We start from the raw sequence: 72089 nt of genomic DNA, 5'->3' as shown, positions 1-72089 counted from the left end.
TTGCTTGCAAACAAGCTCCTCGGAGCTGCTTGTGCAGGCGGACTCCATAGCTGTGTTCGAAATCGTTCCCTATCACGGACATAGTGCACTATATAGGGTGCTCGCCATTTTGTAGTGGTGTTCGAATTCTCAGTGGTTAATTTCATGCACAATATAGTGCAGTTAAAATACCCAATGAATAGTGAACAATTTCGAACACGGCTCATGTTTCGTGATTTCAAAAAGTGACGTGAGTCAGTGGAGGGGGGGGGGGGGGGGGGGGGGGGGGGGGGCAGAGACTGTGTGTGAGCCGGAGGCAGAGCGGGAGAGACATAAGCAGAGTTACGAAATAGCAGGCGGCAGGCGCGCTTCGAAACTGGTGTTATTTGGAACAAATATGCTGTAATTTCAACGCAAATTAAATTATATCGATATTGACGATATGGTCTCGTTTCATATCGCGTTTGAAAAAATATCAATATATTTTAAATATTAATATATCGCCCAGCCCTAGTTCAGATGGGTGTCTATTTCAGACAAGAACTCTGTGTTAGACAGCCTACCACTCTGCTGATCACTGCCCAGTACCCTCAAACCATCGTCAGACCAGGATTCCACACAAACCAGGGAAGTAGATGTCTCGCCGGGGGCAGTAGTCTCCGGTGTTTTTTTCTGCTCCCCCCGGACAGCTTCTCTGGAATGATAGGATTTGAGCATGTTAATGTGGCACAATCGCACCTTACGCCTGCGCTCAGGTGTGTGGATGACGTAGTTTGTGTCAGACACTTTGCTCTTTATGACATACGGGCCTGAAAAACGGGCAGTAAGAGCAGAGCCAGGCGTCGGTAACAGCACCAAAACTCTCTCACCCGGTTCAAACTCACGCTCAACCGCCTTCCGGTCAAACCGCTCCCTACACCGTGATACAAGATCTTGAACAGTAGTCTGCTGAGAAATGTTACACAAGAACTGTTCCTTTAATACCTTCAGTGGGCCCCGCACATCATGCCCGAACACAAGTTCAGCCGGGCTGAACCCCAGGGACTCCTGTTTGACTCCACGTATGGCGAACAGTGCAAACGGGACACCCTCATCCCAGTCCCTCCCTGTATCATGACAGTACTTACGCAGCACAGATTAAGAGTCTGATGCCAACGCTCAAACGCCCCCTGCGACTGGATGATACCTACTAGAGACTGAATGAGTGATGCCTAGAGACTGCAATGTTTGCCTAAAGGACCTCGACGTGAAATTAGTTCCTTGATCAGTCTGCACAACTTTCGGTAACCCAAACGTGGTAAAGAACTTGATCAATGCCGCTGTGATGGCAGGTGCAGTGATTTTTCGCAGTGGGATGGCCTCAGGAAAATGGGTGGCAACGCACATTACTGTTAACAAAATCAGGTTACCAGACTTTGTCCTCGGCAAGCTCAACACAATCGACCAACAAACGTTCAAAGGGTTCACCAACAGCAGGAATAGGGTGCAAAGGGGCTGGCGGAACAACCTGATTTGGCTTCCCAACCACCTGGCAGGTACTACATGTTTTGCAGAAGCGTACCACTTCTGTCTTCATTCCTGGCCAGAAGAAATGTTTTAGGATACGATCATAGGTCTTAGTGACACCAAGGTGACCAGCCCAGGGATGTTCATGAGCTACCTCTAGTACATGCCGCCGGTATGCAACAGGAACCACTATCTGACACACTGGTTCCCCTCCACCAACTGAATCGGTTTTACCTAGTGGCGAAATCCACCTCCGTATCAACACCCCGTTATCTACAGAAAACGATTGCCTCTCAGTACGCTTACTGACAACCTCCACAGCTGCAAAACATTTCCTTAACGATGGGTCACCTGATTGGGAGCTGATGAGCGCTTCACGTGTCAGGGGCAGCACATGATCAGCAACGGGGCCTGCCCCACCTCCATACTTTCCTAGGTTTGCAGTACCACTTCCTGTTTCCCCCGTAGGTGGAAACCTGTCGTCAGATAAGGCAGAAGCAAAAACAGAGTCAGACAGATCCACGTCCTGAGCTTGTTTTCTGGCTTGAGCCCTAGTTAACAAGCTAACTGAGAACAGATCGGGGTGACATTGGACCAGATCATCATGTCTAGATTCCGCAATAGGGATGTCGACAACCTCGGGTGATGGATATACTTTACCCCCAGCTATGTCGTTACCCATGATAAAGTCAACACCATCGATGGGGAACGAGGGACGCACAGCTACCGGGAAGAAACCAGTTTTAAAGAGCCCATGCCATTAAAATCACATTTTTCCTGTTGTTTGTTAAATAACATAGGTCTGAATAAGTTTGTGAGCTGTGGTAAGTTTGAAATCTATGCAGTGTGTCTGCTGAATGCAATAGGCAATGAAAGGAAAAAGGCAGAAGAAATGAGCCAATCTGGATAAGGTGACACTGTGACGTAGCGTTGTCAAACTATTATTCATGGCCCTGCCCACTTGGTTGGTTCGTAACCACCCACAAGAATTCTGAAGGAGTCGTGATTGAGCTAGAGCTAAATGCTAATACGTGTATGGTAGTTGCTTAGTTCGTAGTAACAGGCTAGTTACAGAATTTTGAATGCAATGGCAGAACGACATCGAAGTACATGAACTGCGACATGCTGCCTGCCGCCGGTTGCCGCGGCACGAGGCACCACCGCCGCGAAGCACCACCGCCCGGCAGCGGGCAGCCGGGCGGTGGTGCCTTGCGCCGGCAGCAGGCAGCAGGCAGCGCGCGGTTCTGTCTACTACAGATTGATGTGGAAGTGGAAGAACCAGAGACGTCGGAGAACCCGACGAAGTCCTTTGTGATTCATTATATCGTCAGGACGTGCACACAGCTTTTGGCCGTGATAATATGTATTATTTGATATAGATATCTATGTATTATATGATATTATTTAGATATAGAGCTCCAGGACTGTAACGCAAGTGTTGTACACTTCCTTGTTATTTGGATAACCGTTCTGCTGTTGGTGTGATGGCGCATAACACGTCGGACTCTCGTCTCTGGTATTTCTACAACGAGACTCGTAGTGGGGGTTATCTCAGCCATGGTTGAGAATGAATTGGGGGAAAGGAACATTGGCTTTGACTCCCTGAAGTAGGCATGAACCACAACATGGAGGAGAAAGGGATTGTTGACCGCGGTCGTCTCCCGCCGGAGCCTCGCTGCCGATGGACCACCGCTTCAGGAGGCGGTGATTAGCGCTGACCGCTGCCGAGGCGGCGGGAAGCAGGGCTCAAGCGGGATACATTCGCGGCCAACAATCCCCTTCTCCTCCATGTCGTGGTTCATGTACTTCAGGGAGTCAAAGCCAAAGTTCCTTTCCCCCAATTCATTCTCAACCATGGCTGAGATAACCCCCACTACGAGTCTCGTTGTAGAAATACCAGAGACGAGAGTCCGACGTGTTGTTTAGATCCTAATAACAACTCCAGCAGCGTTACAGTCCTGGGGCTCTACATCTAAATAATATCATATAATACATAGATATCTATATCAAATAATACATATTATCACGGCCAAAACCTGTGTGCAGACGATATAATGAATCGCAAAGGACTTCGTCGGGTTCTCCGACGTCTCTGGTTCTTCCACTTCCACATCAATCTGAAGAAGACGCGGTCGTTTGATCGTCTGGAGGCTCACACAGCTTTTGGCCGTGATAATATATATTATGATATAGATGTATAAAATGGGTTTCTAAGAGCCATTGCGATACATCCACCGTAAACAGAGCGCATGGTACCGTGGCTACAAGGTGCTCAGGGCCAGGTGATAATATATATTATAGATTATATGATATAGATATGTATAATATGGGTTTATAAGAGCCATTGCGATACATCCACCGTAAACAGAGCGCATGCAGGGCCAGGTGATAATATACATCATATATTATATTATATTATATTATATAGATATCTATGTATAATATGGGTTTCTACGAGCCATTGCGATACATCCACCGTCAACAGAGCGGCGAGCGCATGGTACTGTGGCTACAAGCTGCTCAGGGCCACACCCCCACCCCCCTCCTTGACCTGCCTTGACACGCCCACCGTAACCAGAGCGCATTGTACTGTGGCTACAAGCTGCTCAGGGCCACACCCCCACCCCCCTCCTTGACCTGCCTTGAAACGCCCACCGAAACAGCGCGTTTGGGGGAAGCTCAATGTGCGACTGGTTTGGAGTGGCTGTAACTCTGCACCACGGCTGAATTTCGGGGACGTCTTTGAATACTGTGTTTGTAGCCAACTAATACCTATATTAAAGCATCCATAAATAGCATGGCATGGGATCTTTAAGGTTCGACTGGACTTGAATGTGGTGAAGAGGTGCCGGTGTTGTGTCGAGATCTGTTTCCCCGTCGAGATGTGTAGTCCCCGCCCCCGTCCGAAATTACCCGAAGGGCGAAGGAAGCGCGCGTACACAAAAAGCTCGCCCACGAGCTGCTGTGCTCGTACCACAGAGGCACTTTGGAGAGAGCTAAGGTTCAAAACTGACTTTTTTTAGCGAGTTTTATCTGAAGATGTTGTATTGTAGATTTCTATCAATAAAAAATATTATTTTTGTGAGACTTTTCATTTTGAATGTTATGGACTTTTGGAAGGAAGTGTGCTCATTCATAATACTGTCAGATACTGTTCCCCCTCTGTTCCATAGGAAAGGAGGCTCACACATCTTTCAAATTCATACTGCTAACTTCTTTCCCCACAACAGATAAGTCCTGTGATTTCAGGCTGATATCACTAAATTTGACCATTTAGAACAGGGGGAACGCATCCTGACAGCTTGGAATATTACTGTCAGATACTGTTCCCCCTCTGTTCCATAAAGGAGGCTCACACATCTTTCAAATTCATACTGCCGACTTATTTCCCCACAACAGATAAGTCCTGTGATTTTCAGGCTGATATCATTCAATTTGACCATTTAGAACAGGGGGAACGCATCCTGACAGCTTGGAATATTACTGTAGATACTGTTCCCCCTCTGTTCCATAGGAAAGGAGGCTCAGACATCTTTCAAATTCATACTGCTGACTTATTTCCCCACAACAGATAAGTGCTGTGATTTTCAGGCTGATATCATTCAATTTGATCATTTAGAACAGGGGGAACGCATCCTGACAGCTTGGAATTTTACTGTCAGATACTGTTCCCCCTCTGTTCCATAGGAAAGGAGGCTCACACATCTTTCCAATTCATACTGCTGACTTATTTCCCCACAACAGATAAGTCCTGTGATTTTCAGGCTGATATCATTAAATTTGACCATTTAGAACAGGGGGAACGCATCCTGACAGCTTGGAATAATAATGTCAGATACTGTTCCCCCTCTGTTCCATAGGAAAGGAGGCTCACACATCTTTCAAATTCATACTGCTGACTTATTTCCCCACAACAGATAAGTGCTGTGATTTTCAGGCTGATATCATTCAATTTGACCATTTAGAACAGGGGGAACGCATCCTTACAGCTTGGAATATTACTGTCAGATACTGTTCCCCCTCTGTTCCATAGGAAAGGAGGCTCAGACAAGCATTAAAGACTTTAATAACATTAAACAAAAAATAAATAGTGTATACTGACTTTTTAGAACAAACTATTATTATTCAAATGCAATCAACAGAAAATTAAATGGCAACATTTGCAATATTACTGTCAGGTACTGTTTAAATCATTTTAAATGATAAATGTTTAATGCTATTGTAATATTAATACTTACTACCACTTAAAATAATCAAATAGAGAGACAATATTCACTGTTCACTTCAGAGCATATTTATTGGAATTAGCTGTAAACCAAACAAAATTGCATCCATCAACAACTTACTGCCTCAGAAAACTGGCACTTCAAACTCAAAAATTAAATGACAGTGCATTAAATTAACCCTCACATACTGTTCATATTCTGACTCAGAATTAGTCTCTACACAAATCCCTCATTCATACATTCTTGATCAGTTATTAATAAATGTTTAATTAATCTTGCAGGGATTAATCACATAGTTCTTTAGCCTAGGGGCCTCCATTGATGTTAATGCGCCCCTGAACATAGTGATTTATAAAAATTTAACCATAAATTAAAATTTTAAATTTGCAATTTTTCTTATCTTTTTATTTTAAATCTGTGGATACTGAAAATATGAAAATATCATTTCATGATAGCATTTCTTTTTTACGACTGAATACAAATTCAGTATACTCAAACGCAAGGTAGGCAGTGAGGCTGCGCAGGTGGTAGCGCGAAGCATTGCAGGACAGGTCAAAGAGTTAAAGAAACTTCTGGAAGGAAGTCTGACCGCGTCACATCCCAATTAAGCAGAGGTGGAAAGAGTACAAAAATATTCTACTCAAGTAAAAGTATGATTAATTGGATGAAATTTTACATAAGTAAAAGTAAAAGTACTGGTCTAAAAAATCTACTTAAGTAAAAGTAAAAAGTAGCTGATTTAAAATGATCTTAAAGTACAAGTTACTAGTTCCTTTTAAACAGCGGGAGGGGGCGGGGATCTCTTCTGTGTAGGGCATTATAGACAAGGGGATATCAATCTCAAACTAGTTTTGTTTAATTAATGCAACACCTTTACAAATTAAAGTGTAAAAATTAAACAAATCATGTCACCACACATGAATGGATGCATACTGTGTCATTATACTTTAGATACGTTTTTAAAAAACAATTTCGAGCAAAGATTTCACATCACATCAGAAGACAACAGCATCGATACAGAAACCTTGGTCTAATGATACATTTTCAAGAGATAAGTAGGCTAGCCTTAAGCTCCAGTTTCAGCAACATGGACGTACTAAACAAGAAGACAATTATTTGTGTCTGAAGAGAGTTGTATTTCTCTGTAGCAAAAACTTTGCAAATTGCAATGAAAATTCAGGGCTAAACAGTCCTTAACCTTTGTAAACAGGTATAGCTTAATGCACTACATTATCATCCCCCTTCAGCTTTGATGGATGTTTCCTCTGTAAACAAATGTTTTAATCATGTAAATCAACATTGTGTTCATTAAACACAGCGCATTTAAAATACTAACATTCATAGCTTAAATTCAAATCACATTTTGTCTTTTACATTATATAAATTGACAGTACTGAGCGCCGTCCAATATGGTAATACATTGACTCTGCATAGGAAAGCATACCTCATACAACCCCATTTCAAGTGTACTATGACTTTAACATTCACACAGTTGTTAATTTTGATGTAACTATGGATTCATATCCCTATTTACATTCAAACAGGTTGCCATTTGAATGGGACATCATTCTCTTAACAGTGTTGATATGTGATCTATAAAGCCTAAAATATCCTGCCATGAAACAGCCACCACAGGATGGCGCTCGTAAAAACAAGAGCTGTAATAGCGATAGTAGTAAAATCAAGTGGCTAAACTAAACGTTGCGAGAACCGCCGTGGATTCCTGATAACTGGAACCCTCGTGTCGCATTAGATTAACACTTACCTAGCTTTCTAGTGCACTGGCAACCAACGTTAGCAATGCCATGCATTTTTATATGATGCTATTTCACTTCTTTCGGCAAACACATCTTACATTGCATAATGATGCTTTTTCCTTTTTGGCTCTTGTACGCGAGTAAATGTAACTACTTTCCACCCCTGCAATTAAGTCTCAAATTCAGTAGCCAATTTCCACAGGAGAACCCCGAATGAAACATCGCTCGAGTTGAAAAACTATAAAAAAGGTATGTAAATTGTGTTGTGGACTTAACAAATAATGAAACGATCTAACTACTAGCCTACATTAAGTTTCCAAATTCTCAATTAACTCCATGTTGTCTCTTGTCCTGCAAGGAAAATGAATCCAGAAATGTACCAAGAAATTATTAATTATAAATCATGTGGTAGCTACCCAGAGGGTGCTACAAAATCAGAGAAATTTGTAATTCGAAGGGCATTGGAATTCATAATTGATGGTAAGTGAAAAGACATTAAAAGTTCTTGATACTTTAATTACTGAGTTGAAAATAGGCTATTGCAAAATGCGTCAGATTATTACAAAATGCATGCGTTATAATGAAGTGAAAATGTATTTTAAAATGTAGTTATTAAATTATGCGGTGTTATATTGGCAAAGCCAGTTATGTAAAATAACTTATGTAAACAATGCAATATTACATAACCATTTAGACTATAATGCACTATATACTGTAGATCAAAGCTCATTTTAATTTAATGAAAAACATTTAAACATATTTATGACCTGCAATGAAGGACTTAATTTTTTCTATATTCTACACAGAAGGAACATTGTATAAGAGAGGGAAGACACAAAACAGAAAGGTTGTCTATGACAAAGAAAAGGCCAACCAAATCTTCAAAGAATGCCATGCAAGTGCCTTTGGAGCCCACTGTGGTATCATCAAAACAAGAGACGCTGTAACGGTGCGGCTGCCCGTTACCACAGGGAATGGACACAAAAAGGACTGACACCGGGATTTACAAGTACCCTTTTATTTAAACACACACAGATCATTCCAACACGTTCATGACGCCACCTGCAACACACAAAAAAACATGCGTTATGAGGAAGCCGGTCAGGGGACACGGTACAAACACGGACAACGTAAAAACACTCACGTTACGCCTCGTTTCCACATACGTACATTCTTGTATGCGATCCAACCGTCTCCGACCGAAAGTCCATTCATTCCTATGTGATTCTCCGTAATGTCCGTTTTTCCTCCGAGACTCCTCCCCTCCGTAAAATTTCTGTCCGGTATATCCGTAATATACGTTCAAAAAATTTAACTTTCGCCGTCGTTTTACGGAGATACCGTATGAAAGTTTTTATGTTTTTCACAAAACTTGTAGGCTAAGTACCTTGCAGGCCAAACTCCTCAGCGATCTCTTTCCAAGCCTGTTGGTTTTGTTTTTATCTCTGTATATGTCGATCCTCATGTTCCAAAGTACCGGTCTCCTATCCGCTTATCCGGGGTCGGGTCGCGGGGGGAGCAGCTCAAGCAGGATGCCCCAGACTTCCCCTTCCCGGGCCACATTGACCAACTCTGACGGGGGGATCCCGAGGCGTTCCCAGGCCAGTGTTGAGATATAATCTCTCCAACTAGTCCTGGGTCTTTCCCGAGGTCTCCTCCCCACTGGACGTGCCTGAAACACCTCCCAAGGAAGGCGCCCAGTGGGCATCCTTACCAGATACCCGAACCACCTCAGCTGACTCCTTTCTAAGTAAAGGAGCAGCGGCTCTAATCCGAGTTAGGGAGACGCCAGCCACCCTTCTGAGAAAACTCATCTCGGCCGCTTGTACCCGCGATCTCGTCCTTTCGGTCATCACCCAGCCCTCATGACCATAGGTGAGGATAGGAACGAAGATCGACCGGTAGATCGAGAGCTTTGCCTTGCGGCTCAGCTCTCTTTTCGTCACAACGGTGCGGTAAAGCGAACGCAATACCGCCCCCGCTGCTCCGATTCTCCGGCCAATCTCACGCTCCATAGTACCCTCACTCGCGAACAAGACCCCGAGGTACTTGAACTCCTTCATTTGGGCACTCATTTCCTACCCGGAGTAAACAATCCGCTGATTTCTCCTAACATCTTTTGTCCTTAAATAAATTCATGCCCGTACGTAAAACACTAGCGACTCCTTCCGTAAATTTACGGAAGCACGGACACGAAAAACATACGTATGTGGAAACGAGGCACGGTTGCGCTGGCTTCCGGGTGTCGGGGGCTGTGTGAGAGGAGAAGGGTGTGTTGGGGTACTCTGGGAATATTTAAGGTGTCAGGGAAGTAGAGGTTAAGGTTGGGTTTTAGACGAATAGGTCTGGAGTAAGGTGGGTAACTAGGGGTGGGGATAGGTAAATCAGAAATGTGTAGGGGAGGGTTAATTGAATTAAGAGGGGTATGGGTTAGGCCAGGGAGGATATATTCAGGTCCAAATCATGTAGGTGGGGCAGAGGGGTCGGAGGTGAGCTGGTGACAACACCTGGCCCTTAGGCCAGCCAAGGGCTTCATTAGTGCCGAGGGGAAGACTTTTTTTCGGATTATTGAATGTTTAGATGTTGAGTTATTTTGAATTATGATTTCGGTTTTTGTTCATTCATTTTTGCCTCCATACGGACCATTTTTTGGTACCTGAATAAATTCAGGCCAACGGCCTTGCTCACATCCCACCACTGCCTCCCATCCTTCCACCGCCGCAAGGCTCATCTTGGTAACAATTGGTGTCAGAAGAAACCGGAGCGCCTCAACAGGGGGCAGTGTGGAAGATGGGACCAAGAGCCAAGCCGGCCAAAGAGGGCGATGCACGTCACCAGCAGGAAGAGGAACCGGCTGGAAGAGCACTACCTGCGCAAACAGACATGGCTGACCAACTAACAGAAGAGCAGATTGCTGAGTTCAAGGAGGCCTTCTCCCTCTTCGATAAGGACGGCGATGGCACCATCACCACCAAGGAGCTGGGCACCGTGAGGCACTCTCTGGGCCAGAACCCCACGGAGGCCGAGCTGCAGGACATGATCAACGAGGTGGACGGCAACGGCACTATCGACTTCCCAGAGTTCCTGACCATGAGGGCGAGGAAGCTGAAGGAAACAGACGGCGAGGAGGAGATCAGGGAGGCCTTCCGAGGGTTCGACAAGAACGGTGGCGGCGGCGATAGCGGTAAACGGCGAGCGGTGAACGGCAGCGGTAGCGGGTAGCGGTTAGCGGTAGCGGTAAACAGTAGCGGTTAGCGGTAGCGGTAAACAGTAGCGGTTGCGGAAACGGTAGCGGTAGTGGTAAACAGTAGCGGTTGCGGAAACGGGAGCGGTAAACAGTAGCGGTTGCAGTAGCGGTTAGCGGTTGCGGAAACGGTAGCGGTAAACGGCAGCGGTAGCGGTAACGGTAAACGGTAGCAGCAAGCGGTAGCGGCAAAAGCTAGCGGCAAGCAGGTAGCAGTAGCGGCAAACGCTAGCGGTAGCGGTAGCAGCTCTGGCTCCTCAGAGGGAAAGGAGGCGTGACACTAACTCCCGGGTCACCAGGTGGTACCCGTCTCTCCAGCCATACGGGTTCACCGTGACCTACCGGCCGGGGGATACGAACAGAGTGGCGGATTTCCTTTCCTGCATCCCGGAAGTGGCGGGGGAAGGAGTGAGCATGGAGCCCGGCTTGGAAGGGCCTTTTCCTTGCCTGGGACGACAGAGTCGTCTGTACGGGAGGGGGGTAATGTAACGGTGCGGCTGCCCGTTACCACAGGCAATGGACACAAAAAGGACTGACACCGGGATTTACAAGTACCCTTTTATTTAAACACACACAGATCATTCCAACACGTTCATGACGCCACCTGCAACACACAAAAAAACATGCGTTATGAGGAAGCCGGTCAGGGGACACGGTACAAACACGGACAACGTAAAAACACTCACGTTACGGTTGCGCTGGCTTCCGGGTGCCGGGGGCTGCGGGAGGACCCGACGTGAAGTCCGGAAGAACATTTGTGCGTTGTGGGGGTGACGTCAGACGGGCGAGACCAGTGTGTGAGAGGAGAGGGTGTGTTGGGGTACTCTGGGAATATTTAAGGTGTCAGGGAAGTAGAGGTTAAGGTTGGGTTTTAGACGAATAGGTCTGGAGTAAGGTGGGTAACTAGGGGTGGGGATAGGTAAATCAGAAATGTGTAGGGGAGGGTTAATTGAATTAAGAGGGGTATGGGTTAGGCCAGGGAGGATATATTCAGGTCCAAATCATGTAGGTGGGGCAGAGGGGTCGGAGGTGAGCTGGTGACAACACCTGGCCCTTAGGCCAGCCAAGGGCTTCATTAGTGCCGAGGGGAAGACGTTTTTTCGGATTATTGAATGTTTAGATGTTGAGTTATTTTGAATTATGATTTCGGTTTTTGTTCATTCATTTTTGCCTCCATACGGACCATTTTTTGTGCCTGAATAAATTCAGGCCAACGGCCTTGCTCACATCCCACCACTGCCTCCAATCCTTCCACCGCCGCAAGGCTCATCTTGGTAACAGACGCAGTGTGTAAAAGGTTCTACTGGTCTGCCATGACAGCAGATATTGATAAGTGGGTGAGTATATTCTTTGATTAATCTAAAGAGAAAAATGATTCTGCAAACAATTCAATGGTACAGTTCTTCACAACTATACCAGAGACCAAAGAAACTTCCCCATGCTTACACCTAGCCTCTGCAGATAATAAGCTCCTGCATATTGGAAAAAGTTTCTCGATAGTATTATTTCAGTGAGGGACAACAGAAATTCATTCGGTGGTAATACCTCAATAGGGCGTGTTTCAAAATAATGCAACAGTGCTTAAATTCCTACATCATCAGGGATACAGACTTTTGAGTTTCATGTAACAAGAATGAAATCTTTGTCACTCTTAAAAGAATCCTATACCTTCAAAATATCGATGGTAATAATATCAGTGGTAATTATGATGCTACTGATGAAATGACAGTGTTATTGTTATTAATAGTAGTATTATATAATAATAATAATTAAATATTAATGTATGATGACAGCATAGTAATAATCATAATAATAGGGCAGCATAATAATATAAGAGTAGTAGTGGTAGTACCGCCCAATACGTATTTATGTGTAATGTAATGTTATATATAATATAACATAATATAATATGATATAATACAATAATTTATGTATAATATAAAACAATATAATACAAATAATATAATGTAACATGAAATGTATGTATAATATATACTTGGCTATGCAAGACATACATACATGCACAAAGATCTAATATAAAAATATATGCTATGAGTAATAAATACTTATGCAAGATATGAATATATACACGTAAATATGATATAGCAATGTTATGATATATAATATCAATATAGTGTAGCTATATTATCAGGTTATATACTGTATATGGTGGTGAGTATGTATCTGTTGTCCAGAGACCAGTCATGCACATAAAACTTAATGACAACAGAATCCATATCCCTTCCTTGTAATAATACTGAAGTTCACTGTTAACATATTGTCCTCCAGGTTGGAGAATTGTATGGAATGCCAGGCCAGTGCGTCAACAATAAAGCAGGGGACAGAGTTCATCCCCCATACAAGTAATAGACAATATTTTACTTTACTCTTTTTAACTAATATTTTGAGATGGAGAATGCTTAATAGTAATTCAATTTAATATTGTATTTGTTATTGTGCTCTCCATTTTTTAAGGTGAGCCAACCCTTTGAACTTTGGGGATGGACATGATTGGCAAAGTGGCCGAGACAGAGGCAGGCAATACATATATCTTAGTAACGGTGGATTACTTCACCAAGTGGCCTGAGGCTTTTGCCCTACCATCCAAAACAGCTGCAAATGTGGCAGGACTGTATCATTAGGTTCTTTTACCGTTTTGGGGCCCCAAAAGGATCCTAACTGACCAGGGACGAGAGTTCGTTAATGAGGTTTGTGAATGTGAAGTACTTTGTTACATAAATGTTGATGTATTTTTGGACAGTGTTTAAAATGTACTGTATGTGAAATGATCTCACATACAGTAAATGTATTTGCATATCAAGTAATAATTTTTGCAATGAATCATTAGGCTAAATTTTATTTGATTCAAACAAATGATAATGTGCTTATTATTGTTTGCCAACAGCTAAACAATGAGGTGTGCAAAGGTCTGGGGATTGAGCGCAGCCTTTGTGCGCCATATCATCCACAAACAGATGGGCTTGTGGAAAAGTTAAACGGGACAATACAGAGGTAACAGTGCTGTAATTATCTTACTTTTACTCTGTACATCTTTGTTGATACATGTAATGTTGAATATATTTATGATATTGTGAACTAATAATGTATTTGAAACAAGGTGGCTTACCTATTTATATGATAATACTTTTCAGGGCACTGTGCAAACTTGTCAACCAACGTCCAGAGAGTTGGGACAAATATCTGGATTCTGTGATGTTTGGGCTGAGGACCAAAAAACACATGACGACAAAGTTCTCCCCATTCTTCCTCCTGTTTGGGACAGAGGCCCGCCTCCCGAGTGAGGTTCCGGAGGATTACAAGGTTGGCTCAGTGTAGGACATCTACAGTTAATTCTTACAGGGCTCCAGACTAACTTTTTCCTTGGGTGCACTGGTGCGCCTAAATTTTTAATTTGGGTGCACCAGCACGTATTTATGGTGCACCCAAGTTTTGAGCTGTTGAGGGGGGGGGGGGGGGCAACCCGGGCAGCTGCACCGGTTGCACCGTCGATATTTACGCCATTGATTAATAATATCTTGACCATTAAATAAATGCCTTAAATAAATGCAGAATCTGTATCTCTCATAAAGAATATCGTCAGACAATGCCAAGGGATCGGTTCTGTCCCGAAAAACTATCCGGAGAGACGCCTGTACGATAAGTGCGTCGAGGTCCATGGGAGCACCCACAAATGGTGACGCCATTATCGGAGGAGGGGCTAGGAAGCTGCGCACGCCGATATAAGTAGCCGATCTCCGGGTAGACTCGCTGAAAAGCTGCTCCCGACCAGGTTTGGTTGCGAGCGTAAGTCACCATGGTGATACAGCGACGCTTAAAGAGATCGACTTTCATGGTACAGCTAACCCAGGCTTTCAGCTCAACATACCTCGCTAACCCTCTAATCGAGCTTCGTAGTACAGGCCCCTGGATTGGGCTTCGCGGGTTTGTTTCCCGGCGTTTCTATTGTTACCGGTCTTGCGTGTTCCAACGGTTTATTAGGTGTCTAATAAATCGCTGTCTAATCAATACTTCAATCACTGCCTCTTCCGTGGTTATTACAATATTATGAATAGACTGCGCTGTAAAAAAATAAATAATAATAATTATACCAGATACATTTTCAGTCGCACCGGTGCGCCCAAATAAAATATTTGGTCGCACTACCCCGAATTCTAGGCGCATGTGCGCCCAAATTAGGCGCACTCTGGAGCCCTGTCTTAGTTTGAATAACAAATTGAAAAAATATAGTTAATTGAGAATCAGTGTCAATGTTTATTCCACGCTATACAATAAATAAGAAATATGCTCAGTACATCAATATTTTGTGACCAAGGAAAAGTCTATAGTTTTTAGTAGAAGGCAAGTGTCCATTTAAATCCTTTAAGGGGACCTAATCTATTTTGTTGACATAGTTGGAAATATGTCATTTAAATGTTTTCCCACATATAGTCTAATAACTGTAACAGCGAAGCCATAACAATGAAAAAAATGAAAATTAAAGTTCTCTTTTACAGATTGACATAGGCATGGAGAATGACCTTGACCAGGAGCTGGTGTCGGAGGCCATTAAAAGGCAGGATGCAATTTATAGTCTAGTGCGGGAAAACATAGCCACAGCCCAAAACAAATATAAATTGCCCAAATCATCAAAACAGGCATGTTTTCAGGTGGGGGACAAGGTGCTGCGCAAAAATATTCGCAGTCAGCAAAGGAAAGGTGGGAAGCTGGACAAAAACTGGCTTGGTCCCTTTACGGTAGTTGCTATCAATAAAAAGAGCGCAGACCTGCAGTCTGACAACCAGTTCTTACCGAAGGTGAATATCGATCACCTTCGAATTTACAAAACACCACAGCCAATAATGCCACGTAATCTGTTGGCACCACCATCAGCCCTGGCACCATCAACTGCCCCGGCACCACCAACAACATTATTGGGTTTTGTTTTTATTATTCAATTTACATGTTTTTTATGTTTGTTTTATGTAAAGCACAATGAGGTGCCCCTGGGCATGAAATGCGCTATATCAATGAAGCTGCCTTGCCTTGCCTAGGTGTGAAGGATGCCTGGGACGGTCTGAAGGCCAATGTCCTGCTGTCTAAAATTGGTTTGTACAAGGTGTTTTACTGGGACATTGGCCGAACAGCACCTGGATTGGAGCTTGAAAGTGAGGCAAAATATATTTTTTGTGAAATATAATTACCAAAATACATTTGAAAAGTAATTCCTATTACTGTTAATTAATATGTGGATTATGTCTGACTAAAATAATTTTAAATGTTCATTTTAAGCAATGTTAACAATTGCAAATCAATTTTACTAGGTCATAAATGCTTACTTGGCCATGCTGGCGCGTCGACACAATGCCACATCTAAGGGGAAGGCGCTTCATATTGATACATTTTGAATGACCTCATTATGGAACGGAAATATTCCACGATTCAGTTGCGGACTGTCTTGTCACATATTCTGGTAACAGTAATTTGATGTTGATGGCTCGCAAGTCAAAGCTTTTGTATTGAAACTTTTTCAGTGGAATCCCGCACATTATGAAGTGCTGTTTGGTGTTGTGCATGAACACCATCACTGGTTCCTGGTTGTAAGTTTTGACTTTTCAGCTATTGAGAGCACATATTGACACGTTACATACAGTATAACATACAGTAACAGATCATGTGATGTATTCTTTTAGACTTATGTTCAGCTCTGTAAACTCTTCATCTTGCACCTTGATACCAAAGTAGTTCTTGTTTAATACCACAAACAGTAGAGCTCTTTTGTATTTTTGAAGACCATGCCCAGCAGCGTTTTTTTAAATGTCAATATAGTGGACAAACGTATTGTATGTACAATAATCTTAGGTCTTTATGTTGCATACAGCAAATATATCCATCTGAAAAAAAGACACTCCTGTTGGATTCACTTGGAGAAACTGCTGCCAAGCTGAAAAGGTGCCAGGATGTAACAAGGTACACTTTAATTATGGCTTCAGATTTAATATGACCCACTTGTCACATATTACTATAGATGTAGCATGTATGTGAAGTATCTCGTGAATATCAGCCAGAAGAATAGCATAGTACTGCTGTTGGGCAGGAGAGCAATTGCAGACATGATATGACTAAAGGACTAAATGCAGATGTATGTCAAACATGTACAATGCCAAGTTGTCCTCGCTTGCAACATTATAGATGAATATTACACAAGTGCATAGGCACAAAATTAGTGTAATTCTTTTCTTTGAAAAATCCGGTTGTTGGGGAAGGACAATAGTTGTTTTTACCTGGAACAACATTCTTCTATTTCTTCTATTTTGATGACTGAGGAATTGGTAATATTATTTTCTTGTGCTCCTCTATTAGCACTTGACATCTTATAGCAAATATAATGTGATGCTTGAATGAAGTTTAAGTCAATAAATCAAGTTACTATATTTAAAGAGCCCATGCCATTAAAATCACATTTTTCCTATTGTTTGTTAAATAACATAGGTCTGAATAAGTTTGTGAGCTGTGGTAAGTTTGAAATCTATGCAGTTTGTCTGCTGAATGCAATAGGCAATGAAAGGAAAAAGGCAGAAGAAATGAGCCGATCTGGATAAGGTGACACTGTGACGTAGCGTTGTCAAATTATTATTCATGGCCCTGCCCACTTGGTTGGTTCGTAACCACCCACAAGAATTCTGAAGGAGTCGTGATTGAGCTAGTGCTAAATGCTAATACGTGTACGGTAGTTGCTTAGTTCGTAGTAACAGGCTAGTTACCGAATTTTGAATGCAATGGCAGAACGACATCGAACTACATGAACTGCGACATGCTGCCTGCCGTCGGTTGCCGCGAGGCACCACCGCCGCGAAGCACCACCGCCCGGCAGCGGGCAGCCGGGCGGTGGTGCCTCGCGCCGGCAGCAGGCAGCAGGCAGCGCACGGTTCTGTCTACTACAGATTGATGTGGAAGTGGAAGAACCAGAGACGTCGGAGAACCCGACGAAGTCCTTTGTGATTCATTATATCGTCTGGACGTGCACACAGCTTTTGGCCGTGATAATATGTATCATTTGATATAGATATCTATGTATTATATGATATTATTTAGATGTAGAGCTCCAGGACTGTAACGCAAGTTTTGTACACTTCCTTGTTATTTGGATAACCGTTCTGCTGTTGGTGTGATGGCGCATAACACGTCGGACTCTCGTCTATGGTATTTCTACAACTAGACCCGTAGTGGGGGTTATCTCAGCCATGGTTGAGAATGAATTGGGGGAAAGGAACTTTGGCTTTGACTCCCTGAAGTCATGAACCACGACATTGAGGAGAAAGGGATTGTTGACCGCGGTCGTCTCCCGCCGGAGCCTCGCTGCCGATGGACCATCGCCTCGGCTTCAGGATGCGGTGATTAGCGCTGACCGCTGCCGAGGCGGCGGGAAGCAGGGCTCAAGCGGGATACATTCGCGGCCAACAATCCTTTTCTCCTCCATGTCGTGGTTCATGTAGCCTACTTCAGGGAGTCAAAGCCAAAGTTCCTTTCCCCCAATTCATTCTCAACCATGGCTGAGATAACCCCACTACGAGTCTCGTTGTAGAAATACCAGAGACGAGAGTCCGACGTGTTATGCTTCATCACACCAACAGCAGAACGGTTATCCAAATAACAAGGAAGTGTACAACACTTGCGTTACAGTCCTGGAGCTCTGCTCTATATCTAAATAATATCATATAATACATAGATATCTATATCAAATAATACATATTATCACGGCCAAAAGCTGTGTGCGCGTCCAGACGATATAATGAATCACAAAGGACTTCGTCGGGTTCTCCGACGTCTCTGGTTCTTCCACTTCCACATCAATCTGAAGTAGACGCGGTCGTTTGAGATTCATAATAACCTATCGTCTGGAGGCTCACACAGCTTTTGGCCGTGATAATATATATTATATATTATATGATGTAGATATCTATGTATAATATGGGTTTCTAAGAGCCATTACGATACATCCACCGTAAACAGAGCGCATGGTACCGTGGCTACAAGCTGCTCAGGGCCAGGTGATAATATATATTATATATTATATGATATAGATATCTATGGATAATATGGGTTTTTACGAGCCATTGCGATACATCCACCGTAAACAGAGCGCATGGTACTGTCAGTGGCTACAAGCTGCTCAGGGCCACACCCCCACCCCCCTCCTTGACCTGCCTTGACACGCCCACCATATACAGAGCGCATGGTAGTGGCTACAAGCTGCTCAGGGCCACACCCCCACCCCCCTCCTTGACCTGCCTTGACACGCCCACCGAAACAGCGCGTTTGAGGGAAGCTCAATGTGCGACTGTTTCGGAGTGACAGTAACTCTGCACCACGGCTGAATTTCGGGGACGTCTTTGAATACTGTGTTTGTGGCCCACTAATACCTATACTAAAGCATCATAAAATAGAATGGCATGGGATCTTTAAACATATTTTTGGTTTTTAGAGCATTCATGGGGAAGAAAGGAATAAATGTGTCCAGATGGAAATGTGACACAGTCCCTCATCCACACCAACCAGACAGCACCTCTTGTGGGTTTTTTGCCATCAAGGTATGAAAAATTGCCCTTTCTACTCCATGAAGTGCAGATATAAAGTGGTGCTTCTCAGATAAACTATATATTTAGATTTGTATGCGTAGGTAAATGATAACTTGTTTTTTAATATCAGTTCATAGAGAATATCTTGAACGGTTAAGAGCTACAATTCCCTGTTGGCCGAAAAGGTGTGGCAGAGTTACGTCGGCAGATTGCCACAACTCTGGGAATCTGGCAAGTTATATATTTAAACCCCATCCCCAACAAGTTGTAAATGAAAACATCTTTGACTACTCAGGTTATTATCTCTGAAAATTACAAAAAATACAATTGCCGGGGACTCAAAAGAAATCATCTTGTCCTCACAAATGTTGCCCTCTTTCAAATACTGTATCTTTTTTTGTGACAGATGATCTGACAAACCTCTGCTTCAACTGTGGAGAGGAAAATGCAGATGACAGTGGGGAGGCAGAGCTGACATGGGTATTTTATGTATAGAATGTGGTCCTGTGTTTGCATCTATTTTTACTCATTTACTCATGCAAGTGCCAGTATTTCTCCTGCCATTAAGAAGATATTTCCAAAAACATTCCATCATGGGCAGCAAACAAAAAAAATATTTTGCACGTTTTGCCAATATTAATTTGTCTTTCCAAGTTTTCTTTAAATATTTCATGCAGTGTTAAAATGTTTTTGCACTACAGATATCCTGTGATGCCTGTGGACGGTGGTTACACCATGCATGTGTTGGAAGGCCAAAGACAGGACAATTTTTTATGTGCAGCATGCTAAAGGAAAGGAAAGGAAGTTCATGTATATATATATAAAATAAGACATTTTCTATTGACAGTTTATTTTTCATTTTTTTAATTATTTTGATGTTTTTGTTGATGTGTTAAATATTGCAAATGTTGCCATTTAATTTTGTGTTGATTGCATTTGAATAATAACAGTTTGTTCTAAAAAGTTAGTATACACTATTTATTTTTTGTTTAATGTTATTAAAAGTCTTTAATGCTTGTCTGAGTCTCCTTTCCTATGGAACAGAGGGGGAACAGTATCTGACAGTAATATTCCAAGCTGTCAGGATGCATTCCCCCTGTTCCAAATGGTCAAATTGAATGATATCAGCCTGAAAATCACAGCACTTATCTGTTGTGGGGAAATAAGTCAGCAGTATGAATTTGAAAGATGTGTGAGCCTCCTTTCCTATGGAACAGAGGGGGAACAGTATCTGACAGTAATATTCCAAGCTGTCAGGATGCGTTCCCCTGTTCTAAATGGTCACATTGAATGATATCAGCCTGAAAATCACAGCACTTATCTGTTGTGGGGAAATAAGTCAGCAGTATGAATTTGAAAGATGTGCGAGCCTCCTTTCCTATGGAACAGAGGGGGAACGCATCCTGACAGTATTATTCCAAGCTGTCAGGATGCGTTCCCCCTGTTCTAAATGGTAAAATTGAATGATATCAGCCTGAAAATCACAGGACTTATCTGTTGTGGGGAAAGAAGTCGGCAGTATGAATTTGAAAGATGTGTGAGCCTCCTTTCCTATGGAACAGAGGGGGAACAGTCCTCATCCTCATCCTCATCGTCATCCGCTTATCCGGGGTCGGGTCGCGGGGGGAGCAGCTCAAGCAGGGGGCCCCAGACTTCCCTTTCCCGGGCCACATTGACCAGCTCTGACGGGGGGATCCCGAGGCGTTCCCAGGCCAGTGTTGAGATATAATCTCTCCACCTAATCCTGGGTCTTCCCCGAGGTCTCCTCCCCACTGGACGTGCCTGAAACACCTCCCAAGGAAGGCGCCCAGTGGGCATCCTTACCAGATGCCCGAACCACCTCAGCTGACTCCTTTCTAAGTAAAGGAGCAGCGGCTCTAATCCGAGTTCCTCACGGATGGCTGAGCTTCTCACCCTATCCCTAAGGGAGACGCCAGCCACCCTTCTGAGAAAACTCATCTCGGCCGCTTGTACCCGCGATCTCGTCCTTTCGGTCATCACCCAGCCCTCATGACCATAGGTGAGGATAGGAACGAAGATCGACCGGTAGATCGAGAGCTTTGCCTTGCGGCTCAGCTCTCTTTCGTTACAACGGTGCGGTAAAGCGAACGCAATACCGCCCCCGCTGCTCCGATTCTCCGGCCAATCTCACGCTCCATAGTACCCTCACTCGCGAACAAGACCCCGAGGTACTTGAACTCCTTCACCTGGGCTAAGGACTCATTTCCTACCCGGAGTAAGCAATCCACCGGTTTCCTGCTAAGAGTCATGGCCTCAGATTTAGCGGTGCTGATCCTCATCCCAGCCGCTTCACACTCGGCCGCCAGCCGATCCAGTGAGTGCTGAAGGTCACAGGCCGATGATCCAATGAGGACCACATCATCTGCAAAAAGCAGTGACGAGATCCTCAGACCACCGAACTGCAACCCCTCCCCACCACGACTACGCCTCGATATCCTGTCCATGTATATCACAAACAGGATTGGTGACAAGGCGCAGCCCTGGCGGAGACCAGCACCCACTGAGAACGAAACTGACTGGCTGCCGAGAACACAAACACAGCTCTCGCTTTGGGAGTACAAAGATTGGATGGCCCTGAGGATAGACCCCCTTACCCCATACTCCCGCAGCACCTCCCACAGTTTCTCCCGGGGGACCCGGTCATACGCCTTCTCCAGATCCACAAAACACATGTAGACCGGATGGGCATACTCCCAGGCCCCCTCCAGGATCCTTGCGAGAGTGAAGAGCTGGTCCGTAGTTCCACGTCCGGGGCGAAAACCGCATTGTTCCTCTTCAATCGGAGGTTCGACGATCGGCCGAACCCTCCTTTCCAGCACCTTGGAGTAGACTTTACCAGGGAGGCTGAGAAGTGTGATACCCCGGTAATTGGCACACACTCTCTGGTCCCCCTTTTTGAACAGGGGAACCACCACCCCGGTTTGCCACTCCTTTGGCACTGTACCCGACTCCCACGCGATGTTGAATAGGCGTGTCAACCATGACAGCCCCTCAACACCCAGAGCCTTTAGCATTTCTGGCTGGATCTCATCAATCCCTGGGGCTTTGCCACTGCGGAGATGTTTGACTACCTCAGTGACCTCCACCAGGGAAATTGACGACGAAACACCATCAACCTCGAGCTCTGCCTCCAACATAGAGGGCGTGTTATTCGGATTCAGGAGTTCCTCAAAGTGTTCCTTCCAACGTCCGACGACCTCCTCAGTTGAGGTCAACAGAGTCCCATCCTTACTGTACACAGCTTGGATGGTTCCCCGTTTCCCCCTCCTGAGGTGCCGGATAGTCTTCCAGAAACACTTTGGTGCCGACCGAAAGTCCTTCTCCATGGCCTCTCCGAACTTCTCCCACACCCGCTGCTTAGCCTCCGACACGGCAGCCGCTGCAGCCCTTCGAGCCTGTCGGTACCCTGCAACCGAGTCAGGAGTCCTCCAGGATATCATATCCCGGAAGGCCTCCTTCTTCAGTCGGACGGCTTCCCTGACCACCGGTGTCCACCACGGTGTCCGAGGGTTACCGCCCCTTGAGGAGCCTAAGACCCTGAGGCCACAGCTAGCCACCGCAGCTTCAGCAATGGAGGCTTTGAACACCGCCCACTCCGGCTCAATGCCCCCAACCTCCACAGGAATGCCAGAAAAGCTCCGCCGGAGGTGTGAGTTGAAGATACCTAGGACGGGGGCCTCCTCCAGACGTTCCCAGTTCACCCGCACTACTCGTTTGGGCTTACCAGGTCTATCCGGAAATTTCCCCCATTCCCTGATCCAACTCACAACCAGATGGTGGTCGGTTGACAGTTCCGCCCCTCTCTTTACCCGAGTGTCCAAAACATGCAGCCTCAGATCAGATGACACGATCACGAAATCGATCATCGATCTTCGGCCTAGGGTACTCTGGTACCAGGTACACTTATGAGCACCCTTATGTTCGAACATGGTGTTTGTTATGGATAATCCATGACTAGCACAGAAGTCCAATAACAAACGACCGCTCGGGTTTAAATCAGGGAGGCCGTTCCTCCCCACCACGCCTCTCCAGGTGTCTCCATCGTTGCCCACGTGGGCGTTGAAGTCTCCCAGCAGAACTACGGAGTCCCCTACTGGAGCCCCATACAGGACTCCATTCAGGGTCTCCAAGAAGGCCGAGTACTCTGAGCTGCTGTTTGGTGCATATGCACAAACAACAGTCAGAGTTTTCCCCCCTACAACCCTTAGGCGCAGGGAGGCGACCCTCTCGTCTACCGGGGTAAACTCCAACACCGCGGCGCTCAGCCGGGGATTTATGAGTATCCCCACACCCGCCCGGCGCCTCACGCCCTCGGCAACTCCGGAGAAGAATAGAGTCCAACCCTTATCCAGGAGTACGGTACCAGAGCTGAGACTGTGCGTGGAGGTAAGCCCCACCAGATCTAACTGATAGCGCTCCACCTCCCTCACAAGCTCCGGTTCCTTTCCCCACAGCGAGGTGACGTTCCACGTCCCCAGAGCCAGCTTCTGCCGCCCGGGTCTGGTCCGTCGAGACCCCTGACCTTCGCTGCCACCCATGTGGCTGCGCACCCGACCCCAACGGGTCGTCCAACAGGTGGTGGGCCCATGGGATGAAGAGAGGGGGGGTGCCACGTAGTTTGTTCGGGCTGTGCCCGACCGGGCTCCGTGGCAAACCCGGCCACCAGGCGCTCGCCATCGAGCCCTCCGTCTGGGCCTGGCTCCAGACGGGGGCCCCGGGCTTCCTCCGGGCCGGGTCACATCTCCTCTTTTTTCGTTCTTCATTGGAGTTTTTTGAACCATTCTTAGTCTGGCCCCTCACCTGAGACCACTCTGCCATGAGAGACCCTACCAGGAGCACAAGGCTCCCGACAACACAGCTCTCAGGTTCACAGGGACACGCAAACCTCTCCACCACGATAAGGTGACGGTTCCAGGAGAGGACAATATGGGACATGTTCACAAAATGTGCTACAACCTCAAGTAACTCATCCAACAAAGAAAAAACTAAATTTGCTAAATCCGGCAATTAAGAAGCAACATAAAATGCCTTTCTTTAAAACCCTTAATAATGCCAAAACCATTTGGGACTCACGATCTAAACCAAGTGGAATTCTACTGGGCCATATTAACATTCGCAGCATTGTCAACAAAACTGAGCAAATGGAACATTTATTGAGTGACTCCAATATTGACATACTTGGTGTATCTGAAAGTTGGTTGACACATTCATCATCTACAGCAGCTATCAGTATTCCAGGATATAATGTATTTAGAAAAGATAGAGAAACAGGGCGAGGAGGGGAATATTAATCTATGTCAGAGACAAGTTTAAATGTGAACTAATAAGGTGGCCTAAAGAAGTTAATGTTGAGTGTATTGGTCTTAATATATCACTTAGTTCTGCAATGTATTTTACTGTGATTTGCGTGTATCGACCTCCTTCAGCAAAGGATGTATTTTATGACCATCTTAAGACAATTTTAAATCATTGCAGCTCTAAAAAGGAAATCACCCTTCTTGGTGATTTTAATATCAACTGGGACATCAAGTCAGATAGGAAAAAAATTAAGCAGCTTACAGACAAGTACAATTTGACGCAAATTATAAAAGGGCCAACAAGGATAACAAATACGTCACATACAACAATTGATCTAATATTTACTAATAAACCTGAAAGAATTTCTAAGGCTTTTAATCTTTTATCTGGCTTATCAGATCACAATTTTATCCTGTACTTGAGGAAAATTAAGAGGACGCACCTAATGGCATCCACTAGAGGTCAACAATACTATTTCATACCCAAAAGCCAGCAACAATTCCTGAATGAGGAAATCCAAAATGTAGATTGGTCTAATATTTTAGAAAATAATGACATCGAGGCCAGCTCAGATAGTTTCATTAAAAAATTAAATGACATTGTAACGCACTTTACAAAAAAAGGTAATTCCAAGCAACGTAAAAATGATCTGCCCTGGTTGAACAATGAAATTATTAAATTAATGAAAAGTAGAGATAACGCTTTAAAGCAGTCTCTAAGAACAAGAACTGCAAGTGACAGACACATTTTTACATCACTACGAAACAAAGTTCTGAGGATGACTCGCAAATTGAAAGCCGAGTTCTACATTGAGACGATAAAAGGGGCAAATGGTAATGGAAAGCTAATATGGAAAAATTTAAATCAATTATTGAGACGGGACAAGTCTAACTATCTAAGTGAACTACAGCTCCAGGTAAATGATAAGCTAACTAACAATCTAGACATCATTGTAAATTATCTCAACAGATTTTTCATTAGCTCAGTTGAGGAACTGACAAAGCACTTTAACTGCTCGCAGAATCCTCACAATCCTGTCGATGCAAGCAAACCAATGTTTAGCATTGAAGAAATATCTGTCCTGGAGGTAATACAAATAATCTCATCCCTAAAAAGTTCAAAGGCCAGAGATACATTTGGTCTTACTAGTGACCTTTTGAAAACCCATAAAGAGGCTGTTGCTGACCCAATTGCACATCTTGTAAATCTATCCATAAAACAAGGAGCGGTACCATCAACATGGAAGATTGCTAGGGTCGCCCCAGTCTTTAAGGCTGGGGACAAAACAAAATCTGAAAACTATCGACCAATAAGTATCTTGCCCATAATTTCCAAAGTAGCAGAGAAATGGGTTACCAGAAAACCTACGGAACACTTAAATAATGGCTATGCCACTCTTCATCCAATGCAGTTTGGATTTAGGAAACTTCACTCAACAGAGACTGCTACTTGCTATTTCCTGGAAAACTTAAAAAGCCTGCTGGATAAAGGCGGCTTTGTAGCTGCGGTATTTCTAGATTTAAAGCGTGCTTTCGACACCATCAATCATGACTTGCTTATTGCCAAATTAACCCATTTTAACTTCTCAAACAGCGCCCTCTGTTGGATGAAATCATACCTGTCAGACAGGAAACAGGCAGTAACTTGTTGTGCTGGAGTACCACAGGGCTCAATATTGGGCCCTGTTTTATTCAGCCTGTATGTCAATAACTTACCAGATGTCTGTAGAAATATTAAAATGCAACTATATGCTGACGATACTGTATTATACTGTCATGCCAGCTCAATCAAAGAAGCTGCTGCAGTACTCTCAGGAGCCATGGTGCCAGTGTCCCATTGGCTCCAAAACTGTTGTCTACATCTGAATACAAAGAAAACTGTCTGTATGTTGGTCTCCCGACAGCCAACTGCGGGACAGCAACCATCAGTCATGGTTGGTGGTGAGAGACTTGAGGTGGTTGAATATTTTAAGTACCTCGGGGTCATCTTCGATTCTAACCTTAATTTTAAGCAGCATGTTAAGAAAGTTAAAAACACAATTAAATTTAATTTATCAAATTTCAAGTATATAAGACCTTTCCTGACTATGGAGACAGCAAAGACTTATATGCATGCAATGATATTTACTCACATCTCGTACTGTTACACAACATGGTCACATACATCTGAGAGCACTTTAAAACCAATCAAATCTTTATTCAAGAGAACTCTTAAAACACTAGACAAAAAACCTATATACTACCATTATTGTAAAATTAAAAAAATAAACACAAAATCATGGACTTCGATAGTTTTCAGCTGTTTTTGGATGTCTGTCTAATCTTTAAGGTTCTGAACGGTCTAGCCCCTCCACCATTACAGAATTTTATAAAGAAGAAATCCTCTACAATAAATACACAAGCACTAACTAGAGGTGACTGCGAAATACAACGCCGCAAGACCAAATTTGGTCAAATGGTGGTGTCCATCAGAGGAACACAGTCCTGGAATATATTACCAACACATGTTAGAGACTGTACCACTTACACCACCTTTAGAAAAAACCTTAAACAGTGGTTAGTAGCAAGCCAGACCTGCTCTCATATGTAACCTTTGGTCATTCTAATTTTTTAACATGGACTCTTGATGTGGGGACCTATTTTGTGTGTAAAAGTGTTTTTTTAATCTATTTTGTATACTGGTATGTTGTTTTTATGTTCTTGACTTGCCTTAGGACAACGGATGAAAATTAGCAATTAAGCTAACTCCGGCATATTTATATTGATGCTCTGGCTGACATATTGATTAATGTGCACTGTCCTAATCAAATAAATAAATAATAATAAAAAAAAAAGAGAAACGCAAGCCTCCTGAGCCCTACCTGTTAGCCGACATTGTAGCAGTGTTGCCCACACATCCTTCGGCCAGTGCAGAGCAGCGGCAATGCGCTCAAATGCACCAAAATAACCCTCAACTTCCGACTCTCGAAAGACAGGAACCAAAGAAATGTTCCCAGCCACCATGCTATTTCATCAAACATACCGGTCATCATAAACACCAAATGGCATGGTAAAATGCATGGTTATAAACCCGAAACTCGTCCTAGAAGGTTGAAAACTATCCATGTTCTTCCTACAAATATATCTCCCCCAGTTTTACCTGTTAACACCCCACAGATGAAACTGGCCCTTCTAAATGTCAGATCACTAAATAACAAAACCTTTCTGGTCAACGAGCTGATTAAAGAAAACAACTTAGATTGTATCTGTCTAACAGAAACTTGGCTAAACGATGACACGGCAACAGCAACTTTGATAGAAGCGTGTCCGCCTGATTACAGCTTCCACCAAGTTTCTAGGAAATCAAAAAGAGGTGGAGGAGTTGCAGCTATTTTCTCATCTAAACTGTTGTTCAAAATCACTGAGCTAGGTGAATTTACATCAATTGAATATCTTGCTATAGAGCTCAAAACTGAATCAGTATTGTTTGTTATTATATATCGGCCACCCAAGCACTCACCAATATTCATACAAGAATTCTCTGAACTATTATCACTATGTGTCACAAGATATGACAAAATAGTCCTGAATGGAGACCTTAATATCCACGTTAATAAAAAAGCAGACCAAAGAACTATTGAGCTTTTAAATCTCCTCACCAGTTTCGATCTAACTCAGCACATAACGGATCCAACACACCAGCACGGAAACACACTAGATCTAGTAATAACAACTGGATTAAACATCAATAATATTTCAATAACTGATCTACCGCTCTCTGACCATCATTGTATACTTTTTGATGTGGAAATCATCTAACCAAAAACCACAAAAGAATTCTTAGTCCATAAAAGACATCTAGACGATGAAGCTACGGAGAGATTTTCTGAGCAGATTGCTCTATATGAGCCAACTAGTCATGACTGCTCTCTAAATGAAATGGTAGAGAACCTAAATGAAGCATTATCATCTGGGTTAGACTCTGTAGCCCCACTTAAAACTAAAAAAAAAAAAAAAAAAAATGTTAGTGAAATAAAAAGAAAATGTCGCGTAGCAGAGAGAAAATGGAGAAAAACAAAGACCACTATCCACCACGGTATCTACAAAGATGCACTAACTACCTATAACAAAACCATCCGTCTAGCAAGGAAAGGTTATTTTTCCCACATTATTACAGAAAATGCCGGAAATTCCAGAGTTCTGTTCTCCACCATTGACCGGCTGCTAAACACTGTCCCTGCCCCCCCCCACTATCCTCAGCAGCTAAATGTGAAGAGTTTGCTCAGTTCTTCAAGAACAAAATAACATTGATCAGATCTAGTATCACTACTACTGGAGGTGAAATTGACATCCATAGATCTTGCAACTTAACCATAAGCAGTTTTACATGTATCACACTAAGTTAACTCTCCAAAATCATCATTGAATGTAAATCTACAACCTCAGATATTGATCCTATTCCCACTGCATTCTTTAAGCGAGTGTTTGATAGTGTCTCAGGTCCGGTCCTTGACATCATAAACACATCCCTGAGAACTGGCGTTTTCCCAGATGCCTTCAAAACAGCTGTTGTAAAGCCCCTATTAAAGAAACCCAAATTGGATACCAGTACACTAGCAAACTATAGACCGATATCAAATCTTCCCTTTATTAGTAAAGTCCTTGAAAAGATAGTATTAGTCCAAATAAATTCCTTTCTGGAACAAAATAACGTATTGGAAGTCTTTCAGTCAGGTTTCAGAAAATATCACAGTACTGAAACCGCTCTCACCAAAATAATTAGCGACCTCAGACAAAACTCTGATGCAAATAAAGTTTCTATCCTTATCCTATTAGATCTTAGTGCAGCATTTGATACCATTGATCACGACATCCTAATCAATAGACTTGAAAATCTTATTGGGTTCTCTGACTGTGTATTGAACTGGATCAAAACATATATTAGAGGAAGGAAGTTTTGCGTTAGTCTAGGAGACCATATGTCAGAGAAACATGAAAGCTGCTACAAGGGAGCTGTTTAGGTCCAATACTCTTTTCTCTTTATATGTTACCACTCAGTGACATCATCAGAGAATATAGTATAGATTTTCATAGCTACGCGGATGACACCCAACTGTATATTTCCGCTGAACCTAATGATGCGAAGCCCATAAATTCCATTACCAACTGTTTATTGGCAATAAACAAATGGATGAACAATAACTTTCTAAAACTAAATGAGGACAAAACTGAAGTCCTACTTATCGGCCCCAAATTAAAAAGAGAGATGCTAATCAAGAATCTAGGAGGTTTAACCCGGTGGATTAAACCTGAGGTGATAAGTCTCGGTGTCATCCTGGACTCAGATTTGAATTTCAACTCCCACATTAACAAAGTGACCAAAACAGCTTTCTTTCACCTCAGGAACATAGCAAAGGTACGACCATTCATAAACCAAAATGATGCCGAGAAGCTTACACATGCTTTCATATCGAGCCGGCTAGACTACTGTAATTCACTTTTCGCTGATCTTCCCAAGAAAACAACTGAAAGACTCCAGCTCATTCAAAACTCTGCAGCTAGACCAGGGGTGGGGAACGTCCGGCCTCCGGGCCGTATACGGCCCGCGAGGCCATTTCAACTGGCCCGCAATGCAATACAATTTTTTTATTTTATATCTTCATATATGCATACATGAATAAAGAATAAAAAAATCAGGAAAAAAAATATATCGCCCGTCATTAGTTTTCCGAGAGAGAGTCCTATGTCCGAGTCAACGTCAGGGTCAGTGAATACAGCATGTGATGTATGCACCACTGCATTGGGTCGGAGTGACTGACACATGACAAGTACCGACACAGACAAGTGATGCATCATGGCGACTGTCAAGAAAAGGAAGGTGGACGCAGAATGCCGCGTATTTCAGGAAAAATGGACAAATGACTTTTTCTTTGTTGAAGTGAAAGGCAAGCCAGTGTGCCTAGTTTGTGGCGAGGCGCTTGCGGTGATGAAAAAGGCCAATGTCGAGCGCCATTACAGCTCGAAACATGCTAAACTCGACGAGCTGAAAGGACAAATGCGTTTGGATAAAATTAAACGCCCTTCGTCTGAGTGCTCAACAAGCAGCTTTCACACGGCCACAGACTGACAGAGGGAATATTACGCGTGCAAGTTTTCTGGTGAGTGAACTGATAGCCACGAAGCTGAAACCTCACGCTGAAGGAGAGTTCGTGCAGGAGTGCCTCGTAGCCGCCGCGGAGCTGCTCGCGCCCGACAAAGTGAAATTATTTCAAAGCGTCAGTTTGTCCCGGAGAACCGTTTCAGAAAGGATTACTGATATGGCGCAAGATAAAAAACACTCAAGAACACTACAAGAGACTGAGTATTTTTCTCTGACCTGTGACGAGACAACAGACATCACACACACAGCGCAGCTTGCCATTTTTCTGCGTGGGATTACGTCTGAGTTTGAAACAAAGGAGGAGTTGCTGTCTTTGCAAGCCATGCATGGCACTACTAAAGGTGAGGATTTGTTCAATCAAGTTATTGTGGCCATGAACAATTTTGAACTGCCATTTGAGAAGTTGAGCGGCATCGCCACTGACGGAGCTCCCGCAATGGTTGGCGCGTAAAAAGGATTGACTGCTTTAGTCAAAAAAGAAATGAGCCGACTGAGTCTGGATCCAAGTGATTTAGCCACTGTATCATACATCAAGAGAGTTTGTGTGCACATTCCCTGAAGCTTAACAATGTGATGAAAACAGTTGTGTCCACCATAAACTTCATTAAAAGCAGAGGGCTGAACAACCGCCAGTTCAAGGAGTTACTCAGCGAGCTTGAGTCAGAGTATGGTGATCTGGTTTATCATTGTGAAGTGCGATGGCTGAGTCGTGCAAATATGCTCGCACGGTTTTATACACTGCGGGAAGAAGTCAGACGCTTCATGGAGATGAAGGGTAAACCTGTCATGGAGCTCAGTGATGGCAAGTTCCTCCGTGATCTGGCCTTCATGGTGGACATCAGCAAGCACCTGTCAGAGCTAAACATCAAGCTGCAAGGTCCCAACCAGCTCATCAGCCCTCTGCTTTCAAATGTGAAATCATTTGAAGTGAAGTTAAGGCTGTGGCAAGGACAGCTGGAAAGGGGAAACACTGTGCACTTTCCCACCCTACAAGAACAAAAGCCTGATGTTACGACTGAATATGCTGGTGAGTGTGCAAAACTCATCCAGGCATTTGATGAGAGGTTTCATGATGTGAAAAATATACAAAAGGAACTCGACGTGTTTTGCGACACCATTTAATGTGCAACCGTCTGATGTGGCAGACAACCTCCAAATGGAAATAATTGATCTGCAAAACCTTTCTCTGCTGACTTTTACAAACTGTATGTTCGTGCTGAGGATTTTCCCATCTGAGGAGACATGCCCTGAAGTTTGCATCTCTGTTTGGGACAACGTATCGCTGTGAACAGTTCTTTTCAAAACTGACTCTTGCAAAGACTTGCTTCCGCTCAACACTGACTGACTCAAACTTGGAAAACCAGCTTCGAGTAGCATCATCATCACTGCCAGCTGACATCAGACGCCTTGCTAGAGAAAAACAGTTCCAGCCATCACATTAGGTGAGTCTAGAAATGCAGCAAACATGAGGCTTAGTAACACAGCAGTTAGACTTTTTTTGTCTTTTTTTCATCTTTAGTTATGTGTTCATAATGGTATGGCCCTCTGAGGACTTTGGAAAAATTGAAATGGCCCTTAATGTGAAAAAGGTTCCCCACCCCTGAGCTAGACTATTAACCAAAACTAAAAGGAGAGAACACATTAGTCCTGTCCTAGCTACTTTACACTGGCTTCCTGTTACCTTTAGAATTGACTTTAAGGTCCTCCTCCTCACATACAAAGCACTAAATGGACAAGGCCCTAGCTACATTGCTAACTCTCTTACTAACTACACACCAGCTAGAACACTGCGATCATCAGATACAGGTCTGTTACAGGTCACCAGAAGCAGTCATAAGAAGATTGGTGACACAGCCTTTGTCAACTACGCCCCAAAATTATGGAACACATTACCCATTAATATAAGGGAAGCAAACACGCTAGACACCTTTGAAAAGCAGCTTAAAACCTTTCTTTTTACCAAAGCATTTTATTAATTTTATCTGGCACTATTTATTTCTCTGTAACTTGCACTATTTTTTACTATTTCTCTTTTAACCTGTTTTAAGGGTTTTATATTTATTTTATCATGATTTTAGTAAGCCTATCAGAACACCACGTTCTGATACGATGTTGGTCATTTTGTATTTGTCTTTTGCTCCATGTATTGCTCCTGCTGCTTGCTTTTATTGATTTTATGTAAAGCACTTTGAATTGCAAATCTTGTACGAAATGTGCTATACAAATAAAGTCTTACTTACTTACATCAAAAGTACCGGAAGAAACAGACGGCCGTGCCCCAGACGAAGCTGAGCTAGACCGTAGTTCCAGCTCGCGCATCTTGACAGCGGTCTCTGCCTCCAACCGTTTCAACTCCAGCTCCCTCCGGAGCTGAAATTCACGCTCCCGTTCCTCCTTCTCCAGCTGGAGACGAGCCAAACGCAGCTTTACCCGGGGGTCCATTCTGGAGCCAGGAGTCGTTTCGACGGACAATGGGTCAAAACGCGGCAACGTAAACTGCTTCTCGTCCATGTCACCACGTTTTGCACCTGGGGTCACTATGGCTCGTGGCTCAATCGCCCCCCCCCCCCCCCCCCCGAAACTCAGAGGGGACCTCCCCTGCGGACACAGCCATGGCCACGGCCACGGGCGCTGGTAAACTACACACACCCCTTTCCACTAACCCCTCCTCCATGGCAGCTTTCAGCTCCTTCTTAAGTAGAGAGACCGAAACTGGAATACCATAGTGGTCGGCAATCGCAAATAAGTCAGCTTTTCTACCGTTGTCTAGTTTACACAGCGCAGGCTCCGCCACAAACTCCTCCACACTAAACGCTGTCACACCAGCCATCACGCCGACAATAGCGCTTAGCCGCTAGGCTAAGCTACCAACACTTTAGCGTGTCACCAACTCACTCCGGGGCAGACGTAATAACTATTAACGCCGGATGCTGCACACACAAACAAACCCAACCTTACAATAAACAAACATCCCCCAGACCCTACTTAACGAGAACCAACCTGTCCATCTTCTGGAGCGTGCAGGGCTCGAGGCGACTTGAAAGGCAAAACTTCAGCGACCGGAGTCCTGAAACGCCTACCTCCGTCGGGGAACTCTATCCCCGCCCAGGATTTACTCCGAAAATAATAAAGGAAAAGCAAAAAACAAGTGTCCGAAGGAGGAGCCGCTGTGCGACCCAGCTGGACACTTCTGTCTAACTGAGGGAGGAGGGAGTTGATAGTAACCTGTGAAGGCGGGAGCGTGCACACCCGGACGCCAATACCCACTGTGAACCACCGGAAGTGACTTTTCACTTTGAAAACAAACTAGTCAAAACAACTACAAACATCTCTACTAATTTCTTTAAACGATCCCGGACGAGCCCCCAATTGTTACGACCCACCCCGTTGGTGTCCAGGGGGAAGCAACAATTAATATAAAACCGGGTGTTTAAAGAACAGAAGAGAGTAACAGGATTTCAACCAATATACCATTTATTGCATAACTGAGTCCTATATTAACACAGAAAGAACCAATGACAATATCCCTCCACTGAGGGAGCAACAAACAACACTATCCCTCCACTGAGGGAGCAATGCCACGACGAAGAGCCCACGTAGCTCTGACTCGCGACCGACAGCGACCCCAACTCTGTTCGCCTATCTGGCCCACTGGCCACGTCTGCTTTCATCCCTGCAGCTTTATAGCAATCCACGTGATTGCTGAGGGGCTGCAGGTGTGTCTGATCAGTCAGATGGGGAGGGTGGTACCTGGAACAGCACACAAAACAGCAGAGGCAAAACACACACGTAACACATTGAAACAATAATTGTAAAAACATTATACCAACATAACAGGCAAGTTTATTCAAACATCACACTAACAAGAACAGTAACTGATAGTAAATAAACAAAAAAATGAGAAATGATTTAACAACACTGAATATGCTGAACCGAGGCAGGGGAAAAGGACAGAGGAAGAAGACTTGTCCGTTGTCACAGCATCAAGGTCCAACTGTAGAGATCAAGAAAGGAAGAAGCATGAGGAGGAGTACAACAGAACACTGTGCTCTCTAGGAGATTGTTTACTGATGTAAACTAAGTTTATGCAGTCTTAAGTTACAATTATGATTCAAATCCAGGTTTGTATTTCAGGAGAAAGATAGATAATCAGCCGACAGCCAGCAGCCAGCCAGCTGATAGCAGCAAGCACTAGATAGAAATCAATAGCGATGTCGTTACTAAAAAATAAGCTTTATCATCGGCACTAGTGATTAAAAAAAAAGGGTTAGATTAGCTCACTAAAACTCTCTGTAACGCGTGTATTACGCAAAAAAAGCCTTACCTCCAACAGCTTGTTATCAATGCAGATGCCACGAGAAAAGGGAATGATGCGGAAGTGCCGAAGTGATTCAGAAACTGCCGTAAAGCAGTATCTCTGACAGTATGAAAATGTGTGACGTCATCGCACCTTTTTAGAACAGATACATGACCTTAAAAAATGCAATATTCAGCTGAGTTTATTATCTTAGCCTCACCTTTTGAACGCAACTTTCAAATTACTTGACAAAAAATTACATTGTGAGAAAAGTGGATTCTGAGGGTAAAACCCCATAGGCTCCCATTCATTCTGGACTCGCCTGCGAGCGCCCCGCGTGGACAGATATTATTACTGCACCCAGTCCAGAAAACCGGAACTAACCAGCGAGTGCCTATTCTCCTCATATTAGACACTCCCTGGTGGTACTTACACCGGTTCCGTCATTATTGGTCTGTAGTGCCATAAAGCAATTCGGTGCTTCGCGAGACCCGAGACTCCCGCGAGAGTGGGCGGCGGGTCGCTGGGAGAAACGATAGTTATGTTACTATAACTCTAGTTCTATGATTGTAGGCGTAGCCGTCTAGGCTTCGCCTTATGGGCTTGTCCCGTGCGCGCGCCCGCGCGCGCTGAAAATTCAAACTATGCACCTATCAGCGTGGGCACCGCCCACATTTCCCACGGTATCGTGTCTATATAACGCGGTGTATACCGTCGCTCATCCTCCACGCTTTTCTTTCAGCATTTTGGAGGGTACAGCAGGTGGGAAACTAGACGGCTACGCCTACAATCATAGAACTAGAGTTATAATAACATAACTATCGTTCTATTTCATGTAGGCTACGCCGTCTAGGCTTCGCCTTATGGGCTAAGGTGAAGCTGCGAGCGGAGCCCGATCAATGTACTCCTGCTGGACCCCAGTCAAAACGACCTAAGTCACCAGAGCACATTAAGACTCAAAAAGCCAAGGAAGTGTAAAACACAACAGCTTTATAAAAACTAATTCCTCCTAGATCAAGCAAGGCAATGATCAAGGGAGAAAAAAGTGAGTCTGTAAAGACTCCGGCTCTATTCCGTGCTTCATGGAACCCATGAAAAGGAAAAGAAAACCAGAGCAACACGGTTTCCATTAGGTCCGCTACCACCGGGGGCGGAGCTACGGAATTCGGCTCTTCAATAATGGGACTCTCTCGGCCGTTTCTTATTTGAAGAAAACGGCGGGAGTGCCTCACTGGTAAACAAAACCACCAGACAATTGGCGAGCCAATAGAAAACCCCCTAGCCTTGTTTTTCATTTGAAAAAAGGTGGGAGAGTAAGAGACTGGTAATCAAGACCAACTCGCCAGCCGGCGAGAGGAAATCCAACCACGCCGCTTTAAAGAACATGTCTATATTCTTAAGCCGTAAAAGGGGTCCCGGACTCTAGCACAGAGTTGCCGAGTGAGCCCCTGGACATGTCTAACATGTAAAAACGGACAAAGGGGCCGGGGGAAGACCAAGACGCAGCCGCGCAGATGTCTTCCACCGAAACGCCCTTGAGTAGAGCCGTTGAAGCGGCCACGCTCCGTGTGGAGTGAGCTTTAACGCCCAACGGTGGCGCCAAGCCCTGCCGAGAGTAGGCTAGGCAAACACCCTCACATACCCAGCGAGAAAACCGCTGCTTAGAGAGAGCGCGGCCCCTGCTAGCGTCGCTATAACACACAAACAACTGTTGTGTGGAGCGGAACGCTGCCGAGCGATTCACGTACATAGCCAACGCCCGAACCGGGCACAGGAGATGCAACTCCGCCTCCGCCTCACTAGAATGAGGCGGGGGGTGAAAAGCCTTAAGCACAATATCCCTCGACCGAAAAGAACTATTAATGTTCTTCGGGAGGAACGCAGGATTAGGTCTGAGCAACGCGAAGGAGCTGTCCTCGTTTAGCAACAAGCAACTCGGGCTGACAGACAGAGCGGTTAGCTCACCGGCCCGCTTGGCAGAAACCAAGGCCAACAAGAGCGCCGTCTTAAATGACAGGGCATCCAAAGGGGCCTGGGAGAGAGGCTCGAAAGGATCCCTGGACAATCCGCGCAACACGGTGGGGAGATCCCAGCGTGGTGTAAGCACGCGTGAAAACAGGCCTAACCCGTCTAGCCCCACTCAAGAATCTCTTGACCAGTGGATGGCTGAAGATCGGTCCACCATCACAGCCTGCATGGCCAGCCGAAACGGCTGCCGCATAGACCTTGATAGTGGAGAAGGCCAAACCTTTTTCCAATAAGTTTTGCAGAAACGAAAGCACGCTTCCCACCTCGCATTGAGATGGGACAGCGTGGTTCGTCTCACACCAATTAGAGAAGGCGCACCACTTCGCCGCATAGAGGGAAGAAGTAGAAGGCGCACGAGCACTCTGAATAGTGTTGATAACCGTCTCAGGCAAACCTTTGCCCTGCAGGATCAACCTCTCAGGAGCCAAACCAACAGCCGTCCCGAGACATCGGGCGGGTGGTGCACCGTCCCGTGGGCCTGTGAAAGCGCATCCGGCCTGAATGGTACTGGCCAAGGCGCGACCGCGAGAGCGCGGCAAGCTCTGGAAACCACAGAGCTGCACGGTTCTCCGGGGCCACTAATATCAGGGACAGTCTCTCCTGTCTGACCCGTTCCAGAAGAGGAAGGATCAGCTGGAGCGGGGGAAAAACGCATACAAGAGAGTCCGCGGCCAAGGTGTGTGTGCCAACGCATCTACCCCCAACGGGGGAAGATCTCGAGGGCTGAGGGAGAACCACCACCTGCAGTGCGTGTTCTCCCGGGACGCGAAGAGGTCCACCTGCGCTGTCCCGAACCTCTGCCAGATCAGTCTGACAATGTCGGGATGTAACCGCCACTCGTCTCGGCGGGGACCGCCTCGAGACATGAGGTCCGCCCCAAAGTTCTGGGCGCCCGCGATATGCAGGGCTCTCAGACTGCGGAGATACTGATGAGCCCAAAGCCAGAGCTCGACCGCCTTTCGGTGGAGAGCAGGGGAGCGGACTCCCCCCTGTCTGTTGATGTACGCCGCCACCGACACGCTGTCTGTCCTGATCAGAACGTGGCGGCCGCGCACCAGGTGAAAGAAATGCAACAGCACTTTCCTCACAGCGTCGAGCTCCAACACATTTATGTGTGCTGTAGGGGGCGTGCGCCACTCGTCTCCGACCGAGTGAGAGAGGCACGTTCCTCCCCAACCCGTCAACGAGGCGTCCGTGAAGACCACTACGTAGGACGCCACCCTGCCCAGTGGAACACCCTTGAGAAGGGCGGAGGGTCCTTTCCAATATTCCAGGTCTGGCGACACCGAACGGGGGACGAGGAGCACCCTGAGCTTGTGTCGCCTGGGGTCCAACCGTTGGTGAGCAAACCACCGCTGGAGTCTGCGCATAAAAAGCAGACCCAGGGGGACCACGGGGTGGGCAGCTGCCATCAGCCCCAACAGGCGCATGGTGGACAGTGCGGTCACGTTTCTGCGAACGTGAAAACGGGAGAGCGCCGACAGGATGGCGTCTCGCCGAGGAGGCGAAAGCATCGCAGTCATGGTGGCTGAGTCTAGGCAAAGCCCCAAGTAGACTGTTCTGCCGGCTGGGGAGCGGGGAGCTCTTCTCCCAGTTGATGGCAAAACCCAGGAAGGAGAGATGGTTTATCACCAACATGGTGTCCCTTCTCGCGGTCTCTTCTGAGTTGCTCAGAATAAGCAGATCGTCTAGGTAGAAGAGAATCCTCTTTCCCTGACGTCCTGAGCGGTTCCAACGCCGTCTCCACACACTTCGAGAAGGTGCGCGGCGCCAGGGAATAGCCGAACGGCAGACACTGGTACTCGTACGCCATCCCCATAAAGGCAAAGCGGAGAAACTTCCTGTGCGCCTGCCGAACAGGGACGTGGAAGTAAGCATCCTTGAGATCCAGGGATGTGAACCAATCGTCCCTCTCTCACACACCGGAACAATGCTCCGACCGTGAGCATTCTGAACTTCCTCGTGGCAACGAATCTGTTGAACACGCGAAGATCCAGAATAGGTCTCATTTCCCCTGACTTCTTGGAAACCAGGAAGTAGCGGGAATAAAAACCTAGGTGAGACTCGTGGGGGGGGAACGACAGTGATGGCCCCCTTTACCAAGAGACGTGCCACCTCTGCTGCCAGAGCCGTGCTCGCAGCCGGGTCCCGTAGCGTGGTCTCCACCAACCCCATAAAGGGTGGGGGACGACGCTTGAACTGTATGGGATGGCCCCATCTCAACGTGGTGTCCAACCACGATGGCAGAACGCACCGCTCTTGCCAACACGCATAGCGGTTGGAGAAGGAGGGCGAGCCGACAGCTGAGGAAGACCGTCCAGGAATAACCCGTATTCCTCTGCCCCTACCGCCTCACACTGCGTGTGAACCAAGGGGGGCTTCCCACGAAAAGGGAGGAGGCTCAGCCGAGCGTAGGAGACGTACCAGAACCAGCCGCTGTAAAAAAACAACGAGCTGTCTAGACGTTGCGCTCGTGAGCGCTGAACAGGGAGCGAGCCGTCCGGGCCGCCGCACCTATGCGCTGTCCGCAGGCTGTAGCCACAGCGCGCGGACCCGTCTCCTCACCTATAATGTGGGGAACCAGGGGGGGACCCGGTACAAGCGGCCGCATCCACGGGCTCGTGCAACGAGTCTCCTGATCCGTCCACGAGGCTCTATAAGGATCGCCGCTTCTTAGAAGCAGGTGAACCAGAGGCCATGTGAAACACGCCGTCCGAGCCGCCACCCTACAGCCACCGGGTTGAGGGGGGGAAAGAGGCAACATGGAGGAACGCGCCACAAGCGTAGGACGCAGGTGGCCTAAGGAATATCGCTCTTTGGGTACCATGTACTGCGTTCAATCGAATGGTCTTTATTTTTTTTCTTTATTAGGGAAGGAAAAAAGTCGGAGCAGCTTCCGGAATTTTCCGGTCCGTGGCGCTGCTCCACCCGTCCGCGGTGGCGGCGGCCGCGGCTGCTGCTGCGGCACCGGGGCTGGAGTCGGAGGGCGGTCCCCTGGAACGCTGGGGCCCGGCTGGGCCCCCGCTTCCTCCCGGCCTGCTGGTGGGAGGAGCCCGTTGAGAATCGCCCCGAACCGGGAACGATTCTCACGGACAGACTGCTGGGTGCGCGAGAAACCTCTGAGAACCGGGGACCAAATAGGCCATCCGGCGCTAGTGGACCCTGGACCAGGCTGGCCCAGCTCCCGTTCCGGCACCGCAGTGTGGGAGAGCCATATGATTCGCTGAATCTTAGTTGCCCACACCATATGCCGGCCCGGCCGAAACGGCTATCGGCTGGCATAGCTGGAGGATGGCGCTGGAAAAAGCGGGAAACCAGCCAGCCATCTTGCGGCTTCCTCCTCGGGCCGTAGGCCTCCGGTCAGCCGACAGGAGACCATGGCGGAGGAGAGCAGGGCGATGTTGTTGACCGCCGCCGCAGATTGAGAGGCACAAACGAACACCCTGTCCGTTAGGCCGACAATCTGTTTCTGGAGGCGGTCGGCGGGGCAGCGGCTTTTCGTTAGGGCACCATCCGGCGCCCGGACAGAGAAGCGCTGCCAGGGGAGGCTCCAGGCGAGGGATCCCCTCGCCTGAGTATCGGCCCACCCTTCCACGTTGGTGAAATCCGTGTAGGACTTCACCGGGGCCTTCAGTGTAGAAGGGTCCCCACCGGCAGCACTAAAAAAGTGGCTGCAAACAGGCGGGAATAACGGGCACTGGGTAACCCCGTCCAGGGAAGACGATGGGGTGTCGAAAGCACTCGCCCTGCATATCGTCCGATAATGGGGGCGAGAGGCGGGGCCGGCATAGGAATTCCTTTGATGGCCGCCGCCTCACCCATGATCTCCCCGGAAGAGATCGGCCATCCGGCGCGGTCTCTCTCGTTCCACGGCGGTGGCGGTTGAAACCCGGGAGTGGAAACACCGGACGCCGAGTCGTCGAAGACGTCGTCCATTGAGACAGCGTCTTCGTCGGCGTTGGCGACGCCATCGTGGTAGTCCAGGCTGGCCCTGAACAGGTCAATGGCGTCAGCCAGGTCCACCGCAGGGGAGAAGTAGAGGTGTCTGAAGATATCCCTTCTTCAGACAGCTCCCGGCATGAGACACAGGAGACGGAGGGCGTCATAGCAGCCGCGGCGTGGTCGGCGCCGAGGCACCGAAAACACGCCACCGTGCCCGTCACCCGGTGCCAGGGAGGCGGGACAGGAGGCGCAAAGGAGTCCCTGAGAAGGACCTAGCCCCAGGGAGCGCTCTCAGGTGGCCCTGAAAAAGGGCCGTTGTCCGAGGCCTCTCGCCGGGCCGCTGCCACCGCTTGGGAGATCCGTGTTCCGTTGAAGACATCTTCTTTTAGGTAGTTTCTCTAATCTGCTGACAGCACAAGTGCTGAAAGAAAAGGGAGGATGAGCGACGGTATGCACCGTGCGTATATACACGATACCGTGGGAAATGTGCACGCTGATAGGTGCATACTTTGAATTTTCAGCGCAGCGCAAGCGCGCACAGACTGGACAAGCCCATAAGGCGAAGCCTAGACGGCGTAGCCTACATGAAATAGAACTTGCATATTCCCTTTTTCCGCAAAGAAGCCCAAGGGGGAGTCGAAACAGGGACCAATCGACTCATAAAGTGTTCTAGAACCATCACAATGACTCTTAACCTGTTATATTAAGGTAAATTAAGCCAAAAAAGTTGCATAGTTCCCCTTTAAATCATTGAACAACCTCAACATTGCAACCACTAGCTTGTTTAATGCTTTAAATTGTATACATATAAAACAAGTATGAAAGTCATGTAGAAGGTAAATTTACCTTCATGTCCTTGACAAAAAAAAACACAATAGATCCTTTAGAAAACACTTATTTAAACATCTGAAAATACATCTTCCTGAATTATTGTAAAATAGTAAGTAAATATGGCCTTTATTTAAAAAAATGGTTAAAATTTCAGTATTGTAAATCTCACATAAATCCTCTGAGTCGCAATACCCTGTTTCTAGGGGCCCTATTGTAGGTGCTCATTAACCTGTTTCTAGGAGCCCTATTGTAGATGCTCATTACCCTGTTTCTAGGCGCCCTATTGTAGGTGTTCATTACCCTATTTCTAGGGGCCCTATTGAAAGTTATCATTACCCTGTTTCTAGGGGCCCTATTGAAGGTGTTCATGACCTTGTTTCTAGGGGCCCTATTGAAGGTGTTCATGACTCTGTTTCTAGTGGCCCTATTGAAAGTGTTCATCTAGTACCCTGTTTCTAGGAGCCCTATTAAAGGTCCATTTACCAGAGCAGCACCAGAATAGACCAATAGTCCTCGAAAATGTACCTTACAACGGAAACCAGCGTAATAAGGTCACCTTCAAACGCAATAAGCCATTTTTTAATCCACATTTAAATGAAAAAGACTGGCAACAAGCTCACAGAGGTAACTTGTTATTACTGTAGCCTACCGTGTGACTTACAGCTTTGACCCACTTTGAGGTAAAAACAAAGCAGAAAACGTCTGGCGTTCTGCTAGAAGGGTAGGACCATGTCTCTCTTGACCTAAGAGGACACTGTACTACATGTATCACCGTAAACATTAACGCTGAGGTAACCTTTTCAATAAATACACACATACACCTCCTATATACTGGCCTGGTCTTACAGGAAGTACTACCATCAATGGCAGGAAGGTACAACACAATAAAAAAATAAGTACACTTGCTATTTGTTGTTAGAAGGGTTGCATAGTTCTGCGCACAATGAAACAGACACCCACATTTAGACGGAGCCACCACACTGTGTGTGTGTGTGTGTGTGTGTGTGTGTGTGTGTGTGTGTGTGTGTGTGTGTGTGTGTGTGTGTGTGCAGGTGTCCCATCTCCTATGGTGACCTCTCCTTCTCCGAGAGCCTAGCAGCAGAGGCAGTGGTGCCAGTCCAAAAAAGGGCGGTCCTCAGAAGACCCAGGAGACCGGGACCCACTGGGGCTGGAGACACAAGTGCTCCACCTCCTCCTGCAGCTGGTCGAAGGCCTTGTCCAGATGGTCGTTGACGATGGTCAGGTCAAAGTAGTGGCTGTACGCCCGGCGGATCCTAGCGCTCTCATCCACTGTCTTCTTCAGATCGTTCTCCTGTTGGATGAAGAGCGTTACGTGAGGAAGCGCTCGCCACTTCTATAGACCACTGAAGAGTATTTCCCGCCTCCGAGTTACCTGGTTCCATCAGTCAAATGTCTATGGGAAATAACATGGGTTTTTTGAATGATCGTACACAACAAACTCTGTAGATGGCGAAGAAGTTAAAGCTGCTCACGTTTTAACACACTTTTTCCATCTAGATTCCACTAGAGTTTTGGATTGTCGGTGTTGTTACTATTATTAATGCTAACCAGGAGCTATTTCTGATCTGCGCAGACTTCATACGTCATACTTGTTAGGGAGAAGGGATATGCTCGTAACCACTCACCACCTAACGTGATGGTCATTTCACGCTTGATTTCAGTGGTCTATAAAACTTAATCGATGGCGACGTTCAGGCTCTTTTTTTTTAATTATAGAGGAATCAGAGACGAGTCAATGTCTCATGTGTTCTCTTTAGTTTTATTTTGCATGACCTTGATCAGAACAGGAACGTCTTCAGAATTTCTTAAAAACCTATCAAACATGACGATTTCACACCTGAACGAGCAGCGTTGGTGCCACCTACGTAGGCGGGCTCTGGTGCCACTGAATTCCATTTCGGTGAAGACAAACTATGAAGCATTACCGTTGCTATGCAACCTTGACTGGGAGAATCGTGACGTCCTAAGTCTGAGCAGATCCGCGTTAGCATAATGCTTCTTCATAATAGTTAACTACTTTAACGGCATCGACAATCCATAACCCAAGTGGAATCTAGATTAAAAAGGTGTGTAGTTCAAAACGTGAGCAGCTTTTACTGCTTCGCCACCTACAGAGTTTGTTATATACGATCATGCAAAAAAACACGTTATTTCCCGTAGACATTTGACCGATGGAACCAGGAGCCCCGGGGCGGGACTTATTCTTCGGAGGTCTATTTATTGACACTACTCCAAAGCAAATTTGTGTATTTCATAAATGTCATTTGAAGGGCAGGTAGGGGTTTGGAATGTTTCTCAGGGATGCCTTGTTCACAAAAAAAATAAAGTTAAGGTGCAACATATGGAAAGGATTCAACGTTGGGGTTCGCACCAACAACCTTTTGGCTGGGCATTGAACACCCTAACCAGCCTCTTGCTCAGCGACCCAGGCTAAAGATCCAGAGGGAATTTTGATCAAGTATCTGGTTTTCTCACCGTGAGCAGTTTGGTGGTGAGTCCAGCATCCACCACTGCTTTGTGCATAGCTCGTAACGTATCAAGCTCTGGGGCAGCGATGAACACCACAAAGGGCATGAACTCTGCAGTCTTCAACACCTTCAGGGCCTGCAGCCCAAACACATAACCATGCACCAAAGTTTGATGCTTGAAGTTGTAGTGTGGCTGTATTGGTGCCGTTGGGGTGCTCTATTGGAAACAAAAAGGTAAGTAGGGACATTGTGCAAAAGGTTCATGAATTGCACTGGAGCACTAGCGGTGTTCAACAGCATGTGAAGAAAAGCACGAAGCCAATAAAAAAAAAGAAAGGAATCCATTACCAGATTCTGGCCTTCAGTTATCATAAATAGCAAAAACCTTTTGATATATTTGTTTTTTTTGAAACCTTGTCACACACGGTGGTCCTTATCTGAAGCAAAGGCATCCAGTATAGTCATAAAATGAAATAAAATGAAATGTGGTGCAGTTTCCCTGCGTCAGCAAATCCTAGTGTCATACTGTGAGATATACCGTAACAGTGATCAATTTTCATTTATACTGTGAAATAATTTGATAAGCTATATTCCCCAGTTTTACTCATTATTCCTAAAATTGGCGTAGTACAAACTACATATCCTGATTAAATGTTATCCCATATTTCCCAATTGTTCTATAAAACATAGTTCAAATCTATACATCTTATTCTTATCAAAATGTATTTATGTAAATGACCTTCAGCTCCCCAGAAGGCGCCCCCCCCCGTCCCCCCCCTCCCTGAAATCCCACCTGGGGGTTAACGTCCAGGATGCAGGTGCGTCTGGTGTCCACCACCTCGTGGATGGAGTCCCATCTTGGTGCCGTAGAGGTTGGCCGTCGTACTCGCCGTGCTCAAGGTAGCGGCTGTCCTTGATGTCCCGTTCCATGTCCCGCCCGCGTCACGAAGCGGTACGCCTGGCCGTCCAGCTCCTCCTCCCGGGGGGCGCCTGGAGGTGACTGAGGGGGAAAGACACAGGTCACCCTGCTGCTCGCTGGAGACCCTTGTTGAACCTCCTCCTGCCTGTCACTCACAGGGGACGGTGGTCCCGTACTTCAGCGGGTTGATGACGATGAGCCGGTTCTTGAGGCTGCGTCGGCCCACCCCCTGGGCCCCGATCAGCACCAGGGTCTTCCTCTGGAACGGGGGCATGCGGGCCACCTCCTCATAGGTCTGTAGCTCATACCGGTCAAACTCTGACCGGTAGTGGGTAGGGGAACAGCGTTTTGGATCGTTAGTAGGACTTTCTGTACACTGCTTATTAGGGCTGTAACGATATGCGTATCAAAACCGAAATCGCTACACTCAAAGCCACAAACCTGTCTCGCGTGTGAGAAGGCAGAAGCGCGACCCTTTCTAACTCCCATTATCCTTCCAGTCAAGATCCAGCCACGTGATATGAGCCGTTAGTACCAGGGTTTCCGTTATCTGGGGTGTTTCGCAATGTCGAGGAAGCATGCTCAACGGCCGCCCTTTTAAGGACGCTACGTCATAGAACGCCGACAAGCACTGTTCCAATGTTGAGGACACTTGAAAGCCGCGCCATTTTCGCGTCCTTTGTTTTTGAGAATTCCGAGATTTTTCAAGGATGCATCGCTGCATCCTAGACGAGCCAAAACTACCCACAATCCTCTGTGTTCACACGCTGCACGGGATATAAAAAATGGGGGAAAGCAGTGCACGTTCAAATGTAAGTGAAGTTATATTAAAGTTTTCAGAAATATTTTGTGCCGTATCGGTTTTTATAGATTCATCATGTTAATGCAAATAATCAAGCTTAAAGACCTGTGCCAATTTTCAAACGTTTTTGCAACTTAATGATACTCTATACTATATTTTGCATGGACGTAGCTGGTGTTAAACACCACTGTCACCAATGTCAATTTACTCGCTCACAAGATTACATTATTTATGTATAGGCCTACCTATTTATATTTGTGTTTAATCTTTTTTTTTAGGGTCAGCCCAGCAAACGGGGCATAATAGTAATCAACCATACTGTAAATGTGATGCATGCATTAAGTTCTCAGACAATTTCACTTAGTTTTATAAAAATTGAATGGATTTTTTTTTTTTAATAAAGACATCCAATCAACCGCAACAAAGCTTTTGTGACTTCCTCAAAGAGGCTCAATGCGAAGGAGACATGATTCACACGCACACAAAACGTGTTTTACTCACACACAATGATTCACTACACACGCTCAGTGTGGTTTGCAAATACCACACTGAAAAAACCTTTTCTAAGCTATAAAAATGGTTACTAACGTGTCTAAATATTTTTTTCTTTCTTTGTTATGTTAATTCAAGAGATAAAATACGTTTATTTGTCTATAGAAAATAATCGGAGGTAACTTCCGTCCAGCCACAGTACTTCCGTCACACCTGGGTATTCTGTCACGCCAGGGTGTTGTTCTCCGGGGCTGCAGCTGGACCCTACTCCGCTCGTCCACTCACTCGCTGACGTCACACACACACACACACACACACACACACACACACACACACACACACACACACACACACACACACACACACACACAACGGCCGTTGCACCAATCCTGGGCCCATATACAAGAGGTACTGATGCCCCCCCCCCCCCCCCTAACCCTGTTGACGGGGGGGGGGTAGAGAACAATTGTGACGGGGGGAGACGAGGCCCGTGTGCGACTCCTAACACTATGGGACTGGTGGATAATTTGATTTTTATTTTTTTTTCCATGGGCCCCCCCTCGTGCCTTGGGCCCCCCCACGACTGCCTCACTTTCCCCCCGCAGTCCGTCGGCCCCACACACACACACACACAGACACACACACACATACACCGCTGCCAATTCTCGCACACACACATACGCTACTCGTACACTATGCCTCGTTATTGCGATCGAACGGTTCATGTTATTTTCCCCAATCTATTTGAAAGTTAAGCCTATTTAACATGTTGCATTCTAATACGGCCTGATTATGTCATTATTTAAGCTACATAGCTTATACAGAGGCGATAATAGGATAATTTTACCGACAACGATAACCCATGCAGGTCGTTTAGACCGGTGTTTTGCCAATTTCCTGCTACCCATCAGTTTCTACTACCTTTTTAGGCTGATGGTGAGTATTTTCTTTAAAACATGTTTTTTAACTGCGCAATTATCTTACTAATATGATTAACATGCGCCTTTTGACCTGTAAGCACCTAAATATGTCCACAATTCTGATGAATGTAGAAATAACTAAGGCTCTCAAGTCTCACGCATTCGGCGTGAGACACACGCAATTCAACCCACTGCACACGCTCACACGCCACACTTCGTATTTCTCACGCAAGAAAAATTACCAGTATAGCGCCCACCAATTTGCGCCGCTATTTAAAAGTGGAACAGGTAGGAATCAAATGGGTTTCAGCGTACGTAGGGTAACCAGACGTCCTCTTTTGCCCGGACAAGCCCTCTTTTTGAGACATTTAAAAAAAAAAAGTGTCCGGGAGGAATTTCAAAATCGTACTGGATTTCATTACAAAGCCTCATGCATGTTCACATTGAATTTGCGTTGCGTTTCTCTGGGTCGTTCACAAACTAGTGAGGCTACACCCTCCCCTACTCAGTTCTGTTCACTTTGCATTGGTGGAAGTGAGTAGGGGGAGTGGTTAAGTAGAGCCTTCAGATTGGACAGTTTGACTTTAGAGTTACCGTCATGTTTTGTATTTTTTTTTTTACCATTATTGTTTCATAGGGACAAACATTAACAAATTTATCCCACAGGGGATTGATGAAGTTCTATCTATTGAACAGAAAGAAACACTTGTTTACTTCTTTACACACTTTACCACAGCATTGGCCTCCTGAATGCGACAGATATATTTTAAGCATTGGACTGAATGCCACATAAATATAAATGTCTGTTTTTGCACGTTTGCAATGTTTAAAAGTCAGGGGAAATTATATGCCTCTACTGGTGTTGCTAAGACCAATAGCCTTTTGGCAGTGTTGTTTCTGAATATTAGTGTTAAGGGCCAATTATGCTTACTATCATACATTAGTCACCATGTCTCTGGACACATTGTATGCAGTCACATGTTAATACCCCCCCCCCCCCCCCCCCCCCCCCCCCCCCCCCCCCCCCCCCCGCGGACAAAATCTCACTCTGAACTCAGTTCAAAACTTGAGAGCCCTTATGTGTTATCTTTACGGGTCTGGGAGCAGAAAAAGTTTTCGTCGGTGGTGGAGGGGGAGGGGGACGACGACATCTTGTCTTGTTATAACAAGATATTTATCGTGTTACATAAATTCTAAATACTTGTTTCTAAAGCTAAGGAGGAAAGATGGAAAGAATCGTTTGACCTCCTGTCTCTTGGAACATTCCCAGATGGCTTTGATTAGTCCAAGAAAATAAACCTTAGGAGGTACGCTTCAAAATTCAAGTTAAAGGGTGAGTATCTGAAATAATTGCTTGTTTATAACGTCTTTATTTAAGATAGCAGGGGTAAAGTAGCCTATGTGGATAGACCAATTGCCTCCATCAAATAATGCTCCCACTGCATTATCACATTATTTTAAACCCCTACTCACCCTATGTAGACTAATATGGGGAGCATATTTTGATGCTTGTGGTTAATAACGTCTTTATTTAAGATAGCAGGGGTAAAGTAGCCTATGTGGATAGACCAATTGCCTCTATCAAATAATGCTCCCACTGCAGAATCACATTATTCTAAACCACTACTCACCCTATGTACACTGTAAGAATATGGGGAGCATATTTTGATTCTTGTTTATAACATCTTCATTGAAAATTTCAGGGGTACAGTATGTAGATAGACCAATACATACAATAAAATGTGTGGATTGTGTCTTGGTAAGATAGCCCTTTAATGATGAAAGTTCTTTAATGAATGTTCACTGCAGAAGGAGAGCTCTACGTTGGGAGCAGAAGAGCCATTAAATCCAAAGAGGAGGCAAGACAACTCTTTATAGAGTTTCACTCCTCTCCAATGGGGGGACATACGGGCTTCCTGAAAACCTGCAGAGCAATATCCTCCAGATTTTACTGGCTTGGCATGTCAGTGGACATTAACAACTGGGTAGGCCATTTGTTTGAGTTATTGTTGTTTTGTGTTTTTGTGTTTTATTAACAGCTACTTTCTTAAAGGTCTTGGAATGTGATAAAGGCCAGATGGTTGGAAAACCTTTGACTGCTGCCCAGACATTGCAGTGTATACAGGTACATGTGCAGTGGTATCTTATCCAACAGCTATTAATAAAGAAGTATTGAGTATAAAAAATTATTGTAATAGTATTATAATAGTGTCTGCTATCTGGGAGCTAATTGGTATTGACCTGACCGGACCGCTCCGAAAAACTGTGGATGGCTTCCAGTACATTTTAACAGCCACAGATTACTTCTCCAAACGTTTTTTTTTACTGTAACTGATTTTATTTCAGCTCAACACCAGCCTTTGCAGTATTTTCGCTATTCAAAGAAGTGTGACAGCTGCCTATCATCCCCAAACCAATGGTCTGGATGAGAGCACATTTGTAGGAGCCATGAAGGTGTTTATTAATGGAAATAGATAATTTCGTGGTTTATATTTGGGTTATTTTGGTTGTTATATTTCGTAACTTTTGTTGTTTATTTTGATATCACAGTAATTGGTTTACGATCATATGGGCGGTAACATCTAGTTAATATAATCACAGGTACGCTGGTGCGGGCGGAAGTAACTAGGAAAGAGAGGGTGAGTTACTGGGAGGTCGTATTTTTTGTTGATCGCTGTTTTTGCTTAGATCGCTGTGATCGATATTCTTCATACTTTGAACACGTTATGATAAGTTGTCATACTTTTTTCAATAAAAAACCGGTAAACGGAATCTCGGATCTCAGTGGATATTTTGTTTAGTACAGCGCGTCGGACAATCAGCTTACACCCTACACTCAGCCTCTCAGCGACTGCTTCGTTTGGATACTAGTCGCTACATTTTGTCAACAAAAAACGGCATTAGGAAAGCAACTCCGGACGGATCAAGGATCAAAGGGAAAAAGGATCATCGGAGATAAAAGAAGGAGGGAGACACTGACTTTGAATCATTAGGCTACAACCTCGGGAGACGCAGTCAAGAGCCATGAGGTAGGCTTGCTGGTGTGCGCATTACGCTGTGTACTAATTGGAAGGAATGCGGATTGCATAACCGTATGCTGATGCTCGTCCATTGGGGACATTTTTATGAATGAACACCGGTTTGTGAGAGTTGGTCATACCGATCGCGTCAATGATTGTGTGGATCCGTCAGATGACGAATCTCCCCCTGTCTCTTTGAAATTGCTGCTGCTCTGCTCAGGTGCGAGACGTTTTTTTGAATCTGTTGACGTGTCTGGATGCACAAATGTATTAAAGGAACTGGAAAGAAGAAAATGAGTCAAAAGAGTGTTGTTGCTTCAAGTTCTGAAATGGAGAGTGGGAAAAGGCATTCTAAGCTAACTGCAAAGGCTTTGTACAGCAAAATTGAAAAGCTTCAAAGTGAAAGGAAAGTAAGTGTGAATAAAATTAAAAGGTTCATACCACAAATTAAATCATTCATGAAGAAAAAGGAAAATGTTTCACTGGTAAAATCTCTTTTGGAGAGTTTAACTGAACAGTGTGGAAATGCCACCAAGTCACATAACATGCTGATTCCTTTACTCCCTGAGGAGGAACAGAGGAAACATAATGAATGGTTTTCTAGTATTATGGGCTACAGCAACACATTTCAAAGAGACGTTGAGCAGTGGTTGAATGAACCAGAGAAACTACTTGTGTTACATGATCAAGATTCTGGTGAAATGAATGAACAGGTATTTCTTCCAGCACCTGAAGAAACACAGCTACAGGCTGCTTCCATAATTAATACAGATGATCTGCAAGACAACGTAAAACCAAATGACAGTGTGTCAAATGTGGGAAGCAGAGCGTCTAAATCACAAAACTCTGCTACAGGAAGAGAGTCTGTTGCTTCCAGTATTTCTTCTGCACGTCTCAGAGCAGAGGCTGACTTGGCAGCTTTAAGGATGAGACAAAAATTATTAAAAGACAAACATGAACTGGAAGAGGAGGGGGAGCGGATACGTAAAAAGAAGGAGCAACTTAAATTGGATGAGGAAATTGCAGCAAACATGGCTAAACTGAATGTGCTCAAGTCTCGGAGCATCTTAAGTGGGAAAACCTCTGTGTCAAAGCGCTCAGATGGAATGAACTCCTATCTGGAAAAAGGACAAGGAAAAACACAGACCCTCAGTGCGAAAGCAAAGTCATTTGCACCACAAAGCTCACAACATGAATACAACTATATTCATCTGGATGCAGGATCAAGACCTAAGGAGAAAAATCCATCTCAGTTAATTCATTCATATGAATCCAACCTATATGCAGTGAATCACAGTACTCAAGAAGGGATGCAAATGCAAGATGGAAATGCCTTAAATGTAAATATTGGTCCAAATGAAGATCAAAGCAATATGTTTGGCATCATGAGCAAAAAAAATGAAATATCACTGTTGGTATTGCAGCAATGCCTTTCATCTTTGCCTAAGAGGGAGATACCAATTTTTGATGGTGATCCATTAAAATATCATGCATTTGTGAAGGCCTTCGAGAACGGTGTAGAGAGGAACACTGCAAATCACAGTGACAGACTGTATTTCTTGGAACAGCACACAAGGGGTCACTCCAAAGAACTGATCGGAAGCTGCCAGCATATGGAGCCTGAGAGAGGATATGCTAAGGCAAAAGCGTTATTAAAGGAGCAGTTTGGAAATGAGCAAAGGATTTCATACGCATATATGGAAAAAGCTCTTTCATGGCCGTCAATCAAGAATGAGGATGTAAAGGCTCTTCGAGATTACAGCCTTTTTCTCAGAGGTTGCTGTAACGTCATGGAAGAGGTGCAATATCTGCATGAATTGAACATCCCGGCTAACATGCTAACCATCATAAAAAAATTGCCATACAAATTCCGGGACAAGTGGCGTTCTGCAGCCTGTGAACTACAGGAAAGGCACAGTCGGAGAGCTACACTCATTGACATCACAAACTTCATAGAGAGACAAGTACGGATTCTAACAGACCCAGTGTTTGGAAACAAACAGGACGCACCATCACTGATGACTAATAGAGGAGTGAACAAGGCTAATCCACAAACTCGTTCTGCAATTAAGGGAACCAGCTTTGCCACCACTGTAGCCCCTGCGATAAACAGAACTCAGCCTGGAACTAAAGGAAAAGAGCATATCGAGTCTGCTAGGAGGACATGCATCTGTTGTGGAGAAGGACATGCTTTGAATTCGTGTCCACAGTTGGGGAAGAAGACACACAAAGAGAAGATAGGCTTCTTAAGAGAGAAGAGTGTCTGTTTTGGCTGTTTGTGTATTGGACACATCAGCAAAGTTTGCAGAAAACGGATTACCTGTACAAAGTGTGGTCTCAAACATCCAACTGTTCTTCACATTCCTCAAAAAGAAAAGGACAAAGACTCAGACCAAGCTGAGAGGAAATCAGAGGTGTCCGTAGACAGCGCTCTGATGTCAAGTGGGCTTACAGGGGCTGGTGATCACGACTGCAAACTTCCTATAGTTCCAGTGCAAGTTAAGTCCAAGAAGGGCAGTAAGATTGTCACTACCTATGCTTTCTTGGACCCAGGAAGTACTGCAGTATTCTGTACAGAAGCTTTAAGAGAAAAACTCAATATTGCAGGAAAGAAAGTCCACATTCTCCTACGGACGATGGGCCAAGAGAAAGTGGTGAGCAGCCACATGGTGCCAGGACTGGAAGTGGCTGGCTTGACTGGGGAGCATTTCTGTGAGCTGCCCAAGGCTTACACTCAAGCACACATGCCTGTTCACAAGGGAAACATTCCAAAACAGAGTGATATTCAGAAATTTACTTATTTGAAGCATGTTCATTTGCCTGAGATTGATGCAGGGATTGAGCTGTTGATTGGGACAAATGTCCCTAAAGCCTTGGAACCCTTGCAAGTGATTCGCAGTGTTGGAGATGGACCCTATGCAATCAGGACAATGCTGGGCTGGACGGTGAATGGGCCGCTGAGAGAAGACAATGATGATGCAGTGGACGGTGAGCAGCCAGAGTTAACAGTGAACAGAGTGTCAGTTGTGACTTTGGACGAACTTTGGCAGCAGCAGTTTAAGACAGACTTCCCTGAATGCAGCTTGGAGGAAGGGCCAGGCATGTCAAGAGAAGAACAAAAGTTCATGAAGCTGGTTGCAAATTCAGCAAAGCAGGTCAGTGGTCATTATCAGATCAACCTGCCATTGAGGAATAAGGACGTTAGTATGCCAAATAATAGGAAAATCATTGAGCAGCGTGCCTTACCCCTGAAGAAGAGGCTTCAGAAGGATTCCTCATTTCATGCTGACTACAAGGCCTTCATGAATGATCTTGTTGTCAAAGGCTATGCTGAAAGGGTGCCTGAAGAGGATTTGGAACGTAGTGATGGCAGGGTTTGGTACATCCCGCACCAAGGTGTTTACCATCCTACAAAGAAGAAGATCAGGGTTGTTTTTGACTGTGGAGCAAGTTTCCAAGGAACATCACTTAATGCTCAACTCTTACAGGGCCCAGATCTTACAAGTTCGCTGATTGGAGTGATGAGCAGGTTCAGGAAAGAACCAGTGGTTATCATGGCGGACGTCGAAGCAATGTTTCACCAGGTCCGGGTACCACCAGAGGACGCTGACTTATTGAGGTTCCTCTGGTGGCCTGCTGGAGATTTAAGTCAAGATCATGTGGACTTCAGGATGCTGGTGCATCTCTTTGGGGCAACGTCCTCTCCCAGCTGCGCCAATTTTGCCCTCAGGAAATGTGCAGAGGACAACAAAGGACAGTTCAGCCAGGAAGCAATGGATAAGGTCCTACATAGCTTTTATGTAGATGATTGCCTAGTGTCTGTGGCTTCAGAGGAGAAAGCTGTGTCTCTTTATCATGAGCTCATCGCGATCTGTGCTAAAGGTGGTTTCCGACTCACAAAGTGGATAAGCAACAGGCGTGATGTTCTAACTGCAATACCTGAAGAGCACAGAGCTAAAGACATGAAAATGTTGAACATGGACCAGGATTTGCCACCTGTGGAGAGAGTGCTTGGTGTGGAGTGGTGCATTCAGTCTGATACTTTTAAGTTCAAGATTGTTGTTAAGGACAGACCACTCACTAGGAGAGGAATCCTCCCTACAGTTAGCTCCATCTATGATCCTCTTGGTATCGTGAGTCCTGTCGTCTTGTCCGCAAAGAAGATCTTAAGGGATCTGTGTAGGAGAGCACTTGGCTGGGATGATGTCATACCCCAGACCGTGGCTCAGGAGTGGACAAGTTGGCTGGATGAACTTTTCCATTTGGAGAAATGCAACATCATGAGGTGTCTGAAACCATTGGACTTTGGTGAAGTGACTACGGCACAATTACATCATTTCTGTGATGCAAGCGAGGATGGCTATGGAGCAGTGACTTACCTGCTGTCACGAAATGCACACTCACAGGTGCACAGTGCTTTTGTCATGGGAAAGGCAAGGGTGGCACCATTGAAACCTGCTACCATCCCCCGAATGGAGCTCATCGCTGCCACCATGGCCAGTCGCATTGATATCTTGTGGAAGAAAGAGCTGCACATGCATCTTCAAGACTCTGTGTTTTGGACCGACAGTACTTCGGTGCTGAAATATATCAGGAATGAGACATCCAGGTTCAGAGTCTTTGTTGCCAACAGAGTCACAGAAATTCGCAAGGCTTCACAACCCTCTCAGTGGAGGTATGTTGGAACGGCAAGTAATCCAGCCGATGTCGCCTCCAGGGGTGTTAAAGGCGATGCATTTCTCAAGGATGCAACATGGGTGTCAGGGCCTCGTTTTCTCCTTCAACCTGAGAATGAGTGGCCTGTCAACCCTGAGAATGTTCATCGACTCCCAGCAGATGACCCTGAGGTCAAGAAGGAAGCCACAGTGAATACTGTACAGGCCAGTGAGGAGGCTGATGCAGTAACTCGCATGATCCACCACTTCAGCTCTTGGATCCATCTGAGAAAGTCTGTAGCTTGGATCTTGAGATTTAAAACTTGGTTCTTATCTCTCTGCCAGAAGAGGAGACAATTGAATATGGCTCTTGCACAATCTGCGTTGGATATGGAACAACAACGACGTTCATTGGAGAGGGATATGGAAACATTCAAGAGAAAGATGCTTTCAAGTTGTTTATCAGTGGAGGAGTTGGAGAAATCGGAGCTAGAGATCATCAAGTTCAGTCAAAGGAGGAGGTTTCCAGAGGAGTTCTCCATGCTGGAAAAAGGCAAAAGTGTCAAGGGTCATAGTCACATCCACACACTCTGCCCACTAATAAAGGATGGAGTTCTAAGACTTGGTGGTCGGCTCAGCAGGTCATCTATGCCAGCAGAAGCTAAGCATCCCATAATACTGGCAAAAGATTTACATATCTCAACCCTTCTGCTGAGACATGTCCATCAAGAGGTGGGATATAGTGGACGAAACTACATGTTGTCTAAGCTGCGTGAGAAATACTGGATCTCAGGAGCTAGTACAGCCATAAGGAGTGTTCTGTCAAAGTGTCTGAGCTGTCGACGATTGAATGCTCAGCCAGTGTCTCAGCTAATGGCAGACTTACCATCTGAAAGGGTGATTCCAGATGAACCTCCATTTACACGGGTAGGAGTAGACTATTTTGGACCTTTCGAGGTGAGGAGCAGAAGAAGTGTTGTTAAGAGGTATGGGGTAATTTTTACCTGCATGGCGTTAAGAGCAACCCACATTGAAGTGGCACCTTCCCTCGACACGGACGCCTTCATAAATGCTCTCAGACGCTTTATAGCAAGACGTGGTCAAGTACGGGAATTGCGCTCAGATAATGGGACGAATTTTAGGGGAGCAGAACACGAATTGAAAACATCCATTGAGCAGTGGAATCAGGCACAGATTAATGATGTCCTCCTTCAGAAAGGGATAAAATGGACTTTTAATCCCCCAGCTGGCTCCCATCATGGAGGTTCTTGGGAGAGGTTAATTCGATCAGTCCGTAAAGTCCTCAACTCCACCTTGAATGTGCAAAGTTTGGATGAAGAAGGCCTTCATACAGTTCTCTGTGAGGTGGAAGCCATTATCAATGGCCGACCGATTACAAAAGCTTCCATGGATCCTCATGACCTGGAAGCATTGACGCCTAATCACCTGCTGCTTTTGAAGGCATTACCATCTTTGCCACCAGGAGTCTTCCAGGAGGCCGACATGTACGCACGCAGGCGATGGAAGCAGGTCCAGTACATGTCAGACCTGTTCTGGAAAAGATGGGTTAAGGAGTACCTGCCTCAATTGCAGGAGCGGCAGAGATGGTCAGGAGTGAAGCGCAACCTTGTTCCTGGAGATCTGGTGCTTATAGTGGACAGCACAGCACCTCGTAACTCCTGGGTCATAGGACGAGTCCTATAAACCTTTCCGGATAGAAGGGGCTTTGTGCGTCAGGTGCGCATCAAAACTAAGAGTAGCTGCCTGAACCGGCCTATAACCAAGGTCTGTCTGCTGCAGGAGGCCGATGCTGGATGTGGGGAGGCTGTTAGGGATGACAATACCTAGACCTCGAGCTTAACTTTGACACTTGACTGATAGTGACTGTGGCGAACACAGATCACAGGGCTATGTGCTGGTAACCTCTGGCCCTACTGACTGACCTTTTCACAGGATCATGAGGACGGAACAAGACAAGGAATGTAATCTCATTATGTGGACTGTTTAGTTTTAATTATTTCATGACTCGTATTGTGTATAATTATTGGGTGATAGCTTAATAATTAGGGGCTGGTGTGTAGGAGCCATGAAGGTGTTTATTAATGGAAATAGATAATTTCGTGGTTTATATTTGGGTTATTTTGGTTGTTATATTTCGTAACTTTTGTTGTTTATTTTGATATCACAATAATTGGTTTACGATCATATGGGCCGTAACATCTAGTTAATATAATCACAGGTACGCTGGTGCGGGCGGAAGTAACTAGGAAAGAGAGGGTGAGTTACTGGGAGGTCGTATTTTTTGTTGATCGCTGTTTTTGCTTAGATCGCTGTGATCGATATTCTTCATACTTTGAACACGTTATGATAAGTTGTCATACTTTTTTCAATAAAAAACCGGCAAACGGAATCTCGGATCTCAGTGGATATTTTGTTTAGTACAGCGCGTCGGACAATCGGCTTACACCCTACACTCAGCGACTGCTTCGTTTGGAACTAGTCGCTACAACATTGTTAAACATAACTATTTATTACACTTTTATTTTAGACGTCATTTGTTCAGTGCTAGAGAAAACATAATGCTTTTAGTGTCTTTATAGCATAAACAATAGGGAGGTATTTGTGACACATGTATATATTTAAGTATACTATGTGTGGGAATTCTTTTTTGAAATGTTTTTTCTTTTTTATTCACAAATTATACATTTGTAGTGTACCATGATTTATTTACTCACAGAATGATTGGCGTTTTAAAAGCTTAGGAAAACCATTGTTTCTAGGGAATGCAGAGTACTTCTGTGTGGTGTGCTCCTTTGCCGAAGAAAATGCAGATGAGAACATGATTGAAAAGGTAAAGTATAACGTAAAATATGCGCTTTGTATTATTAACTGACTCAAAAATGTGTGTACATAATACCATACAATGTATCTCATTGTAAATTGTAATTCTCTTTTAATTGTTTTATTTGGTAGGTGCAGTGTGGATTGTGCAGTCGGTGGGCAAATTTTGAGTGTGCCCAATGTGCCCATGAAAATAAGGCTGCATATATTTGCAAGAAATGCCTTAAAATAAAATAATTTTTTTGTTGGAAGTTATTTACTTAGTTTAATTGATTATTGATGTTTTTATTTTTTTTCTGTACCGCTGAAATCTTCAATATACGTTATAAAACAGCATCAACAGTGTACATAGGGTGAGTAGTGGTGTAAAATAACGTGATTCTGCAGTGGGAGCATTATTTGATAGAGGCGATTGGTCTATCCACATACGGTACTCATCTCTCATCTCATCTCATTTTCGTCCGCTTAACCGGGGTCGGGTTGCGGGGGGAGCAGCTCAAGCAGGGGGCCCCAGACTTCCCTTTCCCGGGCCACATTAACCAACTCTGACGGGGGGATCCCGAGGCGTTCCCAGGCCAGTGTTGAGATATAATCTCTCCACCTAGTCCTGGGTCTTCCCCGAGGCCTCCTCCCCACTGGACGTGCCTGACACACCTCCCAAGGAAGGCGCCCAGTGGGCATCCTTACCAGATGCCCGAACCACCTCAGCTGACTCCTTTCTAAGTAAAGGAGCAGTGGCTCTAATCCGAGTTCCTCACGGATGGCGGAGCTTCTCACCCTATCCCTAAGGGAGACGCCAGCCACCCTTCTGAGGAAACTCATCTCGGCCGCTTGTACCCGCGATCTCGTCCTTTCGGTCATCACCCAGCCCTCATGACCATAGGTGAGGATAGGAACGAAGATCGACCGGTAGATCGAGAGCTTTGCCTTGCGGCTCAGCTCTCTTTTCGTTACAACGGTGCGGTAAAGCGAACGCAATACCGCCCCCTCTGCTCCGATTCTCCGGCCAATCTCACGCTCCATAGTACCCTTACTCGCGAACAAGACCCCGAGGTACTTAAACTCCTTCACTTGGGCTAAGGACTCGTTTCCTACCCGGAGTAAGCAATCCATCGGTTTCCTGCTAAGAGTCATGGCCTCAGATTTAGCGGTGCTGATCCTCATCCCAGCCGCTTCACACTCGGCCGCCAGCCGATCCAGTGAGTGCTGAAGGTCACAGGCCGATGATCCCATGAGGACCACATCATCTGCAAAAAGCAGTGACGAGATCCTCAGACCACCGAACTGCAACCCCTCCCCACCACAACTACGCCTCGATATCCTGTCCATGTATATCACAAACAGGATTGGTGACAAGGCGCAGCCCTGGCGGAGACCAGCACCCACTGAGAACGAAACTGACTGGCTGCCGAGGACACGAACACAGCTCTCGCTTTGGAAGTACAGGGATTGGATGGCCCTGAGGATAGACCCCCTTACCCCATACTCCCGCAGCACCTCCCACAGTTTCTCCCGGGGGACCCGTTCATACGCCTTCTCCAGATCCACAAAACACATGTAGACCGGATGGGCATACTCCCAGGCCCCCTCCAGGATCCTTGCGAGAGTGAAGAGCTGGTCCGTAGTTCCACGTCCGGGGCGAAAACCGCATTGTTCCTCTTCAATCTGAGGTTCGACGATCGGCCGAACCCTCCTTTCCAGCACCTTGGAGTAGACTTTACCAGGGAGGCTGAGAAGTGTGATACCCCGGTAATTGGCACACACTCTCTGGTCCCCCTTTTTGAACAGGGGAACCACCACCCCGGTTTGCCACTCCTTTGGCACTGTACCCGACTCCCACGCGATGTTGAATAGGCGTGTCAACCATGACAGCCCCTCAACACACAGAGCCTTTAGCATTTCTGGCTGGATCTCATCAATCCCTGGGGCTTTGCCACTGCGGAGATGTTTGACTACCTCAGTGACCTCCACCAGGGAAATTGACGACGAAACACCATCAACCTCGAGCTCTACCTCCAACATAGAGGGCGTGTTATTCGGATTCAGGAGTTCCTCAAAGTGTTCCTTCCAACGTCCGACGACCTCCTCAGTTGAGGTCAACAGAGTCCCAACCTTACTGTACACAGCTTGGATGGTTCCCCGTTTCCCCCTCCTGAGGTGCCGGATAGTCTTCCAGAAACACTTTGGTGCCGACCGAAAGTCCTTCTCCACGGCCTCTCTGAACTTCTCCCACACCCGCTGCTTAGCCTCCGACACGGCAGCAGCTGCAGCCCTTCGGGCCTGTCGGTACCCTGCAACCGAGTCAGGAGTCCTCCAGGATATCATATCCCGGAAGGCCTCCTTCTTCAATCGGACGGCTTCCCTGACCACCGGTGTCCACCACGGTGTCCGAGGGTTACCGCCCCTTGAGGAGCCTAAGACCCTGAGGCCACAGCTAGCCGCCGCAGCTTCAGCAATGGAGGCTTTGAACACCGCCCACTCCGGCTCAATGCCCCCAACCTCCACAGGAATGCCAGAAAAACTCCGCCGGAGGTGTGAGTTGAAGATACCTAGGACGGGGGCCTCCTCCAGACGTTCCCAGTTCACCCGCACTACTCGTTTGGGCTTACCAGGTCTATCCGGAAATTTCCCCCATTCCCTGATCCAACTCACAACCAGATGGTGGTCGGTTGACAGTTCCGCCCCTCTCTTTACCCGAGTGTCCAAAACATGTGGCCTCAGATCAGATGACACAATCACAAAATGGATCATTGATCTTCGGCCTAGGGTACTCTGGTACCAGGTACACTTATGAGCACCCTTATGTTCGAACATGGGGTTTGTTATGGATAATCCATGACTAGCACAGAAGTCCAATAACAAACGACCGCTCGGGTTTAGATCAGGGAGGCCGTTCCTCCCCACCACGCCTCTCCAGGTGTCTCCATCGTTGCCCACGTGGGCGTTGAAGTCACCCAGCAGAACTACGGAGTCCCCTACTGGAGCCCCATACAGGACTCCATTCAGGGTCTCCAAGAAGGCCGAGTACTCTGAGCTGCTGTTTGGTGCATATGCACAAACAACAGTCAGAGTTTTCCCCCCTACAACCCTTAGGCGCAGGGAGGCGACCCTCTCGTCTACCGGGGTAAACTCCAACACCGCGGCACTCAGCCGGGGATTTATGAGTATCCCCACACCCGCCCGGCGCCTCACGCCCTTGGCAACTCCGGAGAAGAATAGAGTCCAACCCTTATCCAGGAGTACGGTACCAGAGCTGAGACTGTGCGTGGAGGTAAGCCCCACCAGATCTATCTGATAGCGCTCCACCTCCCTCACAAGCTCCGGTTCCTTTCCCCACAGCGAGGTGACGTTCCACGTCCCCAGAGCCAGCTTCTGCCGCCCGGGTCTGGTCCGTCGAGACCCCTGACCTTCGCTGCCACCCATGTGGCTGCGCACCCGACCCCAACGGGTCTTCCCACAGGTGGTGGGCCCATGAGATGAAGAGAGGGGGGGTGCCACGTCGTTTGTTCGGGCTGTGCCCGACCGGGCTCCGTGGCAAACCCGGCCACCAGGCGCTCGCCATCGAGCCCTCCGTCTGGGCCTGGCTCCAGACGGGGGCCCCGGGCTTCCTCCGGGCCGGGTCACATCTCCTCTTATTCCGATATTCATTGAGGATTTTTTAACCATTCTTAGTCTAGCCCCTCACCTGAGACCACTCTGCCATGAGAGACCCTACCAGGAGCACAAGGCTCCAGACAACACAGCCCTCAGGTTCACAGGGACACGTAAACCTCTCCACCACGATAAGGTGACGGTTCCAGGAGAGGCATACGGTACTCCTGAAATCTTAAATAAAGACGTGATAAACAAGCATCAAAATATGCTCCCCATATTCATACTGTGTACATAGGGTGAGTAGTGGTTTAAAATAATGTGATTCTGCAGTGGGAGCATTTTTTGATAGAGGCAATTGGTCTATCCACATAGGCTACTTTCCCCCTGCTATCTTAAATAAAGACGTTATAAACAAGCATCAAAGTATGCTCCCCATATTCTTACAGTGTACATAGGGTGAGTAGTGGTTTAAAATAATGTGATTATGCAGTGGGAGCATTATTTGATAGAGGCGATTGTTCTACAGATCACACACGCCTTACGTCGCGCTTGTGACGTAAGGTAGCCTTTTCTGATGGGTAGCATGATTTGATAGACCCGCTATATCGAGTCGCACTACGGTAGCAAAATCTGACAAGGGAGCAGAAATTGGCAGAACACCGGCACCGTTTTTTCTAGCGGGAACGCTGGTTAGTGCTACCAAACTATTCAAATTACTATAATTTATTTGATATTAATATTTTCAAATACGTAAGCCTAATCCACAAAACTAGTTGAGGGTTTTTGCCTACCTGCAAGCATCCTCCAACTGCAATCTTTGGTTATTTCATTTATAGGCCTACTTTAACAGTATTCTTTCTGTTCAAATCTGTTCAGTGTTCCAAATTATTTGTTATTAAAAGTTACATTAAGTTGATGGTTATATAAGTGTTGTTAAAAGAAAATGCTTTTTAAATTTAAAAAAATCGTGGGATGAATCGAACCATGGGTCAGAAATCGTGATACAAACCGAATCGTGAGTTGGTATATCGTTACAGCCCTACTGCTTATCCATAAAAAGGTAACTGTAAAATATTGTGTTTCCAAATAGTAAAAAGCATTGATGGCACACCTGCATTCTTTGAGGTAAGATACATCATTTTTTTCTTCTTTTTCTTTCCCGTCATTGTTCCACAGAGCATGCCTAGCAGGAAAAAAAAAAAATCAACCAAGTGAATCAGGCTCCAGACACACCTTTTATCTGACCTGTTAATGGACCGGTCAGTCATATCACCCTTCTCTTTACCATTACCAATATCTGTGACACAGTCAACTATTGGTGTAGTAATCATTGAATAATGATGTTAATGTTCACTATGTAATAGTGTTTATTTATACAATATTTAATAATCCTTACCGCCACCCTGACCTCAATACCTATGCTAATGCTATATAATAGTGCATATAAATGCATTAACTAATGTTCATTTATGGTTAGGTAATGTACCCTTATTGTAAGTGTTACCCCAATATCATATGACATTATCAATATCATATAGTACAGTCTAGTATACTCTGTACGGAGACTGAGGAACAGTTAATCATATTGCAAGGACTCTTATCACCAAGACCAAAGTGCTATAGTTTACATTGTAGGCAGGATCACCCATGCCAATTGGCAGAATTACTAATTATATATTTGTAAAAGCAGTTCCCCTATTTAACACATAAGGCTTCTGTGATGTAGTGGGAAAGAGCTTTTAAATAATTTCGTGCAACTTTCCAACATCATCTGTGTAATTAGATTGAGTTTACAATAAGTATGACAATAACTACTGTTTTGCATTACTCTGCTACGTTGTCGGTTGGCAGAAGGGGAAAGTATTTTGGCTACATGTTGTTTCCAGAAAAAGTCTCTAGACCTGAGCAGCCCAGGCCCTGTAGCAAACTAACAGCGAACTGAAAAGAGAGCCACCATGCTGTGGGAGCCCAGTGCTCCTTGTATGTATTGAGACTCACCTCACCAAGTTACCTGCTAGTTTGCTGTTGGTTGGGGACATCTGCAAATGGTGCTGGTGTTTTTTCTAAATTATATTATAATAATAAAATAAAAAAATAAATTATATTTATATTGGAATGCTGCATATTATTAAAAAATTCTTTCCACCCCAACGGGTGACTTAATGTGTTAAATGGTTGAACTGCCCATTCAAGGCCCTGATATACTTCCAACTCATTTTTTATTTACTTGGTTGCAAAGGCTGTGGAACATCTGCCGAACACTACAGTTTAAACAGGGAACAACATCATTGTGATATGTATGGATCTGCCTACCAGCATCACATCATGTACATTACACGATACCCATAATCTCAGAAAGTCTTGCTTGGAAAGGAACAGTGGGACGTAATAGTCCATATTCTAAAGATAACAATTATTTACACATAGCAAATATTGTCATTTTTCACGTGGTGTTGTTGACCAATTGCATGCTGAGGGTTTGTGTGAAAAATTATAAATATTTAGACAGAGCACTGTGCAGTGTTAGAAGCACAATACAGAACTTTGTTTTGGTCACACACCGGCTGTTTTGTCTGTGTGAAAACACCATTCTTGATTGAAGTATATCAGGACCTTTACACAATGAAGCATGAGCAGTCGATTTGGCATGTGTAAAAGACGGCAGGAAGGCTGGTATAAAGCAGCACCCACCGGAGCTGTCCCAGTCTCTCCTCACAAACGCCTTCCTCTTCTCCTCCAGGAACTGACTGGGGATCAGACCAGTATCTCCAACCACCAGGTTGGTTGCCTGTGAGGAGAGAGTTTATTATAGAGATGGAAGAGATTAGAGCTGGAAATATATCCTATGGTTGAACATTTCACACCCATCACCTAAATGTCAAGTATGGTTTAAGAATATTCATGGGATAATCTACCATGTCACATTTGTCTCAATGACAAAACTACTGCATTAAGCACAACGTTGGGCAGGGGGTTTTGACATTAACAGAATTTGGTTGCTTACCAAGTTTGACACATCACACATCACAATAGCAGCTTATCCTGTTCATAGAAAGGCTTCCAAGCCAAGCTGACGGGCAGCAGCAACCTCTCTATAGAGCCATCGTTTGCTCAATATTACAACAAAATAGGCCAACGTCACGTTTGCAATTTTCCCCAGTGAATCTTCATCCTCATCCTTATCTTCTACAGCTTATCTTGGGTCGGGTCGCGGGGGCGGCAGCTCTAGCAGGGGACCCCAGACTTCCCTTTCCCAGGGCCACATTGACCAGCTCTGACGGGGGGATCCCGAGGTTTTCCCAGGCCTGTGTAGAGATATTATCTCTCCACCTATTCCTGGGTCTTCCGCGATGTCTCCACCCCACTGGTAGTGCCTGGAACACCTCCCTAGGGAGCCGCCCATTGGGCACCCTTACCAGATAAACCACCTCAACTGACTCCTTTCTATGCAGAGGAGCAGCGGTTCTAATCCAAGTTCCTCACGACTGGCTGAGCTTCTCACCCTATCCCTAAGGGAGACGCCAGACACCCTCCTGAGAAAACCCATTACGGCTGCTTGTTCCCGCAATCTTGTTTTTTAAATCCTCCCATCCTTCATGACCATAGGTGATGATAGGAACAAACATCGACCGTTACATCGAGAGCTTTGCCTTCAAGCTCAGCTCCCTTTTCGTCACAATGATGCAGCAAAGTGAGCAAAATTCCGCCCCCGCTGCTACGATTCTCTGGCCAATCTCACGCTCCATCGTCCCCTCACCCACGAACAAGACCCTGAGGTACTTGAACTTGTAATTTGTGCATCCCTATTCTCAACCAGCAGCATGTCTGTAGGGTGATTACACTATGTAATAAAGACATTAGCTCCACACAGGCAGGCTTTTCAGATTTTTTTCTTAGACTGAGGAACCCTTAATTAAAACTTAAGATATTCAGAATCGATAATGGCTTTGGTAAAATGTTGACATTGCCCATTCCTATGTAACACATGACTGCTTCTCTAGAGTAAAGAGTATAACACTTGCAGACCATGTGATCTTTAATTTTCCATTTGCATTAGCTTTTGCTCGACTCTGTGAGAAGAGAAATCCACTACGAGAAGAGAAATACTAGTTCAAGCGAGCAGTAGTAAGTGGCAGCCAGTCGGTGAGTGTCATATTACAGGATCAGTTGCATATTCACTCTCTAACATACATGGATATGGTTAGAGAATGAACTGCTTAAACAGTTAAGGAGAGAAAGCTCATCTCTTGCTTGGAAGGACAGTTTAAGACACAGTATAAATAAGATAGATAGAGGAACACATGGTCTTCTGCCTGCTCACCTGCCACCAGTTGGGGTCTTCCTTGTTGACCACGTGAAGAACGTCCCCCCTGGAGAATGCCAGCCCCACTTCCCTGCAGGGGATGAGGTTGTCCGTGGCCGGATTATATTTGAAGTGTGGCTTCAGAAACACCTGAAGTGTGATGGCACAGTTAACATTGAAAAAGTTACAATGAATTCCTAAATGTAAAAACTTGGAATTTAATGTAGACCTTTTTAAACAGGACAGCGAGGGATGTGTGTGTGTGTGTGTGTGTGTGTGTGTGTGTGTGTGTGTGTGTGTGTGTGTGTGTGTGTGTGTGTGTGTGTGTATATATATATATATATATATGTGTGCATGAGTATGTGAGACTCAAGTTGTTTCAGGTTGTTTTGGTGAACTACAAAATAGCACGGAGGGATAATTATGTTTATAAAATTGATACAAATCCACCAGTATGTGTGTGTGTGTGTGTGTGTGTGTGTGTGTGTGTGTGTGTGTGTGTGTGTGTGTGTGTGTGTGTGTGTATGTATATATATATATATATATATATATATATATATATATATATATATATATATATATATATATATATATATATATATATATACACACACACACACACACACACACACACACACACACACACACACACACACACACACACACACACACACACACACACACAGTCAATGCAACAAACGCCCCTCTTCAATTTGTTGGCCAAACATATACACACACACGTATGTATGTATGTATGTATATATGTATGTAAACCACCCCCCTCCCCACACTGCTCCTGCCCCTGCTCCACCATGCCCCAGATGGCCTGTGAGGCGTTATTAATAGGCCCTCTGCTGGGCTCAGTTACAGTCACTGGACGTCTGAATAAGCACCACCACCACTCCCCCACCCAGGACCCTGACAGGTACGACCCAATTGGCACACGCAGGGGCTCACTCTTGATGCCTGCATGTTATGGCAGCGAGTCAACTCCCAAACAGAAGGCCATGTTTATAAACAGGAGCACATTGGGGAGAGGAAAGTCACAAGGTGTCCATTTAGAGTGAATCACTGCAGGGTGAAGAGCCCCTCTGACAAATTAGAGTTCAACAGGGACCTGTGGGGGGGCAGGGGGCTCCCGGTAGCTGGGCAGCACTTTGAGGGTCACGGTGCCGCTGCAGTCCTTCAGCAGCTCCTGCAGCTCCTTGGGGTCTCCGCCCATCGCGTGGCCATCAACCTCCAGGATGACGTCGCCCACATGCAGCAGGCCCTGCCTGGCGATGGCACTGCCGTGCAGGATCCGCCTGATCACCGGCGCACCCCCCTCCACGCGGAACGTCACACCCTAGGAGGGGGAGGGGTCATAATCATTTAACTTCCGCACTTCATTAATCACCTCCAGTGGATGTCTGTTTCATGAGGTGGAAATGGGGCAAACCATTATTCACATTTTCCTCCTTAACAAGGCCCAGCCACACATAGAATGTGCATTCACAGGTTAATGGAAGTCTCTAATGCATGGTCCCACACATTACATAGCTGTGGTTTTGCTGGCAGACTGACCAGTGGTTCCCCAGCCCTCTTCTGGATACCGATCATCCTGACGGCGTCGGGGGGCACCAGCGAGCTGCTCAGGGAGACTCTGCTGCTGCCCGGGGTTGGAGACATCTCGTAGGACTTAACAGCCACGTTGTCATGAGTCTCGATTAAACACTGGCACAGATTACTCAAAAGGGTTAGAGACCATGGAGAATGAGGATCAATAGCAATTAGGAACAAAAACATGACTGCTGCTCATCTCTCGAATTAACGCCATAAGGAAGACCACTGAAGAATGATTATATTTCTGACCCCTTCAATAAAATCACTTTGTTCTAACCAACATAACATTTCCATGAAATAACAATAATAATTCCTGAACACAAATATATTTATGCATCATTAAATGCATAATTGCCTCCGCACAAATATACAATAAATCTTTGAGCATGTCTAACAATGATGTGTCATAAATATACAGAAGGATCGGTGTTCTTACCTCAGGAGCAGAGCACAGAATTAGTCTGACATTGCAAAATGCATCACAATCTAAGCATTTACGGAAACACTAGATGACTTTCCCCTCCCCATCTTCACTAAATTTACCCACACGGTTCAGAGCCTGCTATTGGGTCAAAATGAAGCTCCTCCCACTTCCAGACCCACCCCCTCCTCCCACACACCAGCCTCTTATTGCTTGACAGGGCAAGTTGTAGAGGGAAAGACAAAGTGAGGACAGCTAAACGTCCCAATGACCCAGTCCAGCCTGATCCGACCCACAGATCTGTTTATTAGTTAATCTAAAGCACTTCTTATGCTGCCCTTCAAGGCAGGACGGTGCGCCTTTATTTTGTGCGTTCTGTGTAAATGCGGAATGGGGGGGATCATTTAAGATCCGCTGACAAGCCGGCAGAAAAGGAAGTCACAGAACCAAATCTGCATCTAATGTGGGGAAGCGGCTGGACGGATCAGGGCCGGGACGCTTTGACGTGCTATGTGTCCCAACAAAGTGGGTAAAAGTAGAGACCCTCAGATACTGGGTTTAAAAAGGAGAGCCCCACAGATACTGGGTTTAAAAAGGACAGCCCCACAGATACTTGGTTTAAAAAGGAGAGCCCCACAGATACTGGGTTTAAAAAAGGAGAGTCCCACCGATACTGGGTTTAAAAAAGGAGAGCCCCCCATATACTGGGTTTAAAATGGGGAGCCCCACAGATACTGGGTTAAAAAGAGGAGAGTCACACAGATACTGGGTTTTAGGGGGTTATGGCCAATACCGATATTAGTGAGTTAATAAATACCAATAGATATATCCGCCGGTCGTCCAAAAAAGATTGATATATTGGCCGTTATTCAATATATATGGTATCTTGTGGTATCTTGGGGCTGGAACAGCTCCTGGTGATTTACTGCTCGCTCTGCAGCAATGCTTCGGGGCCACAGCAACATCACAGTAAAACCATGAACTAAAGGGACCAATGACCTGTAGTATGGGGAGCAGCACTAACCTTCCCACAGAACATAATTTAAAACTGTTAGTGTTGGGAGCGTTTATGTGGATTTTAGTGGTTCAACCAGCATAATAGACAATTTTTAAAGAGGTTGTTGCAATTATAAATCGACACAATTTCTAAAGTTTTCATATTGGCAAATACAGTGTTGTGCCTGAATGCGTTCATTGAACTATAGTTCATGAACTCGTTCATATTTTCGGCAAACGTGAACTGAACGTACTGTATTACTGCCTGATGAACGTTACTGTGAGCTCGTTCATTCTGGTGTCTGTGAACGGCACGCTCACTTGGTTTAACTTTGTTCAATAGGGGGATTATTTGTTTATCAACACGGCGGATGCGTGCGCAGAATGATCGCCAAAAGAAAATGTGTTTGACCGGTTGCCATGGTTATCTCTGTGTGGTTCATTTGCAGTTGCGGTGTTGTCAGCTTACTGTTACATTAAACTGTAATCAGAAAACGTGGTTATATGCTATAGACCCTATAGTATCTGTGGTATAAAGGCTGGGACGAATTTCAATTTATAAATATGTACACTTTATGTTGAAAGTAAAGACCGTCGCGATTCCCATTGAAACGAATGGCGCGGTGATTATTCTTCAAAACGAGAGCTTGTAAATTGTGAAAAATGAATTAAACTGTAATCAGACAGAGCGGTTATATGCTATAGACCCTAGAGTATATGTGGTATAAAGGCTGGGACGAATTTTGAATTATAAATATGTACAATCCATAACGTTAGCTCTCTGGCTCGATCAGCGGACAAGAATACCTTCTAGAATCATTGCTTGTTGGCCGGAAACGGAAAGGGGGGCTGTTTACGTTTGGTTGTAGTCTTTTCCCCTGGTTCTCCGTCCCAACAGTAGGCCTAGAACCAAGCGAAAAGACTACAACCAAAAGTGAACACCCCCCTCTTTCGTTTCCGGCCAACGAGCAATGAGTCTTCCGACAGAAATCAATGGGATTTACAAAATGTGCTAAATGTGCAATAAAACACGATAGAAACTGTATTTTGCTACGATACTTGATTCAACCACTCTATTTCTTCCTAGACAAACCAGAAAGGGGGTTCAATGTTCAAAATACCGGAAATAAAATAATAGCTCACAGCAACATATTGAAAAAAAGAACTACGAACTAGTTCATTTTTGGAACTGTGAACTTAGTTCAAAATATTGAATTATGAACGTTTAACTGAACTAGTTCATTTTAAAATTTGTGGACTGAACTTTGAACTAGTTCACGTTGAAAGTGAACTTTCCCAACACTGAACATAGGCCGATACGATGAGGGCCCATGAGAAAAGAAAAAGAAAATTAAGAATATAAATGAAGGTCCCAATAGGGTTTAGAGCTCAATGCATAACAGGGTTTGCTAAGCTGTTCTACCTGGAAGTGGGGCTCCTCCAGGATTCTGGTGAGCTCAGCGGCTGCCACGTCGTCCCCCTCTGCGCTGTGGAGGGACTCCAGGATGTCCGTCACCAACTCCATGTTGTTCTCCCCCACCGCAGTCAGCTGCATTACCTCAAGACGCTCATGGGCCTTAACACAGACACAAATTGTTCACACCTTGAACTGAAGAACTATTTTTTTGAAAACCAAGAAAGCAAAAGCCGACTAAAATTAAAAAAGATAGACATTCATTACGATCCAGTGCAGTTTCATAATAAAAACAGTACTGTAGTGTGTAGGTCTCTTCTGACCTAGAACTGCCGGTGACAATTACAGCTATTTCCAAGGATCCTATTAGTTGTGAGTCAAATGATAATAATAATAATAATAATGAATGAAATTTATATAGCGCTTAGTATGGTAAGCGCTATATATGGTCTAAGACGCCTTACATATTGCCATATCAAAACTATGTAAGACAGACTAGGAATAAAAGAAAAACAGAGGTAAAACATGAAGAATAAGGTGGGAGTTGGGTGGGGAAGGCTAGTGCAAAAAGGTATGAATGAAATGTTGCGAGGTTAAATGGGAGAGCCAGTGTGGTACATATCAACCACCTTGGCCAGAGAGCGGACGATGGGGCTCTCCATGATCCCCGTGAGGAAGATGAGGTCCATATCCTGCGCTGCAGTGCCCGAGGGCAGCCCTTTGAGGTTCTCCATCACCTGCTGCATGGCAGGAGGAGAACACACAAACACATCTGGACATGAGACAACAACAACAACTATATTCTGTATCAGACAATGGCAGCTGAAACAGGGCATTTAATTCTGTGAAAGCAGAAAACTGCATCAGTGCAGGAATTTTTTTTTTTTACGATTGAACTTGGTCTGGCTATTGCCAGACCAAGTTCAATCGTAGATTGCACGTTGGTCTCGGCTATCTCCCGTCATTTCCTACAGCACAAGAGGCGTGATCAACGGGCCTAGTTCATGTAACTCTGTACGCGATTGGCTGCTTGCCGCCGCTTCCCTGTGGTCATTGTGTTCAACCAGCCAATAGCGCGCCAAGGGGAAAAGCCAGCTTGGTGACAACTCAACCACCAAACCACAATGAATGGTTATGAACATTACATTTGATCCGCCATTCAGGTTTTTGTTCCTTCCACCAATCATCTGGCTACAAGAATCTGCAAACATTTTCAGAAACTGTTTTGAGATATGTGATTATTTGAAGCGTGACACAAACAAGATGGGCTACAACGATCTCACCTGAGCCCTACACGCTATTTGCCAGCATCATAATGTCTACTACTTGGGTCAGAAGAAACACCTCCGCAACACAGTGAAATATCCAGTCTGCTACCAACTGACTGAATGCTAGTTTGCATAAATCTGCAGACCTAAGGTCAGCGGATGTCCCTTATAGACGGATTCTGACCAACGCCACCTGCTGGTATGGAGTTATTTTATCTCACAGGAAGCAGAACATGTTGGTGCCAGAGAATGTCTAATTGGAAGAGAACCGGCAAACTCTGGTAACTTCCTGTTTCTGTACTGGTTGCGGTAACACATCCAAGCGAGGGCGCTCGAAGGTGAGTGCAGCATAAATGGGAGTCGACGGGGTTCCACCCTCAAATTCCACTTTTCTGTTAATTTTTGGTCAAGTAATTTGAAAGTTGCATTCAAAAGGGGGGCTAATATTCAGCTGAAAATTGAATATTTTAAGTTCACTTATCTGTTCAATTCAATTCGATTGTATTTATA

At 45.4% G+C, this 72089-nt stretch overlaps 2 protein-coding genes across 2 annotated transcripts; one reads left to right on the top strand and one right to left on the bottom strand.

The window, feature by feature from the left end:
* The first annotated feature begins 10243 nt into the window (after positions 1–10243).
* On the top strand, positions 10244–10705 carry LOC115553250 (calmodulin-alpha-like). The gene has a single exon (XM_030369354.1). It carries the CDS (start codon positions 10259–10261, stop codon positions 10688–10690), a length of 432 nt encoding a protein of 143 aa, XP_030225214.1. The 5' UTR covers positions 10244–10258; the 3' UTR covers positions 10691–10705.
* Positions 10706–41774: 31069 nt separating this feature from the next.
* LOC115554014 (MAGUK p55 subfamily member 6-like) lies at positions 41775–71057 on the bottom strand. Its single transcript, XM_030370603.1, is given in 15 exon segments — positions 41775–43155; positions 44340–44468; positions 45126–45185; positions 45187–45207; positions 45209–45265; positions 45267–45317; positions 45319–45332; positions 45408–45569; positions 62687–62758; positions 64267–64363; positions 65897–66028; positions 66996–67223; positions 67442–67591; positions 70321–70473; positions 70941–71057. Coding segments are annotated over 15 exon segments (1620 nt in total). The 3' UTR covers positions 41775–42978.
* Between the last annotated feature and the right edge of the window lie 1032 nt (positions 71058–72089).

The sequence above is a fragment of the Gadus morhua genome, chromosome 11, assembly GCF_902167405.1.
Source record: "Gadus morhua chromosome 11, gadMor3.0, whole genome shotgun sequence".
Taxonomy (NCBI): domain Eukaryota; kingdom Metazoa; phylum Chordata; class Actinopteri; order Gadiformes; family Gadidae; genus Gadus; species Gadus morhua.
This window is presented reverse-complemented; position numbering and strand designations above follow the sequence as displayed.

Bases quoted from the DNA above. Each gene is read 5' to 3' on its own strand.
- LOC115553250 (XM_030369354.1), top strand. From the start codon at position 10,259: ATGGGACCAAGAGCCAAGCCGGCCAAAGAGGGCGATGCACGTCACCAG.